At 39.6% G+C, this 72089-nt stretch overlaps 1 protein-coding gene across 1 annotated transcript; it reads right to left on the reverse strand.

Annotated features, from left to right (window-relative positions):
* Positions 1-10604: 10604 nt before the first annotated feature.
* On the reverse strand, positions 10605-57642 carry LOC149210636 (uncharacterized). The gene is made up of 7 exons (XM_089394468.1): positions 57526-57642; positions 57392-57415; positions 57167-57235; positions 57021-57077; positions 56848-56929; positions 56690-56765; positions 10605-11374 (listed from the first exon to the last, which is right to left on the reverse strand). Exons 3-7 carry the CDS (start codon positions 57221-57223, stop codon positions 10906-10908), a joined length of 741 nt encoding a protein of 246 aa, XP_089250594.1. The 5' UTR covers positions 57224-57235; positions 57392-57415; positions 57526-57642; the 3' UTR covers positions 10605-10905.
* Positions 57643-72089: the final 14447 nt, after the last annotated feature.

The following is a 72089-nucleotide window of genomic DNA, read 5'->3' on the forward strand; positions in this document are numbered from 1 at the left end:
ACATATTAACAAATAATATATACACCAACCATGTACTGGATTGATAGTAGTTTGTTGAATTATGAGTTAATTGTTTAAACTTATTAGTTATCATCATACTTTTCCCTAATAAAAAGAAAATTCATTCCTTGATTGCAAACGATACTAATCAAAATTTAAAACACAATTTGGTGTTCAAAATTCTCATTTTTGGTTTAAGAACTAGTTATGTATTTACAAGGAAAATTGGATAATAGTCATGTTTTCATTTTCAGTTGGACTACCCAGTCATATTTTTGTAACATTGATTTCATTTTCATTTTCAATATGAATTATTTTCTTGTCACACGTACATAATTTTATGTAACACTTCAATTCTTTCTTTGTCACAATTCTGTAATTTTATGTAACTTCTTTCCATGTCTCACGTATGTAACTTTATGGAACACCTCAGTTCTTTCCATGTCATAGTTACATAATTTGATGTAACTTACGTAATATTATGATGGATAGAAATTGTCATACTTTTAACATGTCAAATGTGCATTGTTAAAAAATTTGAACATTTCATAATTTCACTTAATTTCATAATAATTGAGAATTCATAATTTTCAACATGAAATTTTCACTTATTAAAAATTCTTCCTTATTTTGAACATGAAATTAAATGTGCATTCAAAAACATAAAAATAACATATTAAATGTGCATTTTCAATACTTTTAATTTTTAAGTTTTCTATTTGTCCCTCATATTAATCGGGGAAATAATTTTTTTAACATGTTATTTTTAAGTTTTTAATTTGTCCCTTGTATTAATCAGGGAAATCATGGATGGTGGTAGTTCAATATCAACTAGTGGATATGAAAATACTTCTCTTTCTCCAATTTCAAGCGGTCAAGTGCAAAAAAATACAAACCCCAAGAAGCCCTTGTTAAAGTTTGTGAAGAAAATTACTAAAAACAAGAAAAAGAATAGTGGTAGTTGTGAAGAATGGATGTGCACATTGTGTAACTAGGTGTTTAAATGAAGCTACACTAGGTTGTGGCATCATCTTCTATCCCTATCTTGTGATGGGGTAAAGGGTTGTACATGTACTATTGAGAAAAGGATGGAGTTGACAAAGATTCACATGGTTTTCCTAGGATCCAATGTAATGGACTTGGACAATAATTGTACTTTTAAAATACCTAGATCTTCTTCCCATGATATGGAAAATTCGGTGAATCAAGATTCATCAAACCAATTTGAGTCTATGGGGGGGTCTACTTCTAGGAGGAGTAAGAGGCCTGCTAATTTTGCTAATGAACAAATTTATAAAATCTACAATGCATTACATAGGGATGAGGTTGATAATGTTATTAATGATTTTTTATGGCAAATGGAATTTCATCTAATGCTACCCATTCTCCACATTGCAAAGAAATGGTGCAAAAAATCATAGTTGTTGGGTTAGGATGTGCACCCCCAAATTACAACAAAATGAGGACTTCGTTGTTAGATAAGGGGGTGACAAGAATGCAGGGGCTTATTGTTGAGAAATGAGGTAGGGCAGAGTTTGAATTCAAATTCTCTTTACTTGATTACTACTTGTGTATTTCTTCTTACATTATATGTGTTCCTTATTATTGTTCATGTACAATACATCAAATAGAAATCAAACCAATAAAACAGTGACACAATAATTAGGCTCCAAGCCAGGGCTAAAACCCCTCCTCTTGAGGGGAAAACCCGCAACTCTTCTTCTTATAGATTCTTCACTAGATGAGTACATTGACTTTGACAATTACATTTGACCTATAAAGCCTCTCCTAGATCAAGACACAATCATCCTTCATTGGTTCTTCTATCATCATTGTGTAACACCATGTATTACCAACCTTGACATCATGTAGAGCAGGCGTCGAATAGCATCACTGAGTAAACTGAGCATGATTGTCATCATCGAGCTACTGTGGAGGACTTCCGAGTTGTTGAGGAGAGATCCGAACTACTTAGGAGAGATCTGAATCTCTGTGTTGACGCCCGAGCTCCTGTACTTGAGATACAATCTAAAACCTTCCTGTAGTTGACCCGAAAATCTCAAAGGATATGTGAGCTATGTGAGCTATCTCTGGACAACGAGGGTATACGCCTATATATAGTAGTTAGGTATCTATATTGGGGCCAACATGTACCAACAAATAGTCGTGTCTATTTATTTGAGCCAACATAACATAGATGAACCGACATGTCTCAAACATATATATATATATATATATTCATTGGAGCCGACATGAAGCTTCTTTCTGCATATGTTGAGGCCAACTTATGGATGATTGTGCTTGTCTTCTAGGAGAGATTTTACATTGACTTCTTTACAAGTGTAACAACACTTCATATACATGACTCTAAATTATACATTTATGATAAGATGACAAACCCCTTGATAAAAACTTCTTGCTCATGAAACCCATGATGCAAGTATTACCAAAAACATTTTATTATCTTTGTCTTCTTCATAAATTCATAATTACAATTCATTATGAAGACCGAACCTAGTTACATTCTACAACACTTATGGACCCCCGTAAACAATCTCGGATTTATGCATTATGTTCAATAGTCATGGATGGTTGGGCAGACATTCAACAAATAACATTGTTGAATATTATTGTTACATCTCCAACTGGGCCCTATTTTTTAAGAGAATTTGATTGTAGTGGAAAACTAAAAGATGTTACCTTCATGTTTGAAGTATTGAAAGAAGCAATTGATGAGATTGGTCCTTCAAATGTAGTACATATAATCACAAATGCAACACTTGTTTGTAAAGCAGTGGGTTTAATGGTTCAAAGTCAATATAGACATATCTTTTGGACTATGTTGTACCTTTGTAGATAATTATAGGTTAAGGAATTATGCTAGAGTATCTAAAATATTTATTTGTTTTGATTTTTTGGATGACCAATGTTCTAAATTGTTTAAACATGTGCAGTGTCTTAATTACTTATGATGTATTAGAAGGGCTAACTCTTCAGCTCTAATAGAATTTAGCTTTTGAAGAGATAAGTAATGAACTTTAAGAAACTACATGATTGATTAAATATTCAAATAGATTATTTAACTTAGTCATATATAGATGATGCGTGTAAAATGCTTTTACAGCTAACAAAATATATCTAAAATTTAAGGGGAAGTAACAATTTAAAGATGTAGAGGAGTTAATTAAAACAGATAGTCTAATTTTAGATAAATTGAAGTCAATGTTATCATACCCAAAATTCCCATTAAACTCAAATATATGCAGATTTAAACAAAGTGAAAATATAATAACATAGAGGTACTCATAGGGACACAAGTTGTTTCAAGATGAATCCAGAATCTTTCTATTAGTTTCAGCAAATAATTTCAGATGATTACAAGTCTGCTCAAAAGTCTATCACAATGGTTCAACCCTTTCTACATTGATGTACAAAGTATTTATACAACTTTCCTAAAAAAATATCTTGATTTAAATATCAAGATTTATCTAGAAATATCTAAAAATTGTTTACAAAAATAGATCTATAATATAGGAAAATAAAACTGCTTAGGCCTCTTGGCACTGAATTCAAGGCTTCTGGTGATGACTGGGTTGAAAAGGCTGATGTTTTGTTGCCCCCAAAAATATGCATCATGTTGCTAAAAACTTCTTGTCTATTGCTAGAAATTTGTGTCTGTTTACTCGAGAAGTTGGCATATCTTGTCCCATCTTTCTTCATCTGGAGTGGAATATTTAATTAACTTTTTGTATGTTCCATCCACTTTAGTGTATTTCTGAAAAGTAGGCTTAATTACAAACAAATGATTGATCTCATGCTTAATCAATAAATCAAAATGTAAACCTTCAATAAAGGTTTTTCCTGTAATAGTTCCTCTAATCTTGGCAAATTTGGATTTGTCTGTAGCTATAGCATGCAGCCTGCGTTGGTATTCTTCAAGGGGAATGAGTCTGTCTGCCATTCCTCTTAAACCTGGAAGTCCTTTTTGATGTAGAATATTGAACTTCTTGTGAAATTTCTGAATGTTGGCTTCTAGATTATGACATTTATTTTCCAGTTGTAGCATTAGATTTCTTTTAGTGAGAATCCTTCTCACTTCTAAGATTGTTTCAGTTTTGTCCTCTATTTCAAATTCTTCCAGTTCTTCCCTTGTTTTTGAATTCAGAATTCTAATTAATGTTGTAGCCTCTCCTGGTTTTTGACCCAGGTCTTTCTTTACTTCTGCAATCACTTCCTTCGATCTTTCCAATAGCTCCTCCTATTCAAAAATAATTTCAATAGAAGGCCACAATTTGGTCATAGACTCATTAATATCTACCCATATGTTTTCCTTGGCCTGTGCAATGGTCTAAGAAATAGCAGACTCATTTTCTAGAGACTATTCTTTGAGTTAGCCTATGAGTTTTTTGAAGCTCTGCTAAGTAAACATTATCAATTTTTAACTTATGCTCTTGGAGATTGTTGAGTTGAGCCTTCAGATTTTCAATCTCTTGATCTTTTATGGACAAATATCCCATTGCTTTAGCTAAATCAGTGGTTGACTTTGTGGACTGTGCTTCCACTGCTATAGCTGCTGCAATAGGAGTTGTTGAAGTACCTGCAATAGAAGTTGTTTCTATAGGAATAGTTGTTGCCACATCTTCTTGTTCTTTTTCCTTCAAAATACTTTCTAGGCAATCTCCATCCTCTGAATCTGCAAATTTTGTTCAACAATAATTTTGAACATGTTTTCCTTTTCCTTTTCTAACTCACTAACTTCTTTGGTCTGAGGATCTTCAGTAGTAGGGAGTTTCAATTGTTTTTTCAATGCTTGAATATCAACATTTTCCCTCTTAATCATTTCCTCGGCAACTTTTACATTACTGGGATCATATCCCAGTTTAATTACCAGATCTTCTAAAGATTTTATTTTAGTATATTTGGCAAGTGATGACATATTTTCTAGCTTTAACTGGGATTGAACATTATTCACTGAAACCTGCAACCTGGATGTTACCATGGTTGAACTGGTTAAGGTGGAGTAAATCATTTCTCCAGCTTGTTTGTGCAGATAAATTTGGTCAATAGGATGGATATGTTTAGTGTCAAAGGAAAAAACAGATTCTTTGTAATCTGTTGCAGTTTTCAGAAAATGAACTTTAGGCTCTAAAAGTGCCATCTAAAACTGTCCCTTTTGAGTATCTAATGCTGAGAGAAGCCTGTGTTGGGAAGCTGAAGTTTGCTTCCAGAATTATGAATAAGTAGTGGCCTTGAGTGCCTCATTTTTCTTCTTAATTTCTCTGTACCTAGCAAAGATACTTTGTTCTGTAGTGGTCTGGGCTAGCTCTCCTGTCTGAACTGATTCTAATGGATCATGAGTGATTGAAGATACAAGAGAGCTAGAGAAACTTTCTTCAACTCTTGGGAATGTTGCAGCATAAGGACCTGATAAAATTAATGTGGTTTGTTCCTGTGAACTCTCTTCTTGAGATGGCTCTTCAAGAGGGTTATTTTTCTTCTTTTTATACATTATGTATTCTGACTGTTGAAATTTTGAAACAAGAGGGGAAATACTTTCCCTTGTCCTTTTAGCATGTTTTTCCTATGGTGTTGGAGTCTATGTTGATGTAGAAATAAAAACCTACTCCTCTACTTCCTGCAATGTGTTCTCCTGCCATTCCTCTTGGTTCATGTGTTGTTCAATCTCTGGTCTAGGAGTGTGTGCATAAGGAGTAATTTTTTGTTCTACCCTTAGCTTAGAAATAATCCCCAAGGGATCATAAGAGCATGTAAAACTTAGTTTAAATTTCATTTGTTTTAAAAGGAGGTCTGCTTCTTTTGTTGTTGCTCTAGTATTACAAATAAAGGGTCCAATCTGAGCTTTTAATTTAAATTGATATTTCTTCTTAGCTGACACAAAGTGTAGCTCATCCATGTTCATCATCTGCCTAATATATTCATGTGCAAAAATCCTAATTGGTACAAACTTAGGAAGTTTATATGGAGAAATCTCACATCCATATACGTTGATCTCTGTGTAGTTTTTGTACAAGTACCAATCTCCAATCTTTTTTTGCTCGTTGAGATGGCTAATTCTCTTGATTTTGGGGGAAATCCTAGGAACAACATCATTGTTAAATAGGCATGAGACCATGTATCAAAACTAATTGGTGTAGTCACTAAAGGCAAATTCATTGGTATTCTTCCTTACCAAGGAAGTTCAATGAATCACAGATTGAGTATTACCCTGTGCATCTAATTTTTGTAATTGAAACTAAAATTTATCTGCTTGATGGAATAAAAACAGATATACAAGAACTGACTGATACTTGAAAGATCCTTTTGTTGAAAACTTTAAGAACTGATCATGTATTTCTTCGGACAAAAACTCATTGTAATTGAAGATCATAAAAGGTTTTCACCTGTTGAAAACACTGATAGAAATTTTAGAATAATCTCATCTACCCATTGATCAGTGGGATAACCTAATAAACAAGAAACTATTGAGATAACTGTCTAGTCATTTCTGGGAACATGAAAGAGGGGTATGGAGGATTTGTCCTAGGTAATTTTTCATTTCAGGCAGGAATATTTCAAAAAAATAGCTCTTGAGGAAAGGTGAGCTTCTTATAGATTTCCATGAGGGAATCCACAGAGAAGGGGTGCAGAGGGGTTGAAGGTTTTACTTGAAGCATTTGGTAAATCGAATCTGGGGATATGGTAAACAATACATCATTATTTTGAGCAATAATGGCTCTTTGGCTTGCGATGTATCTAAGATGGCACCAGGTTACAAATTCAGGGAAGAAATGAGTCTGAGGAATGATGAATTGAGGCAAGGACTCCCACATGCTCAATTCGTCGCTATCATCAAGGAATTTCTGTTCATCCCAATATAAGTCGAACTCACATTGGGTTTTGGCAATTTATATCCCTGGTCAACAAGGGCTAGTTTGTCTAAATCTATGACAGGGGGGATCATTGGGTTTTCCTCTATCATCTTAGCTTTTCCCTTTGAAAACATACTAAAGGTATACAAGCTAAGAGTAATGATTACCGGCTAATTTGCAAGTTGATGTAGTGTTGAAGAAGTGCTTTGATGTTGGTATGATTGTCTGAGTATACTGAGCTTGGATATGCAGTTTTACAAGAACGGAATGCATAAAAGGAAACAACAACAAAATATGTATTTATTTATAAAATGGGAGGATTTACCATTTCAAAATACCTGTTTATGGGAGGGGGCATTTATTATGGCAACGGTCGATGAATCAAATGAGTGGATAAAGGTAAAATGATTGTCGAATGAGCGATGGACAGTTGGCAGAGGCGGAATGGTTGTTAGCTTTTTGGCGAGAGCGGGAGTGAGCGATGGTGGTTTTTGGGGGGGGTGGTGGATGGTAAGTGGTATATGGAGGGGGGGTCCGAAATGGATTGGGAGTGGACATGTAGTGCTAGAGGAGTTTTTAAAACAGCTTTTCGGACCCCCCCGGTTAAATGTCAGAGGGGTGGAGGGGTTTTGAAGTGCTTCCCTACCATTGATCTGGGCGAGAGTGGGATCTCGACGATTGATTGATGCGCCCTTATTGCATATATGACAAAACATCAAATCAAATCAACTTTATTACAAAATATGATTAATTTCTTAACTAAGCTTAAACTAATTAAACAACAAATTAACCATAATGTGCGGCATTTAAACTAGCGCCCAATATTTCTTGGGATTATTCACTTTTTTCAATATTTTTCTTTTTGCCATTTTTGTATTTTCTCTTTTTTTAAGCCATTTTCATTTTTTTAATTTTTTTTCTTTATATCTTATATATATTTTTTATCTTTCTTTCATTTTTTCAACAAGTAAATGTAAAATACAATGTAAGTTACAACAGACTCCTTGTTGTGTACATGCCTTGAATAATGTCCTCAAAGACATTGGCAAAAAAACTTGGATTGCAATACTCATTTCAAATGCAAGAGATGCACAAATGTACATTTGCAACCACCATGTCTCTTTAGCAATCTATAAGATGTATTCAAGGAAGAGGTTTTCAAAACTTGCATAAACAAGATATGTTACATTCTTTAATATTCTTCAACGTGTGGTTGAGGCGCATGCATCCTTACAAGCCACTGTTGTTTCTCAAAAGTGGAATGCATGGTTGGAATATAAATCAATGCGGGAAAAGAAGATAAGAGAGCAACTTCTCAATGATGATCGGTGGTCTGATTTTAAATATATGGTTTCTTTCACAACCCCAATTGTGGAGTTGATTAGGTATGCAAATTTTGATTACCCCACCCTTGGGGAAATCTATGGATGTATGATATCATGGTAGGCAAGATAAGGCACATAATTCGAGACAGAAACCCCTCTTTGGAGTACTTCAATGAAAATCACAAGTTAATACAGAAGAGATGAAGCAAACACAATACATCTCTTCATATTGCTGCTTATGCCCTTAATCCAAAGTGGAATATGGATAGACCAAACAAAGTTCTGCCCATTGATGATGAAGAAGTAAAACAAGGCTTTCTTGATGCCATAAGCAAAACCTATATACCTAATGAAGCAAATGTAATGCGGGAACAGTTTATTGATTTTGGTGCCTTAAACCCTTCTAGATTCCTCAAGATGCAAGCGTGGACATCGACATGTATGCACAAAAGAATCTCATTAGATGGTGGAAAATGTATGAGTGGAAAGCCCAAGAGCTTTGAAATCTTGCCTCACACTTGCTATCTCAGGTTTCTAGTTCATCAACAATTGAAAGGAATTGGTCCACTTATAGTTTCATTCACTATGTTAAGAGGGATAGGCTTACCTCTAAGAGAGCAAAGAAATTGATTTATATGCATAGTAGTCTTTGACTGTGCCCAAGGAAACTACCTGAGTGTTTAGAGGGCCCTGCATTTACCTGAGTCTTTGACATTTTGCATGTACCAAGTTCCAACTTAATAAGTAATACTAATTTTAAATTTAGTAATTAATGTTGGTTCATTAAGCAAATGACATTCATACATCACAATATCATACTCACGTTTATTGTTTTCAAAACCCCTTTGCAAAGGGTTTCATTTTTTAACTTTTACCAAATGGATCCAGCTAACAAATCAATTTTACAATTTGTCACCAAGCTTGACAATGAAATTGGATCTCAAAAATCCTCATGCAATCTATGTGGATTCATATTTAGGGAAGCTACTTATAGGAGATCAGAAGGGCTTTAATTGTTGGGCCGACCTGCCCACAAAACCTTAGTAACTTGCTTCAAAAAAAATTGGTGGAGCCAACTTGAGATTTTTCACAATAAAAATATTCATTTTAAGTTTAAATCAAAGCCACCTGTGGCTGTGGTAAAGACTTCAGCTTAGGCCATGAATTTGCACCATTTTTAAGATTTCATGAATGAGTTATTAAGGTTGTTTCATCATGCATTTTAGGGGGGGTGAACCCCATTCAAATTTGGGGTAGCACAATTCAAACATGAATATTTTTGTAACCAAGAAGACCTACATGGCGTGTAGTGTCACCTATAGTTGGAAAAAACATGATGAGCACAATCAAATGATGACGGCGTTGCTAACAAATTCACTGTCCTTCACATGTATTTGTCTTAACAAACATGTATTTGTCTTAACAAGAGAGCGGCTTCTTCTAGAAATGATATCAATTCTAGAGATGATATGAATGATGATCATTCATTCTTTAACATCAATAACAACTTCTTCCAAGAGATACTACTTATGGCAAATAGTCAATAGGGATTATCTAGGGTGGTTGAGAGGAAAAAATGGAATTCTCCACACCCAAGTTCAATTTCTGCAAATGACATAATGGATTGCCCACAGAAGAAGCTCAATTGGATTCCCTATGGGTCAAGCCAACAACAACAAAAAACTCATCACATATACAAAATTGCAAATTCCAAAAGTAAAAACAACAAAAAAAACTCACCACATATACAAAATTGCAAATTCCAAAAATAAAAGTTTTTTTTTCTGAAAACGAAATCATACAGTGCCTCATTAGTCCATACGTCATCACATATACAAAATTGCAAATTCCAAAAATAAAAAACAACAAAAAAACTCACAACATATACAAAGTTGCAATTCCAAAAATAAAAGTTTTTTTTCTGAAAACGAAATCATACAGTGTCTTATTAGTCCATACGTATTTTGTCAAACAGTTGAGGCAATATTAGGTACCTCTCCCAAGAAACACAACTAAAACGGAGGAAACAGAATCAACATCTGAAATAAAGGATGACAAATATTGGCCTCGACAATTTATAATCATTGCTTAGTTTCTTAAATTCAAAAATGTCACCATATATCACATTGTTCATTTTCATTTCGAATTGCTAAAAAACGCCATAATACAAAATGCCGATAGATAAATATCTATCCAGGAAATGAAAACTTTTATGTTTTGTTGCATCCATTACTTCCACTGGTGGACCTGTGATCACGAACGCAACATATAAGCATTATCATTCTTCCATTATAGGCTTTTCAGATTATTTTACACTGGTAAGCACTGGTTCATGTGCTGTAATTAAGGCATAATTTGATCACCATATAAAGTAAAATGCGCAGACATTCAATAAACATAGAGCTGTTAACACAACAGCCCAGGATATTAACAATATTTTTTGAGAAAACCAAGCTACAATTCCAAAATGTTGTTCAAGTATTTGCTTCAAAACGATGACTCGTATCGCCAACAGAGATATAAAACATATAAACAGTCTGATAAAAGACCTCTAAGCAAAAAGTGGATGTTGACTCAATTGCAAAGTTTATGATGACAGAATGGCCCAGAAATATTGTAAGCCATTACAAATATATCTCTAACATCATATAGATGTCAAGTGCGTGGGAAGAAGAAAATTCTGGCAACTAACTATCTATCTGGACAAACCATCATTCTGACCTTCGTAGTTTAGTTTTGAGGGGAACTTCCTTGTAAGATGTCACAATCTCTTTCGCTTTTCGTGCCGGTCTTCCAGTTGAGGACTTTCTTGATGGTTGCATCTCATCCATGAGAGTATTTAAAGATTCCTTACAAGAACTCTGATCTGTTCGTTGCTGCTGCTGTAGTTTTACATCAGAGGTCTGACCTATTTTCTTGGTGTAGTCAGAACTGCTTTGAAGATTTTTAGAAGATTCGTTTGAATCTATGGCACATTCAAGCTTAGTTTTATGTTTTAGAGAGCCAGAGATACCCAATATCGCATTATCACAAATTTTCTCCGCAGCCCCTCGTCCACTGTAGGAATGACCACGCTGATACTTCCTTGATGATGTGGTTTGCTCTTCTTCCTGCCTATGTTTTGTCAGCGGGGCAGGTTCTTTGTACCTTATATCATCCGACTGCCTTCTCACGCATATCCTGCAAAGAGCATAACAATTTTCAAACTTCTTGGAAATATCTTGCCCAAAGAAAAATCTGTCTTTCGAGAAAAGGAAGTAAATAAGTAAGAAAATTTCCATCAGAAGATATGATTTTTCACATAAAAATTAAGAAAGAGGGCAAACCTATAGCTGCTAGAGGCAGAACGATAACAGAATCTCTACCCAAATACCTTAGAAGGGGGAGGATTAAGTAATATTTCATTCAGTCAGAATGCAGTAAGCAAGTTACAGCTTTTCCCCGGGCCAAGCCAGGAGATTAAAGGAAATTTAGAGGACCTGATCAAGTATTTGAAGAATAAAGAGCCAAAGAAGCTAGAATCGCACTCAAGATAAACTGGGATAGAGATGGAGAAGATGGGACTAAGATGTGTTCCCCGTACTTGAGGAAAAAGAATGTTTCTAAAACAATTGTAGTACTTAATTAGGGATCTAAACAGAAGATTTTATATATATATATATATATATATATGTTCTCATGAAATGCACTTGAGGGAGCAGTTTGTGGAAGAAACCAGTCCCTAAACCCAAACCACATCAGAAACTCATTCATAGCATTCGTTTCCTGTTTCTGAATGCGAATCCCACTTCTCAAGAAACATTCAGCATTTCCATTGGATGTTATCACAGGATTTTGGCCTGTGAGAAACGACCAACGAAAAAAGCCCAAAAACCCAGAAGAATAGGACAAACTTAAATTTGAAAAGTTAATTGTTTTGGGGGATGGGAAGAAACAAACCCTAAAAGTTTCTAAGGCGAAAACCACCTCATTTGTACATTTCTTTCCTACAAAACAGAGGTTTGAGAGCAACAACAAATCCTGCACTTAGAACTCTTGAACTTGGAGGTTGGAGCAGAGAATTTTGGACAGTTAAAGCCTTGGACTCTAGAGAACTCTAGCTTGAGGATTTTGGAATGCTACAAACACTACACTATACAGATTGTGGACTTCTTTGCACAAGGTTGGCTTTGAACTTGGAATTTTTCATTCTTGGTACACATTTAAGTTTTCAGATTCATGCATTGCTTCATTGTGCAATCCATTATTATAGCAAGTAGCCCAAGTGCTCAATCATCGACATTACAAATATTAGACTTCCTGCAGCCTGCCAACCAAAGACAAACCAATTCCCATTTAAAAGAATACATGAATGCAAAAAAGGCTTTTGAAACTAGGATGTGGGCTGCTATAAAGTCCACTATTTCATAAGTGGATGGGTATGTTTGAAGGTGGGCCTCCCGAATCTAAAAGTATGCCTTGTCATTTTGAAATTGAGTATTGTAGTTTGTTTATCATGGACACTTCTGGGCAAGGATTAATGGCGGAATTCGGAGGAAAGAATGGGCTATGTCTATGCTTCTGTCCCTTAGACCCCTTTTAGGAATTAACCTTGGATTCTAACCCCATGGGATCTCTTTTACTGACCATTTGGTTTCAAGAATGGTATTTCACAGGAAACCCTGATTATGGTTCCGTGGTCCCACTCCCTTATCTGCTCATATTACCCCCATTTCCATTCATTATTACTCCATCCATCATTTCTCCCACCTGGGTCCACATAGGGTCAGCTCACCCCTTTCCCTTGCCCACACCTTGGGTCATGGCCTGGAATGAAGCCTGGAGGTTGATGCAGCTAAAAAGAAAGTTAAAAGCCTATATGGCCACATTCAACAGAAAAAGTACCACAAAATGCAAAAGATGGTCGGGACAAAAACATTTATCACATGGGCAAAATCCAATACATGAGCTCTACCCCATCATCACTGCCATCACCCTGCTTCCAACAGGTTTTATGAGCCTCTTCATCATATAGGAACCCATGATTGTCCCAACCCCTGGTGGGCGATGAACCGCCCCACCTTAAAAGGGGGAATTCACTACTATATCTTATACATCATGCTCTAACCCCTTGAGCCCTGAGCAGTTAATCAAAGAAAATCATAAAAAGGCAAGAGGCATATAAATAAGGGTGGAAAATCAACGCTGGGGCACCTCATGTACCATGATTGCTCCCTCCTACACCTTATAAACCCAAGGATGGGATTCCCTCTTATTAGCTACCCTTGTGCCCCAATGTGTAACCCAGGGTTGCCCCCTCTCATTCCCTACCTCATTCACCTATCTGCCACATGCCACAACCTTTTCACGGATGTACCTTGACTATATTATCCCCTTTAGAAGCAGAAACCACCTAATAGGGTACTTCGTTAACCCCATTGAGTTTAGGAGACATTGGCACATCCCGAAGCCCATTATAGAAGGGCAGGCCATTCTGAAGTCCCCACCTGTGATTGATGATTAGGTAAGCTCATTTGCTCGATATCTCTAATGACTTGTTGTACTGGAAGCCTAAGGGACGCATTGGATCTTATGCAGGATTGCAGATGGTTTCCATTTGGGATTTGTTCTCCCTATACGGGGTCCTAACCCTCCAGAGGGCTACATTGGCACATGTAGGGTGAGCGTTGAGAGCCATGGACCTCCACAGCAGCAAAGTACACTCCATGGATCCCCACATCTATTCAGAGATTGCTCGTGGTTCACTTATTGGACGAGGAGGATGCACCTGATCCATCATGCCTAGATCTACATCATACACTTGGCAAATGATCTAGGACTTCTATGATGATATGGCATCTCCTACATTATCATCCTAGCCCTTGAGGGCAACCTACAGGCATCTTCGATTTGTTTGGAGACCCATGAGGACACTTGTGTGCCCCCACATTCATTTGGAGCACCACAGGTTATTACAAGGGGTCAACCCCTTGTCCACTGCATTTGAGGGTCCTATTCTTCATTGTGGCACCCATGGACCTCATTGGGCCTCTTAGAGGGCCCTACGACATGCATAGATTATTATTTGACCTTGTGAGAGGCTTACTTTTTTATTTGTGAGCTAGTTTGGTGGGCTTATCACCAAAAGGTCGTATTATTAGCACATTATTTTATTTTTGGGGCCTATGTAGGCCAAGGAGGCTAATTCGAACTCCTTAGATGTGTATAAATACAAGTAAGGTGAGATCATTTCTCATCATCACTTTGGATTGGATCTCTCTCTTCTTTATGTTGGAATTTCTAAGTCTAACCCATTAGAAACCCTTCATGTACTTACTGATTTATTCCTACCTACTTGCTCTGTTAATTAACAAGTTATTTACCATGTAAATACTGGAAATAAATACAAGTACATGCTCAACACATTACAGATCATCAACTAAAGGAAACAAAACAAGCACACAAGTGACACCGTTGTTTTTGGACCAATGTCCCCAGAAAAACCCAATGCGAGAAAACTGGTGCAGCTATCTGAGGGTTTTATTATTATGCAATGTCTAAATACAATCTGGGTGCCAAAACCGGTTCACCCAACAGAAAATAATCTTTGCAGTAGTACCTCTCCTTCGAAGACAGATGCTCCGGCTGAAACCCCGGATAAACACTCCGGCAGCTCCTCAGCTCCAATCTGCCCCACGAAAAACCCCAGCGTCAGCCTCTAGGGACTGCGTCAGCGTCTTCTACCCATTGCATCAACTTTCCTAGTAGTTCCCGACAGTTCGGGTTGTTCCCAGCAGTTCCGACTTCTACCCTCTGCGTCGGCTTTCCTAGCTGTTACTGCAGTTCCCAGCAATTCCGGTTGTTCCCAGCAATTCCGGCTTCTGCCCTCTGCGTCAGCTTTCCCGGCAGTTCCGATTGTTCCCGACAGTTCTGGCTTCTGCCCTCTGCGTCAACTTTCCCGGCTGTTCCGGCAGTTCCCAACAGTTCCGATTGTTCCCAACAGTTCCGGCTTCTTCCCTCTGCGTCAGCTTTCCCGGCTATTGCGCTGATCCTCTCGGCACTATCTCTTCTTCTCTGCTTTTGTATTCACTGCCCCTCAGCTGCAACTCTGATCACTCTCTCAATTTCCTTAGCAAACCCTACCCCAGAAAGTCGAAATCTTGATCAACTCAATGTGTTCTCCAAGTGACCCTCAAGCCTCCTCTTATACTTTTCTTGTTGACAAATCAACGGCCGAGATTAAGTCCCTAATCAACGGCTAAGATTAGATCTGGCTTGATCCATGACTTTTGGATCATTCTAACACAGTTTTATATTAATTCACATTAATATTTTATTTTCCTTAAGTTTAGACTTAGGGACTCCATTAAAAATATTAATTATTTTAATATCTCCCAAACTGTTTAGAATCTGCCCAAACCCTTTCTGGGTATTGGAGATCTCATGTACCTTAGCCTCTCCACCAAATTTCGTGGCTAGAGTACATCCGATGCTACCCCAAATCAACACCTTAGAGAATTTCGCACTTTTTGTTGGAGGATGAATTGGAGCATTTGTGGATGAATTTTGATGTATGGTTATTAGTTTATCTTCTCTTGGAACTTCTTTATTTTCATTTGTGAATGGTTGGATATAATCTACTACATGTAAGTACGAAATTTTGATGCTATTCTTTGTTACTTTTGTCATATATGCTGGATGGGATTTTCGTTGTTTTAAGGCTAATTGCTACATGCAAATTATTGCTTAATAGTGTGGGATTGTCTCTATTATAACGTTCTCTCCATGCATTAGCCCTTGTAGTATGAGAAAAATCTCCTAGAGGTAAAATTCGACCTCGACAAGCCATTCATCTTGTACATTTGAAGTATAAAAGTTGCAAGATTACTTTCACTTCACCTAGAGGGTTTGTGAAGTAATTTTGAGGCCTCCTTGACTGGAAACCAAGAACTTACACATAATCAACAAACTCCATTCTGCCAAGTACTAAGGCACTGACCTACCAAGGGTGGTCGCCAAAACTCCTATTCTTTCACCTTCTCCCAAGTCTAGCCACATTGGGGTGCCTAGGGCATCAATTTCCCGACGAATTAGCCACTAAAAAAGTTCGATCTCCAAGGGTCTCTTGCACTGCCTCTCTTCTAGCCCTCCTCCAAATTTGAAGACATTCCGATAGTGGAGTTGGGAGAAAAGCCAAGCCCTAGCTCCGAGACCAAATCTTGCCCAACCATCCCCAAGGCTAGTACTTCCCAGGGTCAAAGCAACATCATTGAGTGAAATGCTTTCTTTGATCCTTCCCACCTTGTCTAGGGTAATCATTGATTATTTCATGCCTTCCTCATACCCTAGGTCAGGTCCACTTGGCCCAGTGTGGTCCCGCTCCTTCAAAGGACCATTCTTCAAGAACCACCCGGGTTACCAACTTTAACAAGTATTTAGGGATTGGGAAATTCTTTCATGAGTCATATCCCATAAACCTAACCCTTAAATCTTCCCTTCCTTTCCCTAAGAAGACATCGTGCCTTGCTTAGAAAGCAAGCAAGCTCTATACATCTAACTCTTCAAGGAAAGGGATTATTTGGGTCACTCCAAATCCTTTCATTGACTTATCCTTCATCGATGACTCCATAATATATCGGGTCTCCTCCCATCCATGAAAGTCCGTAAATAGAAGGGAGCCTTAGCTGAGGTGACAGTGGGCCAAGTCTCCATTTGTTGCCCTTGGCCTAGCATTTGTCGTTTAGGGATCCCCCGTTGGTCCCTTTGCTAGTTTGAGCAGTAACAGGTTGGACATCAAAGACAGTGGACATTAATAAATGTCTTATTAATGTATATGTTTCTCATCTCATCAATGTTAGGAGAATTATGGAAATGTTTCTTTCTACTATATACCAGGTAATTTTAATCACACCACCTCCATTTCACCATGTGTGTAACTAGCTCATCAGCGTGTGAGCAAAATTGGAATGAGAATTACTTCATCCATTCTGTGAAGACGACACACCTAATCTTGCAAAAGACTTCAGACTTGATATAGGTGTTCACTCAAATCTTCTTCTTATCTCACAACAATACGCAAACTACCTTGTTGGACCAATTGGGACATGAATTATGGCAACTCTCAGGGTAACGATGAGCTTCCTTTAGTAATGTTTCTTGTTTCTAGTAACATAGCAAAAGAATGAACCATTTTCTTCAAAATCGCTTCAAAAGGATATTCACCTCTAAGGATGTGATGTCGATAGAAATGAATCCAAGCAAGATATCAAGCATGCTCCTTCCAATGTTCCAAACTTGAGATTATCTATAAATTATTTCCTATATAGGCTATGTTAGAGGATAAGTTTCTAAGCTTCGAAAGGCCCCCTTGTGAATTCTACGAGAACCATGGTTCACAATGATGTGTTAAGAAACATTCGAAGTAGAATATATGGGAGAGCAGGTGAATGCAGGCTTGATCAAGCTTATTCCTAAAGGAACAAAAGAGACATGGTGGGAAGATAAATGTTGAGAAATCAGTAGGGCAGCAATTAGGGTGATTTCTCTTTAACTTGGTAATTGCTTGTGAAGATATGTTGGCTTATTATTACTTTTATTATGTTATTTTCATCAAACAATTACCAAAACCATAAACCATGAGGATCACAAATGACAATGAACACAAGATGTAGGCTCCAAGCCAGGAAAAAAACCCTCCAAGGGGAAAACCCAGTCAAATCTTCTCCTTATAGAATCAGATCAAAGTGAGAAATACAAGACCCAAAATCCAGGACCAAGACCTCCCACAAGACCCAAGTCAGCCCTCCTTCCAATCTCTTCCAACAAGTCAAAGTCAACTCAAGTCAAAGCCTTCCAAATCTGGTTAAATCTCTGATTTTCGGCCCCTGCAACTAGGTCTACAACTTTTGGCCCCTGTAACTCCCACAACTTCGCACATTTGACAAAAATTCCTTTTCCTTTGACCCTCACTCTCTCTCTCTCTCTCTCTCTCTCTTTGACTTTAACTCTTCTTCTAGGCTTTCTTTGTTGGTTTTCCTTCTCTTTCTTGGCTCAAGAATCGAACTTGCTTGCTTGTCTCCAAATGAGGTTGAACTATCCTCTATTTATATACATCTAGGAGGTCAAATGGGGACAAAATTGACATTTTTGACTCAAATAAAATTATTTTTCTATTTTCTTTCAAATGTCTAATTAGGACTAGACTTAAGTACAATAATTTGACTTATGACAAATATTATTTTGACTCAAAGAACCCTAGAAGCATGAAGAACATGCTTGACCTAAATAACAATTTGACTTGAGCATGAAACCCATGCTTAAAAAATAATTTTATTTTTCTTCTTTTGCTTTTTACAATAATATAAGTACAATGATAACTATGAAGACCGAACCTAGTTACATTTTCCAACACTCCCTCTTAACTAGGGAGGTACTCATAATTACACAACCGGTACAAGGATACTCTCAAATTGAAATATTCTCATAAGAAGAGTCAGATTGATAAGCCATCTTTAAGCATCAATATCATAACCCGCATTGTCAAATTGCAATATAGAAAGGCCTTGATTTGACAAGCTCTAACTCTCCACAAGAGTAGAGCACAATGCTGGGAGGCATACATATGGACACCCACACCACAACCTCTCAAGGCACATACCCCATCTGAATGTTCACCAGGTATGTCCTTCCAGGACTATTCCTATCTTGCATTCCCAATCCTCAAAGAATACTGGTCCTCTTCGACTACTCTTATCTTGGATACCCTGTCGAATCCTCAAAGAGTATCGATCCACGGGACTACTTCCTATCTTGGATTCCCACCTCAAGGAGTACCAGTCCTAGATGCTTATCCAATCCTCCATTCTCCCTCCCAGTGCCTTCATTAAACTTACGGCGGTTAGTCCTAATCTAGTGCATCACACATGGAGAATATGGTGTCCCACATCACTCCCTCTCAATCAAGGAGGTAATCCTCATTCCTTTTCAAACAAGGAGTAGATCCTAGCTCCCTCTCAACTAGGGAGACACAACCATAAGCTTCATCTTTGTTCCATTCATCAACTACTTGTTCTTCCATGGAGATCTTAGTAGTAGCTCCAAGGGCTCCTTTTCTCGCATCATCACATCTTACTTGAGCTTCAACCTTCCTAGATGTTATGGAGCCAAACTCTTTCTCCATCTATCTTCCTAACAGGGTTCTTGCCATTAGCTTTTTATATCACTTTCCATCAACCATTATTTATAGTATCTTTGTCATCAAAGGTATCTTGTCAAACCAATCAATGTAGAGCTAATCATAGCTCCCTCTTGTCCATCTAGGAAAGTGAATATCATTAGATCCAACATATGACCAATAGGCTATCTCGTGACATGCTACCTTTTCTGCCTTCATGGTGTACACATTTCTGCCATATATACTTCTAAGCCACTACTAGTGTTGTCCACTCAATCCATGTGTTCTTGAATTGAGTTTAAGCCAAACAGTTGTAGATATATTATCTCAATTGTTATCTTTCTAGTCTGTACATCTGCAAGATGTTCTTATAGGTAGCCAAATCATATCTCAAACAAATCATCAATATTAGAGTTACCAAGTCATGATAGCCTCTTGTCAAGATGTCAAGTTCTGATACTTGTTCTTTCTGAGGACAACATCCCTTTGCATGGTCTATCTTCATACTAGAGTCCTTCTTCATGTCATTTGCCTTTCAATTAACAATCAATGTGTTCATGGAATGAACCAATCAACAAGCTTCAATATCATATCCATTAGAGTCTTTACAACTTCCTCTAAAATTATATGTCTTTCATTCTTCAAGAGAACATATCGAATGTTGATCAATATCATGTTCATCTATCATGCTTCTATGTATCGAGTAACCAAATGGAAGAGTTTTGTCTTATCCAATTTTATCCAAGACATATCATGCTCATGCTACCAATCACATTTTTGCAACCAGCTCTTCCTACAATATTTCTGAAGACATGAATTCTACTTTCTAATGAAGAGCTCTAAAGACATGCATACCTCTTCCTTCATGCATCCATCCAGTCAACTTCCTTCTAATGAATTGCTTCTTTCCTTTAAGACGATGTCTAAGATGAGATGAGCTTCAATTATATCTTTATGTCGCAACTCGACTATCTTCATACCTACAAGCTTCTTCGATGCTTGCTTCCATAATCTTCTAGTAGAAATATACTCTTGTAATGATTCTTCCATATATGAATGAACCTTCTTATAATAATAGTTCTATCATTGTTGAGGATTCTTGTGATCCTTTCTTGTTAAAAGACAACCCCTCTAACAACATGATGCCAAATAGGTTGCATGAACTATGGAGTACTAGATAGTTCAAATCCCTCTATCTTTGCCTTGCTCAATGGCTACTATCAATGAGATGCAACTGACTGTGTAGACTCTAATCCTTTAATGCTTTTTCTTTCCATGATGCCATTATTCGCAAAACCAAAGACATTTTACAAATGCAACTGTTTATGCTACTCTAATTGTTATTTTCTAACAAAAGAAAACAAGTTGCTAGTATACCTAGTAGTGGTGGAATTCTTCAATAATAGAGATCCTTGGGATCTTCATTCTTCAGCTTCCTCCCAAGTTCTTCATTTTCTTCAACTATATGAGCTCCACTCCTTTCCTTCTTTTTATTGTTTTTCTTGTTTTGAGGGTCCTTAAGACAATCTCTTTTAAAATGCCCATATTCATTGCATCCAAAGCATTGTACTTTGGACATATCTTGTCTTCCTCAACGTTGATTTTTGTTGTTATTGTTGTTCTTTTGACGAGGTTCAAACTTTCCAAACTTCCCATTCTTCTTCTTTGATCTAGCAACGAAACCTTGAGACTTTTCATTGGGATTCGTGTCATCTTTTGCCTTCACTATTGTCTCTTCTAGAATACACAAGGACCACAGCTCATCGAAGTTTGGATTGTCCTTTCTTGAGTAGATGTTTGTCATAAAACTACTCCATTCTGAAGGTAAAGCATTGAGTATACAAGTAGTTAATTCAGAATCATGAACAACTTCTCCAAGCCCTTGTAGTTGATAATTCAATTGTGAAACCTTTATAAGATATGATGCCAAGTCTTCATCCCTTGATAACCTTGTTTTGTAAAGTCGATTCCTACAAGATATTTTCAAACCTATCGTACTAACAAAATATTGTTTCACCAATTTGTCATAGATTGCTTTAGATGTGCCCAAATCTGCAACAAAGGGAATGAGATGATCCTTGATGGATTCAATGAGAATCCTTTGGGCCCTAACTTCTCCTTTAGTGTACTTGGCCCATTCTTGAGTCTTATCCTTCTCAGGTTCTACACCTTTTCCTAAAACCTAGTCAATGACTTCATTTTCTATGAGCACCAAATATATTCTCTTTTTCCATGCTTGAAAGTTTGTTGACCCATTGAGCTTATTGCCTTCCTTACAAAATGAAGTCATTTGATTTAAGGATCGAGACATAGAGAGAAATGCAGTACTTACTTGTCAAAAGAGTGACCTGCTTGATGATAATGTCTTCAAGTATGTTGATGCTCCCAAGATTTCCAAGAGACTTTAAAGATGTCCTTGAAGATGACTTCAAGGATGGATGGCACAATGGTATCTTCAAGTTGCTTCAAAGATGAATAATGATGCATTCAAGAGTGTAGACAATGTTCCTAGGATTCTTGATGCTTCTTGAGTAATGACTTCTATAGAGATGCCTTCCAAAATCAATGATTATCAAAGAGCTTCCAAGAGAGAGAGATTGATCTTCCTCAAAATGATGATGAGTTGTTGGGTTGTGTTATATTCTTTCCATGACTAGCCCACATAGTTAACTGGGGGGTTAGGAGGGCGGCGGAGCCCCGCCTTATTGCACCGATTTCGTAGCAGGGGGAGTCACAGGGGGTTTGAGGGGTGCAAGTAACCCCACTCTGTGGGGTCCGGAGCAGCGCCCCGGAAAATTTTGGTTTTGGACCCTATGTTAGGTTGGGCGGACCCACCTATGGTTTTGTGCATGATTTCCGCACATGTTTTTGGACGCGATGGTTTTCGGTCCATGGTTTTGGACGCGATGGTTTTCGATCCATGGTATTGGATGCTTTGGCATGTATAAATATGTATTGTAACATTGAAAGGAATATAATGAAAAATCAAGCTGGTAGTCCTAGTTTTGGGATCCAGGGGAAATCTCTTTGTATATGTGTTTTATGTGTTATGCTCTCGCATTGTTTATTTTCTATGTTTTAGAATTTGTATGCAGGTAATTTATATATGGGGTTAAAACCTACATTTGGTATCGGAGCAGTTTTGGCTTCAAGGGGACGCCTTTGTTGCTGAGAGGTTTCGCTCGGGCCTGTGGTAGACCCTGTTCAGTGGGAGATCTGTGAGATCGATTCTGGTGGTGAAAGAAGATGGCAAGCAATGGAAAGATAGAGATCGAGAAATTTAATGGTCAGAGTTTTGAGTTGTCGAAACTCAAGATGGAGGATCTATTGGTGGATAAAGATCAGTGGATCGCGGTAAATCCGGGTACTAAGCCAACGGGAGTGTCCGATGAAGAATGGAAGAAGTTGGATCGGAAGGGAAAGAGCACAATACTATTGTGTGTCTCAGATTCAGTATTGTTGAACGTATCAGGGGAAGCTACGGCGAAGGCTTTGTGGGACAAGTTAGGGACTTTGTACCAATCTAAGTCTCTGGTGAATAAACTGTTCCTGCGGAAAAAGTTGTATAACCTGAGGATGAAAGATGGAGACTCAGTGACAGAGTATCTGAACACATTTAATACTGTGATAAGTCAGTTAGCATCTGTTGATATTAAAATTTCAGATGAAGATAAGTGCATCAGTTTGTTGTGTTCTCTACCAGATTCGTGGGATAGTCTGGTTATTGCAATACGTAGCAATGCAACTGCCTTGCAGTTTGATGAAATAGTCTCATCCTTGCTGACAGAGGAGATGAGATGGAAAAATATGGAGAGTCAGAATGGTGATGCCTTGTCTGCGCGAGGATGGTCCCAGAACAGAAACAAAAATAAGTCATCGAGTGGGAGATTTAATCTAGAGGGAGATCTAAATCTCCAGGAAAACCTATAAAGGTGGTGTGCTAGAAATGCGGAAAGGAAGGGCACTACAAAAGGCACTGTAAATCTAAAGCTCTTGATAAAGGAAAGGGATCTGATGATGCTCCTTCTCCAAAGGCAAAAACCACCTCAGATGAAGGTGGGGATGTGTACTTGGTTTCTTCACGTACACATGTAGATCATGAGGCATGGTTGATTGACTCAGGTGCATCCTTTCACTTCACTCCCCATAGAGAGTGGTTCTGCAAGTATGAGAAATACGACGGTGGTGATGTCTTCTTAGGGAATGATAGGAAGGCTAGAATCGTTGGTCGCGGAAAAGTAAAGTTGAAGTTGCAAGGTGGAAGAGTTAGAACACTTCCGGGTGTTCTGCATATTCCTACATTGGCCAAAAATCTGATTTCTGTAAGCAAGTTGGATGATGCAGGTGTAAAAACAGTGTTCGAGAAGGATACCTGCAAGATGGTTCGGGAAGCACTGGTATTGATGCGGGGAGTTCGGATTGGAACTTTGTACAAGCTGCAAAGTAGCACGGTTGTTGATGGGTGCAACAGTTCTGTGGTTCCTGAAAGTGGAGCAGAAAATCTAGTGGTCTCTGGAGAGAAGACCATGTTATGGCATCAAAGGTTTGGACATATTGGAGAGAAGGGCCTTCGAATACTTCATGGTAAAGGTATGGTAGAAGGTATGAGCAATAGCTCTCTGGATTTTGATTTCTGTGAAAATTGTGTATATGGGAAGCAGAATCGGGTGAGTTTCCCCTTTAGTGGTAAGAGGGCGAAACATATATTAGAGCTTGTGCATAGTGATGTGTTTGGACCTGTGAAGGTTCCATCACTAGGTAAGTCTGTGTACTATGTATCATTTATAGATGACTTCTCAAGGAATACATGGATATATTTCCTTAAGAAGAAATCTAAAGTCTTTGACAGGTTTAAAGAATTCAAGGCTCTGGTGGAAAACCAGACAGAGAAGAAGATAAAGGTGCTGAGGACAGATAACGGTGGAGAGTTTTGCAGTAAGGAATTTGAAGAATTCTGTAAGAAGTGTGGTATAGCACGGCAGAAGACTACTCCATATACACCTCAACAAAATGGAGTTGCAGAAAGAATGAACAAGACGTTGATGGAAAGGGCAAGAAGCATGCTCAATGGTGTCGGGTTAGGACAGGAATTCTGGGCAGAGGCGGTGGAGACAGCATGTTACTTGGTCAACAAATCACCTTCATCAGCATTGGAGGATAAGACTCCGCAAGAGGTATGTACTGGTAAGAAACCCTCTTTTTCACATCTGAGGGTATTTGGATGTGATGCATATGTACATGTTCCAAAAGAGAAAAGAACCAAGTTGGATAGTAAATCTGAAAAGTGCATCTTTATTGGGTATAAGGATGGTTTAAAGGGTTATAAGCTTTGGAACCCAGTAACAAGGAAGGTTGTGTACAGCGAAGATGTGGTGTTCAGAGAGGTGAAAGATGTTATTAAACATGAAGTCGAACCAAAGGAACCTGAGAAGATAGAGTTTGAGCTAAAGGAGGAAGAATCAGACTCTACAGCAGAGGAGGAATCAAAAGATGAAGAGCCACAAACTCCGGGTATGAGAAGATCAGTTCGAGAAAGAAGGCAACCAGAAAGGTATAGTCCATGTGCTTTTTGTTCAAATTTTGCTTTATCTATTACTGATGATGATCCCAAAACTCTGAAGGAAGCAGTAGATTCAGAGGATGGAAAACTCTGGAAATAGGCCATGGTTGATGAAATGGCATCTTTGCACAAAAATGAGGCTTGGGATCTGGTGGAGTTGCCGGCTGGAAGGAAACCCATTGGCAGCAAATGGGTGTTCAAGAAGAAGACAAATATAGAAGGAAAGGTGGAGAAATACAAAGCTCAGTTGGTAGCAAAAGGTTATTCCCAGGTGCCGGGAATTGATTTTGGTGATATTTTTTCTCCTGTTGCCAAGGTAACTTCTATTAGATTACTTTTATCTGTTGCTGCTGCTTTTGAATTTGAGATAGAACAGATGGATGTGAAGACAACATTTCTTCACTGGGATCTAGAAGAGGAAATCTACATGAAGCAACCTAAAGGCTTTGCAGTGAAGGGTAAGAAAGAATTGGTATGCAAGTTAAAGAAGTCTCTGTATGGGTTAAAACAGTCACCAAGGATGTGGTATCAGAAATTTGATACATTTATACGAAGACTTGGCTTCACTAGAACCAAAGCAGATCACTGTGTGTATTTTAAATTACTTGGTGACCGTGTTATTTATTTGGTCTTGTATGTGGATGATATGTTGCTAGTTGGAAATGACAAAGAAATTATCCAGGATTTGAAGACCCAATTGTCCTCCAAATTCAACATGAAAGATCTTGGTGCTGCAAACTATATTTTGGGCATGGAAATTAAAAGAGATCGGGCAAAGAGGAAGCTCTGGTTAAACCAGAGCTTCCATGTCGAGACAATATTGTAGAGATTTAATATGCAGGAGAGTAAACCCGTGAAGGTTCCTATTCCTGTAGGTGTAAAGTTATCTGTTAAACAGTGTCCCAAGACACAAGAAGAGGAAGAGGACATGTCACGTGTTCCATATGCAAGTGCAGTCGGTAGTCTGATGTATGCAATGGTCAGTACTAGACTAGACATTGCACATGCAATAGGAGTATTGAGCAGGTTTATGTCAAAACTAGGAAAGGAGCATTGGACAGCAGTGAAGCGGGTTTTCAGGTATTTGTGCAGCACTAGTGATTATGGTTTGTGCTACCAAGGAAGACCAAGATTGGACAGAGTGTTGGATATTCATGGCTTTGTTGACGCAGACTGGGCTGGAGATCTGGATCAGAGAAGATCTAGAAGTGGGTATGTGTTTAACCTATTTGGAGGTGCAGTCAGTTGGATGAGTAAGAAACAATCTCTAGTGGCACTATCAACTACAGAGGCAGAATACATGGCAGCCACTCATGCAAGCAAGGAAGCAATTTGGTTGCAGAGATTGTGTTCAAGTATGGGATTAGTACAGGAATCTATAAGGATAGACTGTGACAGCCAAAGTGCAATTTTCTTGGCAAAGAACCCTGCATATCATTCAAAAACAAAGCAAATCGATGTTCAGTATCACTTTGTGAGGGATATGATAGAAGACAAAAAGGTGTTGCTGATAAAGGTGGACACTTTGAAGAATACTGCAGATGCATTGACAAAATCTGTGAGCTCTGAGAAGTTCTCTTGGTGTAGAGAAACAATGCGCGTTGCGGGGCTGGATAAATGACTAAGCTCTCTTGTGGCCCCCTGTGGAAAGAAAACAACAAGTGGGAGAATGTTGGGTTGTGTTATATTCTTTCCACGACTAGCCCACGTAGTTAACTGGGGGGTTAGGAGGGCGGCGAAGCCCCCCCTTGTTGCACCGATTGTGTAGCGGGGGGAGTCACAGGGGGTTTGAGGGGTGCAGGTAACCCCACTCTATGGGGTCCGGGGCAGCGCCCAAGAAAATTTTGGTTTTGGACCCTATGTTAGGTTGGGCGGACCCACCTATGGTTTTGTGCATGATTTTCACACATGTTTTTGGACGCGATGGTTTTTGGTCCATGGTTTTGGCCGTAGTGGTTTTCGGTCCATGGTATTGGATGCTTCGGCGTGTAAAAATATGTATTGCAACATTGAAAGGAATATAATGAAAAATCAAGCTGGTAGTCCAGGTTTTGAGATCCAGGGGAAAAATCTCTGTGTATATGTGTTTTATGTGTTATGCTCTCGCATTGTTTATTTTCAGTGTTTTAGAATTCGTATGCAGGTAATTTCTGTACAGGGTTAAAACCTACATGAGTAACCAATATCCTTCATTGATAGAGAGAGATAGATACTTGATGTAGTAGTCTTCCTTTTGAGTCTTCTTCTTTAAGCCCTTTCTTTTCTCTACAAAAGATGTCCTTTCAAAGTAGCTTGGATGAATGTCTTCCCCTTATGCCTATTACCCACCATTTTGTGGGTGATATCCATAGGAGAAAATTTTCTCCAAGATGGTCCTCAACCGGCAACCAGCAACCCCTTGCAGCCACCAACTAGCTCGTTGTGCCATTTCTCCGCCACCTAAGCCAACCATGTGGTCCCTCACCCATCTGTCGTGATCGTATGTTTGAAGGTGGGCCTCCCCAACCTAAAGGTATGCCTTGTCATTTAGTGATTGAGTATTGTAGTTTACTTATCATGGAAACTTTTGGGCATGAATTGATGGGGGGATTCGACAGAAAGAGTGGGCTAGGTTTGTGCTCCTACCCCCTAGACCTCTTTTGGATGTTACCCTTGGACCTTAGTCATGTGGGACCTCTTTTACTAACCTTTGGGTTCTAGGGATGGTACTTCATGGGAAAACTTGATTTTGGTTGCGTGATCTCGCTCCCTCATCCACATATATCACTCCCCCTCCATTCATTATAACCCCATTTCATCATTCTTCCCACCTAGGTCCACATTCCTTTACTGGGTCCATATAGGGTTAGCATCTCCTTCCCCTTGCCCACACCTTGGGTCAGGCATGGAACGATGCCCCGGAGGTTGATGCAACTAAATAGAAAAGTAAAAGCATAATTGGCCACATTCAACAAGAAAATGCACCACAAAATGCAAAAGATGGTCGAGACAGACACATTTAGCACGTGGGCAAAAGCCAATGCATGAGCTCTACCCCTTTCCCATGGCCATCACCCTGGTTCCTATAGGCCCTAGACGAACCTCCTTTATCAAGCAAGAACCCATGATTGTCCCAACCCCTGGTGGGTGATGAATTGCCCCACCTTAAAGGGGGTATCCACTGCTATACTTTACACATCATGCTCTCATTCTTTTGAGCCCCAAGCAGTGAACCAAAAAAAAAATCATAAAATGAAAAAGGCATAAAAAGAAGGGTGGAAAAATCAAGGCCAGGGTATCTCATGCACGACGATTGCTCCTTCCTATACATTATATACCCAAGTGTGGGCTTCCCTTTATTAGCTACCCTTGTACCCCGACATGTTGCCTAGGATTGCCCCTTTCATTCCCTACTCCATTCATCTCTTTATCACATGTCACCACCATATGAAGGATGTACCTTGGACATACTATCCCTTCTAAAAACCACCTAATAGGGTACTTGGTTAACCCCTTTGGAGCTTGGAGACATTAGCACATGTCAGAGCCCACAATGGAAGGGCATGCCATTATGAAGTGCCCACCTGTTATCCATGGTTTGTAAGCTCTATAACTTGATTTCTTTAAATTACTTGTTGTACTGGAAGGCTAGGGGGCGCATTAGATCTTATGCAGGATTGCAGATGGTCTCCATTTTGGGTTTGGTCTCCCTATACAGGGTCCTAACCCTCCAGAGGGCTACATTGGCACATGTAGGGTGTGTGTAGAGAGCCATGGGCCTCCACAACAGTAGACAACACTCCATGGATCCCCAGAGACGCCCAGAGATTGCTAGAGATCCACCTATTGGACGAGGAAGATGCACCTGGTTCACCATGCCCAGTCAGCCCCCCAGTTGTACCATGCACTTGGCAAATGACCCAAGACCTATATGATGATGTCGCATCACTTACATCATCATCCAAGCCCATTGCAAATGATCTACAGGCATCTTCAATCTACTTGGAGACCCATGAGGTTACTTGTGTGCTCCTACATGCATTGGGAGCACCACGGGTTTATTATTTGGTGAACAAGGGACCAACCCCTTGTCCACTACTTTTAGGAGTCCTATTTCTCATTATGGCATTTATGGACTTCATAAGGCTTCTTAGAAGGCCCAACAACATGTACTATTCATTATTCAACCTCTTGAGAGGCTTATACTTTTGTTTATGAGCTAGTTTGGTGGGCTTGTCACCAAAAGTTAGTTATTTTGCACATTATTTTATTCTAGGGGCTAATGTAGGCCTAATTAGTTAAATCGAACTCATTAGAAGTGTATAAATACAAGTGATGTGAATTCATTTTAGCATCATCACTTGGATTGGACTTGTATCTCTCTAGACAACTTCGCTATCCTTCTTGAAGGACGAAATTTTGGAGCATGGAATGAATTTTGATGTTTGTCTTGGAGCTCCTTGATTGGCAAAGTCTTAATGGTTGGATATACTCTTAATACATGTAAGTGCAATTTAATACTATTTTCTCTTTCTATTTTTGCACATACATTATTGTTGGGATTTCGCTATACTAGGGCTAATTTACTGCACCCATTTATGCAAAGTTGTGGAAATTCGGTTTCTAGATAGTGATGCTTCATGTATGGGCCATGCATTATGAATGAATGTTCCTAGAGATGCTTCTTCATTGAAATTCATCTTGATAAGCCATCTATTTGCAAAATGAAGTATAAAGTTCTTGAAGCTGCTTTTGTTGCTGCCCTAATGCCATGCGAAGTTGACTTTGAGGCCTCCTTGACATCATAAATTCAATATCCATAGTCATAAATACTCTTGATTCCAAATATCCCCAAAGGATTAGGCATTGGTCCACCATAAAGGTGATCACCTTAAACCTTATTTCTCCCCCCCCCGCTCTCCTTTTCTAGGCCTATCCCATTAGGTCTCCTAGGGCATCATTTTATCTCGCAAACCATTCACTCAAAAAATTCAATCTCTTGGTATCCTCTGCGCTGGTGTGTCTCCTAGGTGCCCTCCAATTTTGAAGAAATTCCGATGGTGGGATTTTGAGATATTTTAGACCCTAAGCTCGAGATTGAATCTTGCCCTTAGTTTCATTAGGCTAGAAACCTTATTGGGACCCTCATATTGCCTTGCACCAAAAAAAAAAAAACAACTTTCTTTGGTCTGTTTCTCCCTTCGGAATAGGTCAAGCATATCATTAGTTGCTAAACCCTACCGCCTTGACCTGACCCCGGGTCCACTTGGTCCCGTGTGGTCCCATATACCATTAAGGACAATCCTTTAAGAATCACTTGGAATCCAAGTCTTCATAGGAAATTTAGGGCTTAGGAACCTCCATTATAAGATACATACCTTGAGCCTAAGCCTTGAAATTCTTCTTAAGTCGTTCCTTGAGAACCTTTCGAACTTGCACTCTGAAGCAAGCAAGCCACATATTTGAGCCTCTCTTGTGAATAGGCTTCTGGGATCACCCCTCACCTTATCATTGATCCATCCATATCGTGATCCTTATCATAATGAGTCTCCTCCCATCGGTGAAAGTTCGTAAAGAGCAGGGAGCCTTAGTCGAGGTGACAGTGGGCTATTGCTCCATTGTTGCCCTTAACCTGGTAGTATCCCTTCAAGGATCCCATTTTAGGACCCCTACTAGTTTGAGCGGTAACAATGCCAACAAGAGTGATCTTCAAGCTGCCTTCTCCCCACCTTGGCTCTGATACCATGTTGAGAAATCAGTAGGGCAACAATTAGGTGATTTCTCTTTAACTTGATAATTGCTTATGAGGCTATGTTGGCTTATTATTACTTTTATTATGTTATTTTCATCAAACAATTACCAAAACCACAAACCATGAAGATCACAAAAGATAATGAACACAAGATGTAGGCTCCAAGCCAAGGCAAAACCCCTCCAAGGGGAAAACCCAGTCAAATCTTCTCTTCTTATAGAATCAGATCAAAGTGAGAAATCCAAGACCAAGACCTCCCACAAGGCCCAAGTCAACCCTCCTTCCAAGCTCTTCCAACAAGTCAAAGTCAACTCAAGTCAAAGCCTTCCAAATTTGGTCAAATCTCTGATTTTCAGCCCCTGAAACAGAACTTTGGCCCTTACAACTTCACACGTGTGACCGAAACTAGGGCATATTTTCACACATGTGATAGAAATTCCTCCTCCTTTGACTTTAGCTCTTCTTCCAGGCTTTCTTTCTTGGCTTTCTCTCTCTTTTTGGCACAAGAATCAAACTTGCTTGCTTGTCTCCAAATGAGGTCGAACTGTCCTCTATTTATACACATCTAGGAGGTCAAATGGGTCCCCTCCAGGGTTGACTTGGTCTTGTGGGTTCAAAATTGACAATTTTGACTCAAAACTATTTTTCCATTTTCTTTCAAAAGTACAATTAGGACTAGACTCGAGTACAATCATTTGACTTATGACAAATATTCTTTTGACTCAAAGAACCCTACAAGCATGAAGAACATGCTTGACCTAAATAACAATTTGACTTGAGCATGAAATCCATGCTTAAAAAATAATTTTCTTTTTCTTCTTTTGCTTTTTGCAATAATATAAGTACAATGATATTATGAAGACCGAACCTAGTTACATTTTCCAAAAATAAAGACCAATTCCTTTGCTTAACTTTTCCTATAAGTTGTTAACTAAAGCCCTAGGAACATGAATAATTCCATTGCTAGATTGATTGTCTGACATGAACAAACAAGGTTTGATAAGGGATCCCTTCTTGAAGATTGACATTGATAAAGCTGATGATACGGAATTTATTTTGGATATGTTATCTTGACTCAGACTTGAGAGGATTTTTACTCAAGGGGTAGGAACACTTTCGTCTGATGCATCAATTGAAGTTTGTTCTAATGGGAAGTTATCATAGGTCATTCTACTTCAAAATACTATTAGTCAATGATGTCCAATAGCCTTCTATTTGTATGTATTGCAATGGATGCTTTAGGATACTTCCTTGAAGCAGCCTAATTGCAAGCATGGCTTCGATGTATTCTTCTCCCTTGTCGATGGTAGCCACTTACTGTAGAGGGAATGAATGTCTAGAGTCTCTGGACATCATTGCTAGAGCAGTGCGGAAATGAAAGGGTCTCTTATTTTAGGGTGAGGTAACTTTCTTAACAAGCTTGTTAAAAAATGGAAACTTATTTCACCAAGACATATCAAAGGCACTTGGGCATTTTCTTTTGAATTGGTTTATATTTAATAGACCTATGGAACTAAATGTGGAGCAGGTTTGAAAAATAGCTTAAGGATGGTTCACCAATGACATATTGCATGCAGAGAGGACCACCATAGAATCTTAGCAATAGATCATATTTAATATTCCTCCTATCATTTTCTTTCTACAATGGGATTTTGGAAATTGGAAACTCTCTTTCAACAGTTCTTCTGGAAGAAAAAAAAATAAAGAGAAGTTGGTGGATTTAGTTTGATTGATTTGCAAACTCAAGTGACATTGTTGGCGATCAAATGTGTTTTAAGAGCAAGGAAGTCTTTGTGGAAAGTTCCTATCTGTTATCCAATCCAAAATGCTATCCATATGGATAAGACTTCCTTATGGAATAATGATGTTTGTGGAGCAAATGCTCAAGTTTCATAGTCAAACAATCTCAATAGCATTTGGAAGCTGCACTAGGACTTTGTTGATCCTATTAGCCCTCTTTCAACAAAGGTGTTGAGAAATCTAGGGGCAACTAGATTAGGTGATTTCTCTTACTTTGATAACTGCTTGTGATGTATTTTACCTAACGTAATTAGCTTCTTCTTTCACTTGATTATAATTAGTGTTCTTATCATCAAACAACTACCAAACAATAAAGAACAATGAGACAAGAGGACACAAGATATAGGCGATCAACCAGGGCCAAAACCTTTCCACTTGAGAGGAAAACCCGCAAGAACTCTTCTCTTCTTATAGAACTTCAATTAATGAATTCCAAGACCTTTGACCCTTGACCAAAAACCCCTCCAGGACCAAGTCAAACCTTTCTACTTCTTGTCAAGTCAATCCAAGTAATTCCTTCTTCGATCTCAACTTCAGACTTGAAATCTTAGACTGCAATTTTGACCTGCAGTTTTTGGCCCCTGCAACAGAAACCCTAGGTGGCACATGTGAGAGAATTATGGTGATTTTTCCTGCTCTCTCCTTCGCTTGAGATGACTTCTTCTCCTTATCAATTTGGCTTGCAAGGGAGACTTCCTTTTGACCCAAAACTCGGCTCTCTTTGACAACTGCAATCTGAACTTGTTGCACCTTAATGTGCCCTAGTTCTCCTTCGCATGTGTGAGAATGATGGCCCAAAACAGATCCCAAAAACAGAATTCTTCTTTATTAGAATCTCCTTCTTCATTGATTTAGGTTTCCTTCTCCTTCGCTTGATCGAACTTGATGTGAGTTGCTTGGATGGTACTTGCAAATGAGGTCAAGTCCTCTATATAGGCTTCTTGTCACATCTTGTAGGCCGACTGGTCATTGTCACCAGGCTAACTTGTTGCTTGTACATTGACAAGGTTTTGGAGGGTCTTTGACTCTATTTTTTATTCAAATAAATTTTCCTTTACAATATGTAACATGCCCAAATGGGTCTTCCATACATGACAATGACTTAATTGACTTGTAGACTAAATGACAAGCCCTAGAAGCACTCAATGGATGCTTGACCTAAGAATAAATTTTCCTTGAGCATGAAAACCATGTTAGGTTATATATGTTGAATTTTGTAGCTATGGTCGGTCTTCATAATGTATCATTTGTGCTTGTAATGATGTAATACATATTATATTTGTAAAAGAAAATTATTTATTTGATTTTATATTCGAAAGAAAAATCATGAAGGGCATGTTCTTCGTGACCCTTGCAAAAGAAAATTTTGATTTTTTAATTTTGTACATTTTCCCCCACAAGAGACCAAGTCGGCCCTCCATGAGACAAGTCGTCTTGCCCATGAGACACCCATTTGCATAAGAGAAAGACTATAAATAAACCTATGTGTCCTCCTCCAAGGACAAACTTCGATGACATCACATATCTTTGTTTTTGAGCGAAGAAGATAACGAGAATAAGGCCGAGAACAGAAGGAAGAGACACATCCCATCTGCCCTCGCTCTAGCATACAAAGGAGGCAGAGATTTGGACGTATATCTGCGACATATTTTCTCTATGGTACAATGCAAAGGTTTTGTGCTTTTTGTGTGCAGATCTAAGGCTCCAATTCTATGACATCACCCAAATTTTGATGTTGAGATAGAGGACATACTTCATCCCTCTTGGAGACCTTATCTCTGTGATATATCTCTATGGGATAGTGCGAATTCTAAGGTAGACATGAAGGATGTTTCTGGACTCTCTTGGAGACCTTGTTGCAGAGATCTTTGTGGAAAGAATTGTGGATGGTTGACTTGGTCCTTGGTGGTTGGTCATCTTGTTGGTTAGTTGAATTTGATGTGTCTCTTGTTGCATTGATTCTGTTGTAGCGGCTACAACCACCCTCCAAAATTTTGCCTTAACTTCGTTTTGGAGCCTCCCTACCAACCTTTCACAGCACCTTGTCTTGCTTCGTCAAGTACACAAGCTTCAGTGTTTTTCTTGTCCAAAGACAGCTCATCGATTAAAGCTTGATGCATTCCCCTCACAGGCTAATCACCCAGACTTGGTCCAACTGCAAGCTGAGCACCTCCCTCAAGAAATTGTGCAATTCTGGAGGGCAACCATCCTTCCCTCCAGAAATTGCGTAATTCTGGAGGGCAACCAACCTTCCCTCCAGAAATTGTGCAATTCTATCTGGCAGCCTATTGGGATCCAGAATTGCGCAATTCTGCCATTCAACCCTCACAATGAAAATTGCGCAATTTTCCCCATCAGGGCTGCTCAGCCCAGAATTTGCGCAATCTTGGGCAGCAGTCAGCTGCTCTGCCCAGAAATTGCGCAAATCCTCTAGGCAGCCAACCCAACTCCCATCCAGAAATGCGCATTTTCTCCCAGTGGTTGAGCAGCCTCATGCATGAGCAGTTGGGTTGACCAGTTCCTCCCAGGACCAAGGAAACTTAACTTGCGTGCATGGCTTGCTTTTCCCGTAATAGCAAAAGGAAACTTAAATTGCATGCATGGCTTGCTTTTCCAGTAATAGCAAAAGGAAACATGCAAAAGCATCCCATGATTCAGGGGGCTATCTTTAGCAGTCGGAGGTTACATGCAAAGTTTGTTTTAGAAGCTTTCCTCTAAGTGTCGTTTTTTCCTAGATTTGTGGCATGCGCGTCATGAGCTCAAACTTATTTATTTGACGCATCAGAGCTCATTCTTTCACATCGATCTTGGAGCTATGACATCCCACAGCACATCTAGGACTCTTCGACACATCTGGCTCAGTTATTCACGGGTAAGTGATCTCAACTTGTCTTTTTCATCATTTCTGTCGCTTTTTGTGTTTTCGCTTGTGTGAGTGTTGTTTGCTTGATTTCTTTGAACGCTTATTGTCGTTTACATGCATACTAGCTTGTACTAACACCATTTCAGTTTTCGTTGCTATCTCACTGTTGTCGCATGCATGAAACTGTTTTTCACGAACAGCCGTTGATTCAGCGACTCGCTTCACCCACATGCATGTTGATCTGTTTATTGAATCTTTCATTCAATTTTTGCATGCACGATCAATCACTTCTTTCACTCACTGTCACCATGCATTCACTTTCACATTTGCTTTAAGTTGCCCGTCGGCGAGTCTGGCCAACCTTGGCACGGACTCTGCTTTCACTGAGACAGCATTGCGCAATCCAGGGAAGGAAGGCTCTGTCTTCCTCTCCAGAAATGCGCATTTTTGCCAAGGCACTGTCCTCCACAACTGCTTTGCACATTTCTAAGGGATAGTGACTGTTGGCCCAGAAAATTGCGCAATGCAGTCCCTGAGCCTACAGTCATTGCCAGCTGGAATTGCGCATTGCGCAATCCCAGCAGTCAGCAGCTAGTCTGGATTGCGCATTGCGCAAATCCAGCAGCCAGTCTTGCCTCCCAGACAGCCCAGACTGCCTTTTGCGCAGTTCTGGCAGCTAGTCACTAGCCTCCCAAAGAAATTGTGCAATCTTTGCCTATCATTCCCCAGGTTTGTGTTATGTCATTCCCCGAATTTGCTTTGGTTTTCGCTGACAGATTTCTTGCCATGCATGTCACTTTGCCTCTAGATCTTTCAGGTGTTCATCTGCCTCTTAGCAGTACAGGATCAATGGCCTCCAAGAGAGCAGGATCAAAGGGCACTGATGGGAGTGCAACTGGAGCAGCAGTTGAGCAGGTGTCCGCATGTCTACCGATCTATGAAGATACCAAGTTGTTTCTAGACAAGGACATCAAGTTGAAATGGCAAGAGGTCAATGAAGCATTTGCACGCACTTTTGGGGAGGACCTCGAAGACCGCCAAGTGTATGTGAACATTCACAAGTCCGGCTTGTACTGGATTGCATGCAGATACCTTGCGTTCCCATGCGCAAACATGATACAATGGATCGTCTCACACACTGATCCCGAGACGATGACTCTGAGCAATGTCAGCAGGACGAAGCTTGCCACCTTCTAGGCACAAGATTATGATGAGATGTATCAGATGTCAAAGCCCGTGACTACCATGGAGACTCCCTTTAGCTTACCCAGTAGCAGTGCCAACTCCAGAGACATTCTTAAGAACTAGGTAAAGGAGCCGACTAGATTCAAGATGACACCCAACCAAATCTACAAGACGAAGACACTGCGAAAAGCGTATCAATACTTAGTCATATTTGCATGTCGACTGTATGGCCAAGAAAGCACGGAAACCTTCCCACAAAGTTGGGTGATCGCGTTGGACCAACTGGCCAGTGAAAGAAAACCATGTAATTGATCTGGCATGTTTGCTCATCAACAGAGAGAACAGGCAACGAGGGCTCGACAGTCACCCAGAGGTATGCAAGCAGAGATCTACATGTCCGCCTACATTTTAGATGCAATATGTGCCCGACAGGAGTTCCCGAGCTTGGAGTGGGCATGGTCACTGGTAGAGACTGTTGTGAACACATATTGTAAGTTGTTGTCCGAATGCAACTTCAGAGGAGTTATCACACAGTTGTCCGACCATTTATTCACCCCAGTTTACAAGATGATATTCAAACAGGATCCACAAGGCATGTCGAAGGCAGCAATGGAGGCACTAATAGACATTGTTGATTGGTATGCCTCACCGTCTGGCACCTTCATACGAATGTTCGGCGCGAAGAAGCCTCCGCATGTTCTACTGAAGTTTGCCTTGGACATACTCGTCATGCAGGAAGTAGCATATCACATCTCGGCAGGATTGACAGCTAGATTGCACCGGAAGAAGAAGGCACCTTGGCCCGCTCTTCCATTGCGGATTGGGTTATATGAGATCTGGAGTTTCAAGCAAGCAGATGTCGAAGCAGAACAGATGAAGAAGTATCCATACGACCTTCGAAGTTACAATCTGTATGACCCACATTGTATTGTGAAAGATCCACAAGAGTACAGTTCAACTGGATCCACAAGGCATTTCATTGGGCCGAGGAGGACCCATGGAGATATTGCTATAGTTCCTCCAAACCCAATGAACAGGTCGGCTTCGCTGTGGAGTGGTTAGTGAAGCAACATGAAGCAGCATCCCAGAGAGCACCAGCAACAGTAGAGGCAAGCATACCAGTGCGCGAAAAGGGCAAGAGGAAGATTGTTGACAGCATGGAGGAAGAGCAAAGCTACAAGTTCCGAGTAGATCCACTTGTGGAGAAAGCAGCTTTGGCTATAGAGGCGAAAAGGCAACAGCACAACAAGCGAATCGCGCAAAGGCAGAGGGAGAAGAGAAGGATGGAAGAAACAGAGAAGGAGTTGCATGAGTTGAAGGAGCAACTCCGAAAGGAACAAGAGCTGCGCAAATAAGAGAGGGAAGCGAAGCAGCAACAGGTACAACAAGGGGCGCAACTTGTGCAATCGAATGAAACAACGCCATACAGGTAGTAGATTCATCAGAACAATTAGCATCAGGCAGACAAGGTGAACCAACGCAGGAGCAGAGATAGAGCAAGCACTTCAAAAGTTGGATACAGATATGGAGCAACGGGAATTGGAACAGGACATCGACCTCATGCCTCACCACCAAGAGGTCGACTTACCTGCTTCACTGCATCCAGATGATGAGCAAGTCTCAAGTGACCAAGGAGGCACTGAGATCCTTGGAGATCAGCCGGAAGGAGAGATGCACAACATCTCATTCGACGAGTCTCAACATAGAGTTGTGCAGTCTCACAGAGTGTCGACTTCAGATGATCATACATCTCCTGCGCAAGTTGAGGAACGAGTGATCGTGTCTGATGTGCGCAAACATCCAGCAGCCTTGGCCGATGCAACCAGAGTGTATGCCAAAGCCACTAGCTCAAGTGTTCGCTTTCTGATAGCTGAGAATGAGCGAATGGCTAAGGAACTACAGATGGCCAAGCAAGGAGGAGAGTTGGTGACAGTGTCCACCCGAGCTGAACTAAAGAAGGCAATACTAGATGAAGTATTGTCCTTTGACACAGTTATGTGAGCGTTGTACTCCAAGTTTGGCACCGTGCATAAGGAAGTTGTCCATCTCAATGGATGGCAGCAGTGATGTGCTAGAAGAGCACGTATCTTGACAAACTTGCATGCTATTGTTGATTACATGCAAACATGGACGATGAGATACAAGGGAGCCCCGCTTCACTTGCCTAAGATGATGAAGGTCAGTGCGGTCAAGCTGAAGGCACGTATCCGGAGTCCGATCTGGAACTATGAAGAGCTCCCGCAACTCATCACTAGTATATAGGCTTCCCATGCACGTGTATTCAAGAGTGTGGATGTTGTGGTGCATGCACATGCGATCCGATCTATTAGGACTCTCACCTAGGCAAAGACAAAGGCACAGGTCCGACTAGAGCTTGACTCATACTTCGAAGAGTTAATGCGCATTGCCACCAGCCCAGACTTGCCCATCAGTGCAGACATCATGCACAAGTATGTTGTTGGTCCGGCCGAATTGAAGACAATGATGCGCATGCTTACAAACGAGTTGGACAGAGCAGCCTGAGCAGTATACCCGAATGCTATGGAGGCAAGAGTCAGGTTCCAGAAAGATGTCACCTTGGAGCACACAGACACCATCAAGGACTACCGATCTTGGCATTAGTATGTTACTCTTGATCATCATAAGGATGTTGAGGAGTTGGACTTCCATGGTTGTCTAAGTCAGAGTGATGTCTAGCATGGCTTGCTCAAGCCATTTTGTCTCACATGGGTACATGTGCATTGTAATGTAACGTCATGTCAAGTGTCGATAGTTGGATGTAACAGTTATAGAGTAGATGAAGAGCCATGAGGGTAGTTGAACTGTCACAAAGGGAAATGTCAAGGGTCACCCCACACTTTGCTATAAATAGTCCCTCATAACTCATTGTATAAGCTTTTGGTCAGCCAAGCTTCCAATAAGACTATCTTCGAGAGAGCTTGGACAGTATTGCAACGAGCCTTGGCTTCTCCACTGCGCAAAGCTAGTATATCTCTTTGGAGGAGCAGGCAATTGTGGCTGTAATGTTCCACTATCAGAACTAGTGGTTGGACATGGATGTATTGTATGACTGGAACTTACACTTCTTAATATAACAAGAGCCAGCACGTTTCATGCATATGTTGTATTGTATTCTATGCTATCTGGTTTACTCTAAATGATATATGTATTGGTTTGCTTACGCATGCATGTATAGCTATCTGCATGTGTATGTATGAATCTTTCTAAAATGTCTTGTTGGTTTAACCATCACTTTGGATTACTTGCCAACTTGCCTTCCATGTTGTGATGCAACTTCGCTCGTGTGTTCCCTTCTTAATTGGTTGCTATCACAGGTTTCCAAGGGGCGCACTCATCTCAACCCCCGTGTGTTAGAACCTCTCATGCACCTTCCTTAACTCACTGCAGCTGTCACACCCTTGCTACCAACAGAGTTATCTTACTTGCCTCTATGTGAAATCGCGGTCAAGGCATTACCATATGACCCACTGATGGGACTCCTACGCTAAACGGTCTGAGGTCTAATTGGGACTTCTTACCGGGGAGATCCCTTGACATGTTGGCGAGTCCAACACCATCAACAGATTCTCTAAGGAAAAGGTTGGTTGGGTATTTTCCCCATTATGGGTTGGCCCAGGGTAAAATCTTCTTGTCTCTTTGTGCATTGTGATCTCTATTTCTCTAGCGTTGTCTATGGTTGAATTTTTTAATATGTAATACTTAATGATATCTTGATAGAGTAAATAATCATTTGCATCATTGGAAGTAATTATCAAGTTTCAGAAATAAGTACCTGCATCTATTGTACTGAAAAATCAACATGGTTTTAGATCTTTGGTAAAATAAAGAGCACAAATATCACTTTTCAAGAAACCCTACTTTGAGATCAAGTTAAAGAAACACTAGATCTATATTCATGTTGCATCTATGGCTTCTACTATGAAATCAAAGAACAAGCTAGAGGAGGCTCCTGACTTTAGGGTTTGGAAGACAAGAATCGATCTAATTCTTGCTAGGGAAGATGTTTTGGAAATTGTGCAAGGCAAGGTGACTAAACGTACAAATGAAGAAGGAAAGAAGAAGTACAAGAAAGACGAAATCACTACCATGAGCATTATTGTGGACTCCATCAAGGATCATCTTATTCCATACATCTCAAAACTTTACACCTCAAAGATGATGTATGATGCCCTAAATGACTTGTATACTATCAATAATATTGGCCAAGTCATGAGTTTGAGAAATGAGCTTCGTGATAGAACACTGACAAAGAATGATATAGTAGCTTCATACTTTGCGAGGATTTCTTAACTGAGAGATCAACTACAAGCTATTGATGAAATTGTCTTTGACAAATAACTTGTGACTTCAACACTTAATGGACTACCACGTTCATGGGATTTGTTTGCAACATGCCTAAGCAGTGGAAAGGAAGCTCCAGGTTTGGAAGAACTATGGGCATCTTGTGCTCAAGAAGAATCAATACTTTTGCCTAGAAAGAGAAAGAAAAAGGAAGAAGAGGACTCTCAAGCCTATGCAGCTCGTTCTAAGAAAGTTGGAGGAAGTAAGAAGTCTGGTTTTCAGAAGAAGAAAAAGGGTTTTGATAGAAGACCTAATCCTCAAAGGAAGAAAGATGTCACAAATTCAATGTTTCCATTGCAACAAGTATGGTCATTTCAAAGCCCAATGTCCTGAAAGATTCAATGATAGGAAGAAAAGAGGAAATTGCGATGAAGGAGACCCAAAGAAACCCAAAGGTGAATGAGATAAAGACCACTTCTACTATTCAACACTTGCAGGATCTCTTGCAAATCGGCAGTGGAGTAACAAGACATGATGGGAGATCGTGATCATCTTACAAGTTTGATGGAAAGAATATTGGCACAAAAGGTGGAGCTTGGTGACAACAAAAATTGGCACAACATCCGTTGAGCTAGAAATAGGTGAAAGCATTCACTTGAGCAACATACTCTATGTTCCAGCATTGAAAAATAATTTGGTTTCCATTTCATGTTTAGAAGATAGAGGAGATAAAGCAGCCTTCATTGATGAGAAATTCCTTGTATGGGTCAAGGGCTCTAGTATAAGTTTTGCTAGGGTCACTGGGATTTGTGAAGATTGTATAAACTCCTGGGGAAATCTTCTAAAGCTTTAGTACATAATGATATTAATCCTAGTGAGCTATGGCATAGGAGATATGAACACCTCCATTATATAGCTTTGCCAGCCTTGACGCAGATTGTTTCAAGTGTACCATATTTGCAAATGGATCATAAAGGTGTGTGTGAGGGATGTGCTCTTGAAAAGAATGTTAAGAAACCCTTTCAAAGCAGTGAACATAGGTCCAAAGAGATTTTGGATCTAGTCCACTATGATGTGTGTGATCCTATGCTGATGAAATCTCTTGAAGACGCTCTAGACTATGTATCCTTTATCAATGATTTCTCTCGTAAGACTTGGATCTATATTTTGAAGTCAAAGGATGAAATTTTCATAATGTTCCAAGAATTCAAAGCTGAAGTGGAGAACCAAACAAGGAAGAAAATCAAGATTTTAAGATCAGATAATGGAGGAGAGTACACCTCCAAGGAACTCGTTACTTTCTGTTAGGAAGCTACGAATAAGAGGGGGTTGATAGTTCCTTGTAATCCTCAACAAAATGGAGTGGATGAAAGAAAGAGCAGATTTATTGAAGAGTCTATGAAGGCAATGATACATGATTAGGACGTACCAATGTTCTTGTGGGGAGAAGTAGTCAGGATAGTTGTTTACATTCTGAATACAAGTCCACATCGAACTCTGGAAGATAAAACCCCTGAAGAAGTGTTCACCAGTCAAAAACCACAGGTTGATCATATGAGAATGTTTGGTTGCCCAATGTTTATACATGTACCCAAGGATAAAAGAAATAAGTTAGAGCCTTCCGAAAAGAAAGGGATATTTGTTGGGTATAGTGATTCATCAAAAGCCTATAGAATCTATGTTCCAAGGAGCGACAAGTTGAAGCAGGGATGTAACTTTTGATGAAGATGTTTCTTATTGGAAATCCAGAGAAAAGCACTCAGACAATGAAGATCAAGAAAAGAAGCATGTGGCTTCCAAAGAAGAGGTTACAAGTCCTCCATCATCACCAAGTCATTCTGAAGACCATGAAGAAATGCCAGAAGGACCTTGTGAATCAATGGATCCTATGAATTGCTCCAAAAAATAACCAGCTTGGCTCAAATCTAATTTGAAGGATGAAGAACGACATGTAGCTCCACGAAGCGCCTTCAAGGAATCTAAGATACCTAAGAGGAATTTTGACTATGTAGCTTTAATGACTAAGTTGATTGATGTCGAACTTTCCAACTTTGAGGAAGCAGCTACTCAACTGTAGAAAGATGTGATGATGGAAGAATACCAATCTATCATAAAGAACGATGTCTAGGGAATTGTTTCAAGACCTAAAGAAAAGTTTGTGGTAACCTCAAATTGGATATATAAGATCAAGCATGTAGTTGATGGGAGCATTGACAAATACAAGGCAAGATTCCTGGCTAGAGGGTTCTTCTAGAAAGAGGGAGAAGACTATGATGAAGTCTTTACCCCCGTTGTCAGGTACACCATGATTAGATCTCTTATTTCTCTTGCTTCATTTATGGGATGGAAGTTACATCAGATAGATGTGAAGACCGCTTTCCTCAATGGTGTGATTGAGGAAGAAGTGTACCTAGAGCAACCTTAAGATTTTGAGGTTCATGATAGAGAATCTCATGTGTGCAGACTAAGGAAGACCTTGTATGGACTCAAGCAAGCTCTAAGAGCTTGGTATTCAAGAATTGATGGATATTTGACGAGACTTGGTTCTCTAAGAGTATTTTCGATCCAAATCTTTCTTAGTTTTTGTAGCATCGGAGGTGTTCTAGTCTCAAAATTTTGTGGAGGCTAAAACACATGAGTTCTCCATAACTCATAAATCGTTTATGGAAATTCCACTTAGAAATGGCTCAATTAGATTATTAACCAATTTTTAAATATTTCCTAAGTCTAACTTAGGAAAACAGGTTAAGTAATCAATATTAATTGAGAAAAGTAAGAATTATCTAGAAACTCACACAGGTCGACTAGGAAACAATCTCAGCCATTGATCAAGATTTAATCTTGGTTGTTGGAGTCCCACAGTGAGATTATAAGAAGAAGTCAATGGGTAGATGGAGGAACACACTTGTGACAATTGAGATTGATTTCCTTGGGCAGTTCGATTTTCCAGAGAGCAGCAGCAGTTTGCCAGAAGAGTTCGAGCCAGAGAAGGGAAGCAGAGACAAAGAGGGGCAAAGACAGTGAGTCTGGAGGAAGTTTTCCAATTTCGAAGAGTCAGAAAGAGGAGGCCGAGATTTTTCTCCAAGAGGCAACACAGAGCCTCAAGAGGGAAATTCGATCCAGCTGATGAGGAGCTCATTCTCAATTCCAGAGGTCGAGAATATTTCCCAGAGTACCGAAGAGAGTTTCTCAGTCAGCAACAAGCAAGACAGCTAGATTGTCGGCTGATTCAGGCAGAGCGTGTGGACTATGCTAGGGTGATGCGGGGCCTGCGCAAAGATGGTTGGACAACTAACTTTTCAGAGATCAGACAATGTCGGGATTGCTCAGAGAGAGGGTAATTTCCCTCAAAGAATTTTTGCCAGTATTTCTCTTGGATAGATTCGCCAGTTTAGCAATATTTATTGTACTCGAATTTTTCTCATTGTTGCTTAATATCAAGATCCCTCAGTTGTTGCACCGGTTTTCCCAAGTTGGGTTTTTCCAGGGACTTTTGTCCAACAATAACTGTGTCATATTTCATGTGTGTGTGTGCTAGTATTTTCTCAGTTTCCAGTTTCTCTTCCGCAGTATTTTTATTTGTGAAGGTTGCAGTGTGATTAATTCGGTGTTGTCATAGCAATAAATTGCTAATTTAAATAACAGTTAGAAGAATTAATTCTAGTTGTTGCAATAGGATTTTTGTAGTGAAATTTTCACATGGTATCAGAGCGATTTTGATCAGACGAGGGAGCTCAGAAGAAGAAGCCTAAGCCAAGTAGTGCAAAATTGTTGGGCAGTTCATTTTTTCAGTGCAAGTTGGCAGAAAGACTTGGCTTGCTAGATTAAGCGATTCTAGCAGGTAGGGGCGGCAGTAGCTCAGTAATTTCCACTGAGCAGATTCCTTGTTTGGGCGTAGAAGGGTTTTGCAGCAGTTGCTAGTGCAGAATCAGCGTTGGGTGGAAGAGTACAATTTACAAATCTGAGAGCACAATTTACAAATATGATAATTTATAACAGTAGCCAAAGAGCCCTAACGAGAAAAGTCAACGTTGGTCAAGAGGGCATATTTGACCCTCAGCAAATCGATCAACTTCAATCAACTTCAGCCTCCAAACAACAAGATAAAATAGCCCTCAAAACAGTGAAATTCAGCCCAATCAAAGTTTGTTCAAACAGCGCACCTGCCATTAGCCCTAGCTGCAGTCAATGCTGGTCCAAACTCAACATTTAGCCTTGATTTCTATGCCCATAAATGTGATCTACCCAAACAGAGATAGCCCTCACAAAAACACAGTCAAAGGAGGTCAACACATGCTAGACAACGCTTGGTCAAACTATCCAGAAATTCGGTCTCCTGAAATTTCGGCCACCTGGAATTTCGACCTCCTGAAATTTCACTCTCCTGAAATTTCGACCTCCTGAAATTTCGGTCTCCTGAAATTTCGGCCCCCTGAAATATCGCTCTCCTGAAATTTCAGACGTGTGGAGAGAGAGAAGCCCAAAAATCCGTACCCAATCAATGAGGAGAGAGAGAGAGAAGTGTGAAGATGAGTGTGTCCAAATGAGGCTAAGTCACCTTCTATTTATATGCAACGTTGAGGATGAATAGACGTCACTGTTGGGCTTTTGAGCCTACATAAGTTTGTTGGCTGACCTTGACAATTTGACCATAATCAAAATAAATTCATAACTTCGTTTGTACATGTCAAAATCGGATGATCTTTAGATCAATCATGCACCTCCCAGAGAGAGGAATCCAAGAAAAATAGCAGTTGTTATAAATAAGATGACCCATGTGGAGTTTGGCCCTAGTTGCCAATTTTAACAATAGCAGAGTCAACAGCCGAGCAGGTGAAAGAGGGAGTTTCCATTTCATTTTCAGAGATGGCCACAATTGGGCTTAGAGATCAAGATAGGTTGGAGGGAGCCTCCAACTATGTCATCTTTAAGGCTAGGATGTCCTTCCTGCGAGATGAATTTGGCTTGAAGACCTATTCAAAAAATGTTGTGGCAATACCGAATGATGCAGATCAGTTGAAGGAGTACAGGAAAGAGATGGCGAAGGTGAAGCGAATGATCTTGGATGGTGTCCAAGACCATATAGTCTCACATATATGAGCCAAGGGAACGACTAAGGAGATGTGGGATACTCTCGCTCAGCTATATCAGAATCCTTCCGAGCAACGGAAGATTTTCTTGCAGGAGAACCTGAGAAACATCAAGATGTAGAAGTGTGAAGGCATATATCCCTTCCTCACCAGAATTGAGGAGATCCAAGATCAACTTGCAGTGGTTGGGGAAGCACCTCAAGCTATAGAGCTCATGCGTTTGGCCCTGATTAGTGTCTCAGAGGAATGGCAAGTCTTTGTCCAAAGTATCTTGGGACGAGACACCTTACCGAGGTGGGGATAAGATGTGGTCAGGCCTGTAGCAAGAGGAGATGAGGCGAGCCTTAATAAAGAGCTCCATCAGTGAAAGCAGCAGTAAGGGTTTGAAGGGTGAAGAGGAAGAGAATGTGGCCCTTGCATCAAAGGGTTCTAGTCAAGGACAGGGGGAGAAGAAGAAAAAGAAGGACCTGTCTAAGGTCAAAACTGAAGAGCTTCAAGTGTGGCGGGTTTGGCCACTATAGTACTCAGTGTCTTCTGAAGAACATGGTATTCAAAACCGGTCAATTCAAACCAGAAACCAGTCAATTCATTAGCAAACTCCACCGGAACGGTAGAAAAACCCAGTTAGACAGCCCTCCTCGCCAGTTTTTTGTCAAACCATAAACTGTCAGTTTACCCAAAAACCGATCGGTTCACTGCTAGGCCAGTTGCGGACCCACCAAAAAGTGGTTTTGTGAATTTTGAAACGGTTCTGAGGGAAACTTGGGCATTTTTCCCTCCAAAAACAACCCCTCTAAGAAAAACATGTCTCCGATCTCATTTTCCTCACACATCTCAACCCGAGCAACGCTAGCAATTCATGGTAATGTTGAATTCTTAAAGTAAAAGTGACATTTCCTTTATCTTACATTTTCATCCTGTTGTCGCAGAGAATGTCTAGGCACTGCGACAATGGCTCAGATCGGGGGGTGTCACATTGATCCCCAATCACTCCATTTGAGTTGTCTCCCAATAGCAAACTAAGGGGGGTAGACCTTATGGAAATGGAAAAATGAAAGATTAGTTGGGAACCAACCAACCTGGGAGACATAGCTAAGCAACCAATACTTGTCTTACATTGCACAAGATTTTAAGGATTCAAAATGATTTGAAAAAAGTGATACCAGTGCCTTGTGGAGTCAACTATCTTGCAAAGAAAATAGGGTTCAAGTAAAGGATGGGAAACTGCCGCTAAAAAGACTCGACTGTCTCATATGCAAATGCAAAATTTAAAACTATGTGAAATGCAGGGACTTGGTTAATTTTAGTTAAATGAGGGCCTAAAATTATTCCTGAAATATGTCTTAAATGTTACTTAACTTAAGGCTCAGAAATGTGGTGATCTAAATGTGAAAGCAATTACTTATACCAGCACTGCAAAATGTAAAAGCTGCACAAATAATTACTGGAATGCACAACGGATTGAAAAGTAAAATGTTGGAAATAAAACAATTTTAAATTCAAAAATTCATTTGTATGAAGTACTCAATCAAATTCATTAGATGCATAAGTAAAACTAGATAAGTCCTATTTGCATAAGCATGTAAAAAAACAAATAAACTTCAGAAATTAAACTAAATGTTTTAAACTCATATCACATTAATGAAATATCAATCTAGTAATCTACTCTTACATCAAATGTTAAAACTAGCAACATATTCTAAAACAACAGTCCTCTAACCATGCAATATTCAGAAATTTCTATGTATAATAGCAGAAAATTTTAAATGTCAAATTGGTAACTACAATTCAAAAAATTTCCAAGTTTAATTGTTTCTGATCTATAGATGTATTTGATCTAAAAACTCAAAAATAAACTACCGAACAACAGTAAAACAATTTTCAGAAATTTGTTTGCAAAAGTTACTGAAGCTAACTTCTATTTCTGCAATTATACAATAGTAAAAATGTAAAATAAAACTGCTGCTAAATTCAGAAAATTTCCGAGTTTAATTATTTCTGATCTATTGATGTATTTGATCTAAAAAACTCAGAAATAAACTACTGAACAACAATAAAACAATTTTCAGAAATTTGTTTGCAAAAAGTTACTGAAGCTAACTTCTATTTCTGCAATTATACAACAATAAAAATGTAAATTAAATCTGTTGTTAATGTTGGCATTATGATGCATGTGTTGTACTTGATGGCAACCCACTTATAGCAGAACAACTCACTTGTATATGGTAACTAGATGAATCTACAGAAGAGATATCAGATGTGACAGAATGCATGACAGTTGTGTTTACAGATGTGATGAAATGCAGGGAAGTTTTCAAGGAATCACTCACTCAAATGAAAGATCACAGTATAGCAGGTAAACAACAAAGAATTACAGATCAATCTTCACAGAATGAAGAAAAGAGAGGTATACACAGGTTCACCATTGACCAAGCTGCGTATACACGCAGATTCACTGTATACAAGTCGCGTATACGTACACACGCACTTTCACAGAAGGAAAAGCGCGTATACCTTGGAAAACTAGGTTCTTGGTCCAAAGTATTTGGTCCATGGTATTGTGATCCATGGTATTGATCCAAGGTATCTGGTCCGAGGTATTGACCCTAGGTATTTGGGCCAAGGTATTGGTCCTAAGTGGTTTTGGTCCATGGTATTGAGTAAGGCCTAAGACTATAAAAGGAGGAGAAGACCATTAGGCCAAGGTGTGGAAGTATTGAATATCTGATGAAGTGTGTGATCTAGTATGCAGGTTATTGGCTTATGGTGTTGTGCTTGATCTGAACCAGGGATTAACCTTAGTGTTTAATGGAAGATAAGATCTAATGACGGATCAGGATCTTAAGGCTTGAAATGAATTATCTTTATATGGTTTGATCATATTTATTCTAGATCTGAATACTAACGCATGTGTTGTTATGTAAATGTTGTGATCTGGGTATGGCTGAAATCTGGAATAGCTGCAAAATTATGAATTAATATTTACAGACAAATACGCTAGTTGGCTTTGGTAAAAGCGCGTATACACGCTGGTTCGACACATCGAAGTAGCGTATACCTTATAAACTATGATGTTTGAAGTTACAGTTGATTTTGATTGTTGATGCAGAGTTCTGGGTTTTGCTTTATGTTTTGGTGACTGCATTCTGGTAACAGTGGTCAGATTGATTGATTGTGATTTGTTTCAGCGTTGATGGATGAGATCTAATAATGGATCAAGATCATAATTACATATCATTATGCTATCTGATGGGCTAGATCTGATTGCTAACACATGTATTATCCTTTATATGTGATGATCTGGTTATGTCTGAAGTCGGGAAGTGCAGCGAAGTTGTAAGTAAGTATTTGCAGATCTATACGTTGGTTCGCTTTGATGAAGTTGCATATACACGCTGGTTAGGCTCTTCCAAGTTGCGTATACACTCTGATGCATGGTTTTGAGGTTACAGTTGGTTCTGAATAATGATGCAGTGTTCTAGGTTCAGTTCTGTGTACTGGTTACAGTGATCTCTCTGTTCTAGTTGATTTGTTGAAGTTGATTAAGTATGAATGGTTGATTCAGTTGTGTCAGAGGTTCAGAGGTTGTCAATGATTGATTCAGCTGTGGTTGATTCAGAGAGTGATGATTGAGTTTCAGTGATTGCTTGATGCAAATGTATTTATTACAGTGGTGATTGATTTTGAGCTTCAATGTTGTTGATGAGTCCAGTATGAAGATTGGATGAAACGAGGCCTTCATGTGTATTGTTGTGTACCAGGAGCATCCAGTCTGAAAATTTATGAAACATGGTCCCTGGAGGAAGAGAGAAGGTTGTAGCCTTTTGTAGGTCGGCGCCTACGTACAAGTAAACATATTGGCTAGTACAAGAGCTAGGGGGTTGTAGCTCCCTTCTAGTAGAAGCTAGAGAATGAGAAAAGGTAGTAACGTTCTGCAAGTAGAAGCCTGCGTACTGGTATGAGTCTGCACCAGTACAATGTTGTAAACAGATTTTCTTATTATTAAAAGAAGACAGAGGCGACAACAACAGGTGGTTTTCACCCACATTGGGTTTCCACCTTAAATCTTGGTGTTCATGTGTGTTTCTTATGTGTGATGGTTCATTCTGTTATTAACTGCACATGGTTATTGTTTACTGTTTAATTAAGCATTGATGCATAGATTAAAGATCAACATATGATGAATTAACTGAATCATTAGTTTTGTTGGATATACGCTTGTTTCCTTAAACACAGTTGCGTGTACACGCGGGTTACCTTCATTGAATTAGCGTATATAAATTGAGTATGAAAAAAAAAGATTATTGACTTGACTAATATTGATTCACCCCCTCCCTCTCAGTATTATTTCCAACAACTAAACTACGGCTAATTGCAAATATATGCCAGTATTAACCTTGCTTTCAAAATAAAATGAGAAAAGGTTAGAGGATATGCACCAATCAGCCCTTAGGGGCTTGAAGACACCTGAAGGTATGCTGCCTGAATCACTGAAAATCCTCAACTCAAAAAAATTTTGTGAATTTGTTAAAACTCCAATGTACATATAAATAATAATGATGAATCTATGGATCATCTGAGTGCTCGGACATGATGTAAATCCCTACAAGAAAAGATGCATAGCTATGGGGTAGTTGACATGGAGTGGTCAACACATCCTTTTACTTAAATTCTTAACATTACCATGAAATGACTTAGGATGTTTGAGAGTTGTTTCGACCTCATTGGATGTCATAGAAACTAGAATTTTAGATTTCACTCAAGATTCAGCAGACCTGATGGTTTTTAAGATTTCAAGGTTTGGGATTTTGCAACATTTCTATTTGATTCTATCACTCGTGAGGGTATTCGACTGGCATTTGATCAAGAGCATGAAGCCCTTTAAGAACCTTGATGTTGGTGGCATCGTGGCATTGATTGTTGAACTTTGTTGATGCTGGTGGTATTGATTGTTGAACTCCTCTACCATGGCCTTAACAAAATGAACCTTTCACTAAAAGGAAAATGATTAGTTAGGCATGCTAAGCTTTTTCTACATCATTATAAGGTTGAGGATATAAGCCCTTCACTCAAACCAAAATCACTAGTTAGGCATGTTAAAAAATTTCAATTTCTATCATATTATAAGATTGAGCAATCCAAGTTTGAAGACTTTGACCTATATGATGTTTATGTATCTCTTGTTGATGATTCCATTTCTAGTAGTGTTGAATCAATGATGAGTTTCATGAGTGATCATGTTGATCAGTGATTTGTAGTTTTGATGTCTAGTTTTGTTGCTACTACTACCACTACTACTAAGGTTGCAGAGGAGTTTTAGGAGTCCTCAAACTCTAAGCCAAATTATTTATGTAACTCATGTTGATCATCCAATGTCTACTAGTGGTGATGAGTTTGATCATGATGAGGAGTGATCATGTTGATACTGATATGTAGACTTGTAGAAGGCTAGCGGCCCCATAACTTGTAGCATTGTTTTGGACTCTAGAGGCCATTTAGAGACTCATTGATTATGTATTTTTGTTGTTGATATGTATTGCACTCCGTGCCATTTTGATATGTTCACCTTTACATGGTTATATAGATGAGCAAACTTTGCATATTTTGTCTCTATTGGTTGGGAAACATGGTTTTAAATCTTAAAAATAGTTTTTTCATTAAAAATTAATTATTCCATGTATTTTTTTAAAGACCGGTTCATTGAGATCTGACCAGTGTCGGTTTGAAACCCGGATTGATAGGTGAACCGTTTCGGTCACCGGTTCTGGTTTTGAATAGTATGCTCAAGAAGAAGGACAAGTGGGAGAAGCAAGATCAGGCAACATCGTCCGTAGAGAGAGACAAATTGTCGTCCAGGTTGGAGGAAGACTTCACCATGTTTGCAGCTATACCTCCAAGAGTGAGGTGGGGCGATATGGAGCTACAGTCATAGGGCAGCACGGAGATGGGAAAGGTCCACTAAGATGTCCTCCTCATGGATCATTACCTTGCTACGGGGGCCCACAGTATTCAGTAGCAAGATGGATCAGTGTCAGTTGATGCAAACAGATTCCCGAGTGACAATTGCAGACTAGTAGCAGTCAGTTGCTAAGGAGCGCAGAGCAATGTTGACAATAGAGCATGAGGTTCAGTAGAAAAGTCAGCAGCAACGCAAATTCTTCAGTGGACAGTGCAGAGGCTAATAACAGTCAGATACTCAGGAGACAGATGCAACACAGAGACTATTGATTCAATGTTTCAAATTCTTCTCAATTACAGTAGTTGCAGTAGCAGTAACAACAAATGGGAGAGAGTTGCAATGCAGATGTAGAGTTGGCAGCAGTACAGGATGTACAAAGCAGTGTCAGCAGCAACAAAGATGCAGAGTTGCGTAGTGGTTGGTGGGAAGTGGCAAGCAATCACAATGGCCAGACACCAGTAGCGTGTACAAAGGGTGATGCAGAAACAGGGTGTTGGAGCAGTTCAACACTAGAACAACTTCCTCGCTAAGAGGGAGAGTTAGTTTTTGTAGGATCAGAGGTGTTTTAGTCTCGAAACTTTGTGGAGAGGCAAAAACACATGAGTTCCCATAACCCGGAAATCGTTTCTAGAAATTCCACCTAGAATTGGCTCAATTAGATTATGAACCAATTTTTAAATATTTCCTAAGTCTAAACTTAGGAAAATTGGTTAATTAATCAGTACTAATTGAGAAAGGTGAGAATTATCTAGAAACTCACACGGATCAACTAGGAAAAAATCTCAACCATTGAATAAGATTTAATCTTGGCCATTGGAGTCCCACAGTGAGATTATAAGAAGTTGATGGGTAGATGGAGGAACACACTTGTGACATTTGAGATAGATTTCCTTGGGCAGTTCTATTTTCCAAAGAGCAACAACAGTTTGTCGGAAGAGTTCGAGCCAGAGAAGGGAAGCAAAGACAGAGAGGGGCAGAGAGTGAGTTTGGAGGAAGTTTTCCAGTTCTAGAGAATCAAAAAGAGGAGGCCAAGATTTTTCTCCAAGAAGTTGCGCAGAGGCAGCACAGAGCCTCAAGAAGGACAACCAAATATTCTAAAATAAGAAACATCAGGTTTCTTACCAGTGAAAACTTCTTCGGGTGTCTTGAAATCCAGTGCTTGATGCGGGCTTCTATTTTGAACATACACGACGGTGTTGGCAACTTCGCCCCATAAGAACTTTGGTAGACCTTGATCATGGAGCATGGGACGGGTGGCTTCCATGATTATTCGGTTCTTCCTTTCAGCAACTCCATTTTGCTCAAGGGTATATGGAGTGGTGGTCTCCCTCTTAATGCCAGCCTCTCTACAATAGTCATTGAATTCATTTGATTCATATTTGGCTCCATTATTAGTCCTCAATATTTTGATCTTCTTCCCTGTTTGATTTTCAACCAAGGCTTTGAAAGAACGAAACCATATGAACCCTTTGTCCTTCTTCTTCAAGAAATAGATCCACGTTTTGCGAGAGAAGTCATCCACAAAAATTACATAGTATAAGTATCCTCCTAGTGATGTTATGGGCAACATACCAGATTAACTAGAATGGACAATTGAAGAATGTCGGTAGTTTGAATTTTAGTTGAAGGGAATGGTTCCCTTGTAAGCTTTCCAAGTGCACAACCCTAACAAACACCTTCATGATTTATGTTAAACTCAGGCATACCTGTGACCATCTTTCTTACCTTGAGTAACGCTTTGTAATGAAGGTGGGCAAATCTTCGGTACCATAATTCAGATTGAAGAGAAGTATCACAAGTCAAAGCTCCCAAAGGACTTCCTCCAACTTGATAGAGACCGTCAACCCTAAATCCATGTGTAAATGAATCTTTTGGGTTTCTCTGCCAAATATGTACCTTTCCATCAATGAATGCTACCTTGAAGCCTTTATCTTCCATCACAGAAATAGACACCAGGTTTTTCTTTAAATCGAGTACATAAAATACTTCTTGTAGATGAAGGGTTTGACCTTGATTTAAGTGAAGAGTGGCAGACCCTATCCCTTTCACGGGGTAGATGGCATTGTCTACAAGTATGATCTGCAAATTAGTCTTCTTTTCAATCAGATTTGAGAGGGCCTCCTTGTACCCAGTGAAGTGCCTTGAGGCACCACTATCAATCAACCAAAGATCCAAAGTAACTGGAAGAGAGGCAGTAGTGAGGGCAGAAATAAGATAAAGTTCCTTTTGTTTTTCTACGACATTACTTCCCTCATACCTGGAGTTTCTCATCCTTTTGGGAGGTCGACCATTACCAAATCGGGCAGCAAGAGCATTTCTCTTTCCTTTATTGTTGAACTTGTTGTTCCTTTGATTGCCATTGCCTTTGAAATTCTTGTGGTTGTTGTTGTTGTTGTTGTCACCTCGTGGAGTATCGTTCTTGTGAGGACACTCTCTACCATAGTGGCCAAACCTGTTGCAATTGTAGCACCTTCCTTTTCTTCCTTCTTTGAATCCCAACTTGAATCCTTGACCTTGTCTTTTTGAACTAGCATTGTTCTTCCTCTTTTGCATGAGCGGAGAAAGTAGTAGGTTCATTTCCATTTAAGTCTTGTTTCTATTCATCATCCTCGTCTTTTCTTGAGTGCATCTAGCCAATAATTCATCGAAACTAGGAATCCTGTCATTGTTAAGAATGGTGGTGTTAAACACATCCCATGCTCTTGTGAGACCTCCAAAGAGCGATGAGAGTGAGCTCCCTGTCAGCAACAACTTCTCCAATAGATAGAATATGATTCTTGATTTCTGTAATCTCATGAAGTAGGATTGGATAGACTCCCCTCTATCCATCTTGATGTCCTTCAACTTGTTCTTGAGATAAAGGATTTGATTTGCTCTGTTTACTTTGAACATCCCAATCAACTTATCATACATCTCTTTAGATGTTCCCAAATCAGAAATATAGGCAAATTTGGACACTTTTCCCTAGGCCAAAGATCAAAGCCTTAGGGAACCACTTGTCCTCTGGTACCCAAATTTTAACAATTGAATGCCTTTATATGGTGTTCTGCCTTTGCGAATGGGTGTGTCTCTTCACTGGATCCAACTTGACTTGTTTGGAGACAAAAATTCAAAGTTTAATGTTTGAAATCTTCTCTTTTAATTTTCAAATCCGACATGAAGAACATGTCTTACATAAATTCTTTCAAGGGCTAAATAATCAAAATGACATGAAGAACAAGTCTTACAAATTCTTTATACATTACAAGGGCTAAAATATAAATTATGAAGACCGACCATAGCTACTAAAATTCAACACAAAGTACCTCGATTTAGCCTTCAAAGTGTCACCTTGATCCTATTAACCTAGAATACCTTTAGATGGCCTATGTTGGGAAGCCTCTCATATGGTGAAATTCCACTAAAGAGAAAGAGGTGGAGTGTTGAGGTGACAGTGTCATCCACCTCATTGTTGTGTCATAGTTTGGCTTTTGCCTTGTGATACCTCTCACAAGGCCTGCCAGATTTTGAGGCAACAATGACCATAGCAATGGTAAAACCAAAGCTCGAACAATTACATCAAAAGATAGATCAATAAGCAAGGAGGTATCAATCACTCCATCATATGTCCATGACAATTTTCAGGAAACCAACATACTGTTTTGGGGAGTTTGTATATCACTAATGGAATTTCAAGATCAAGTTCCACGCTACATTACTCTTTCACTTGTTATTTCTCATATCCATGTAATATGTACAACATACTTTTGATTACTCAAGGAACTCAGTGACCCATCTTCATTATGACTAAATATTTTCCTTTACCAAACCCAGAATATGATGTTGTTGACTTATGGCTGAAATTGGTTGCTAGCATATGTTCTTGATTTTACTTTGAGGTTGAAAATCTTGAGGGGTGCATGTCACAAACATAAATAATAAATAGACTAAGTTCCTAAAAATTGTGTTCTATCATATGCGTGACCAACAATGGTATTTATAATGTTACAAGTAGTTGTATTAGCCATCACATTTATTATTATCAATCATATTTTATACTGTACGTTTTCCCTATTCTATCTTATTTATATTGGATATTTTTAATCATCAAACATTATTGTTTGTAACATAATCTTCCAGTTGTAAAGGTGCTTTCATTCAGAAACACCATGATGATTCTTGTTCAATATTCCAATGTTTGAAGCACAGATTAGGGGTTGTATGGGAGCTATTTTGGATATATATAGAACCTGGTTTGTTTATCCTTCATCTAATCCTTTATATGGTTTACAGTAGCAAACACCTTGCTGTTCCAGACAAACCTTAAGAAGAGTTACAATATTTGGGACAGTGTCTCAGATGCACTGTTGGTTGAGACTTTGTGGACTGTTTGAGGACAGTTTGAGAGGTCTTTATGAACTTGATTCATCTTCTATTGGCAAGTCTATTTCCCTCTATCTGATTGGCAGTTCCTACTAAATCTATTTGTGCAAATTCTAAGGAAGAATTCGCTTTTATTTCTGTATTGTATGATTCAGCATTGATCAGGGGCACTTGCAATTGTCGTTTCCATTGAAAACTTCAACGTATTTGTTGTTAGCACACAGAAAATCAGTTAATATCAACTTCAGAATCTATTTTCTAGCAAGTACTTGTTATTGCATCTGCATATTTGATTGTATTTTTGGAAGGGTAGTCACTTCAGAATCTAAGTCATTCATTATGACTTTGTTACATAACAAAAGTACATTTTCATAATAGGCCATCAAATCTAATAAGAAAAGCCAGTCATTGGGATGGCACAAACAGTTTCACTATCCAGAATAAATAGAGAACATTACTGTAAAAACAATCAAGTTGTAGTTCAAACTTACTTCTTCCCATATGTATTACGTTCATTTGCAGATTCAATGTTCTTGACACAGCTATCTGGTTCCTTGAAACATTCATCTGTCAGAACATTTTCATTAGTAAACAGTTACTCTGGAGGAAAGGAAACCAATATAACAGAGTTGTAAAGTAGTATCGGAACCATGGCCAAATAAATCTATCCTTTCCCCAGATGATGTGTGTTTTGGCAGTCCCTGCCATATATCTTGATTTTCTCTGGGTTCCTGTGAAAGCATTTTCTTGTTACATTTCTGCACAAGATAGGTAAACCAGTTGATGCATCATCTGAATTCCAAGAACGGGCATTTGATGTACCTTATTTATTGTTTCTTGCATGCTTTCCAATTCCTGTGACAATTCAGTAACTTTTTGCTGCACACAAATATAAGCCCTCAAGAAAACTTCTCCAGCATTAACAATGCCATAAAAAAATATATTAGAACATCTTTATCAAGACTTACTTCAAGTTCCATTATCTTAACTGTGTACATAGCAGACATTTGGCGGTGATCATGCATAAGCAGCTTCAACTGTCAAGAGGAACCACCGCTACAATAAAACATTTGAGAAGATTGTTTGCCCTCTAAGGCTCCAAGCTGGAAGCTTACAAATTAAAATGTGTGGATTTGCCAAAACAGGAACACAGAAAATGTCATTCAGTTGAAAGTCTTGGCGACGAACCTTACCTTTTCTCTATCAATCAACAATTCCTGTAAAAGGACAAGTGCCTTGTTAAACATATACGGACTCAAATTCTGTCCAAGACAAACTACCATTGGAAGTAACCAAATTTCGCACGTAAAGCTGACAATTTGCAGACCTTAACCAATTGTGCATTATTTTGGACAAGCTCCCGATTTTGCTGAGATGCGGAGCAAAAATTGAACCACAGGTTGTCTTTTTCATTATTTTGTGAGACAATGGTTGCTCTGACAGCTTGTTTATCAAGGAATTTCAAATATCAAAAATACAATTCATCTGTTAACAATGGAATACAATTAAACAGAAATTAAACTTGACATCATCTGGAATCATATTCTCAACAAACTCATTTGAAGGAACTATAACTCCTCAGGTCTATTAGCTATCTTTTAAGCATCAAGGATACTCAATTGCAACAAGCTGCTTCTTCAGTGAACTTATTTCCTGAGACAGAGAAAATCAAAACGGAATCATTGTTTGACCAGCAAATCATTAGTACAAACAGGTTCACGTAGGCATGTTTGATAAACATAAGCTAGGAATGCCCACCGCATATTCTTCCCAAGAAAATAAAGGATGCTTCTATCCACCATATGATTATGATTTTCTATAAAATTACTAGGAAGAAATTGTTCAGAGCAATACTCAGATCTGACAGAGTTTCATACCTCATGCAGATGACTTTCCTCGCATTTGTTCAATTGTTCTAAACAACTATTCTCCTTATTTTCCGTTGATGGAGGAAGTATACCTGTGTTTGATATATTTGAAAGATGCCCCCTCTCATTGGCTACAATTGGTGTCATGCTTGGAAAGCACTTTCCAAGATTTTCTTTGGCTGCCATCTCTGGAACAATTGTGAAAAGCTATGTTATGCAACACTCTATAATAATTTACCTGGAGACACATCCTGATTTTCTAATAACTATTGCTGCATCTAGATCATCAATTCCAGAAAGGATGGAATGCCCATAAGCATTTTAAAATGTTGAAAGAAAATCATGATACTTGGATTGGAGCTGCCAAGATTTCAAGTACCTTCAGCTTTTCTAATTCAACATTTTCAAACATGTCAAAAGACATTGAAAGGAGACCGTTATCTGTCCACAGAAAAACACTTTACATGCACACTTTACAAGTTCCCCAAGTCCATCCATGGAGGGAAACCGTCAGTCCTCTACCACCTCAAAACAATGCCACAAATTGCTCAGACTAATAAGATTAAGAGAGATAAATTAATGAGTTCAACGCATGTAAACAGGTTCCAAAAAATTCATCTTTCAAAAGAAAAGCAAGACAAAAATTTTGAACCTCAAACGTTGCATAATGTCTCCTGTTACTATGTTCTTCGCAGAAAAATATTTCTTCTAATAACTGAATATGGAAAAAAAGGTATATGCTGTTTGCAACTGTTTTGTAAGGTAGTCTTTCAAAACAATGTGAGTCTACAACTCGATTAAGAGCTATACTGTTCTCAACTATGAACCAGAAACTTTTCTGTCGAATTACATGCAAAATAACTTCAGAATCAGATGGTTAGTTGATATGTTGACATTGGTTCTAGATTTAAATAACTGGTACGAAATGACTGTAAAACTTCCTTAAATGCACCAACCAGAAATTATTTTCCTAGCTGATTATTAGTTTATTTGTTTGCAGCAAATATCAAATAACTCACTGATGCATTTTTCACAAATAAAATATGCTGCGGAAGGAAAATAAGGACAATTATTTTGGACTAAAAAGTCTCTGGAAAAACCCCGAAGGGAAAACCGGTGCAGCAGATGAGGGTTGATTTATTATTATGCAGCAAATTTTGGGAGTACAACAATCTGGATGTTCAACTGGTAATCCTCCGGAAAATATCTAGCCAAAATAATCTAAAGATCTCAGATCTCCTCTGCCATACAAATCAGCCTCCTTTCTCCAGCTCGAATCCCACACTGGCTACTCTCACTGCAGCCTGGAATTTTCACTGCTGGCTATGGGAAACTCGCATTGCCTGGAAATTGGCTCCAAGTGAGCCGTCCTGCCTCCCTCTACCTCTGGAAGTGACTCACTTGGCCTCCTTGAAGCTGAATCCGGCCTCTAGCAACTGAATCCTCTCTCTTCCGACAACGTGCTTAAGGGTTTCTAGCTATTCTCACTAGCTTTGTGGCCTTCTCTGCAGATAATTCAGCCTCCTGTCTCCTGTCAATTTAGCACTAGAGAAACACTAGAAAATTCTCCAGAATCCTCCTCTAAACTTTCTGCTGCTCCCTCTCTCCGATGCTCTCCCTCTAGCTCGAACTGCACCCTAACTGAAGTTATGAACTGGGTAGCTTGATCTGCCAAGATATATGATGCTCTCACAAGTGTGTCTATCTCCATCCCATCAACTTGCTCTTATAATCTCTAGTTGAAGCATCAACGACCAAAATCTAATCATGATCAATGGCTAAGATCCATTTGACTCCATCAATACACTTTTCAGGAAATCTCTAGAGCAAAATTTGATTTCCTCAATTAATACCCATTAATTAATCAATTTTCCTAAGTTAGACTTAGGAATTTTTTAATTATTGATTAATTAACTTAATTGGGTCGTCTCTAGGTGTTTTCTCCCGAAACCATTTCTAGGTTTTGGAGATCTCATGTTCCTTGGCCTCTCTGACACCTTAGAGACTAGAAAACATGTCTGATGCCACCAGTGTTGTTAAAATCGCGATAAAATCGCGATTTTATCGGAAAATCGCGATTTTTTCGCCCAGCCGATTTTATCCCGATTTTTACACCAAAAAATCGGCAATTTTTTTTATACACGATTTTTTCGAAAAAAACGCGAGTTTTTCAAAAAATCGCGATTTTTAGCGAAAAAATCGCAGAGGGCGCGGGCAGCGGGCTTTTAATAGGCAAAACACGATTTTTTTTATGTCATTTTGCTGTCTGCGCGCGGAGGAGGAGGAGAAGAGGTGAGGGAGAGGAGCTGAAGGGTTTCCGGCGGATTTGGGAGCGAATCCAAGCGTTTTTAGGAGGAATCCAAGCCAAGATCACCAATTTGTCCGTAAAAAAGGTATGTAGATTAATTTTTTTTTGTTTTGCTTCTATAAAAACTTTGTTTTTCATTGTTTTTAAAGAATTTTTTGAAATTTTTCATTGATTTGGGATGGGTTATTTGTTATGACTATGAGAACCAATTTTTTATTTTTATTTTCTCATTTTTTTTAAACATTGTTTATTTTTTTTGAATTTTCATTGTTTTTTGGCATTTGGTTGGGTAACTTGGGTTTAGAAATTGGGATTTTGGAAATAATTTACTTGTAATTTTGTAAATGCTAAATTGTAATTTGTATTTTGTAATCCTAAATTCCTATTTCCTAATCCTTATTTTTCCATAGGTTTGCAAATTCAAAAACAAACATGCCAAGGAAATTGGATCCTTTCTGGGAATATGGTGACCCTAAAACTCCGAATGATAGACAAAACTTGTATTGCAAGTTGTGTGGAAAGGAAATATTCAGGGGGGTGTACAGGTTGAAGTTCCACCTTGCACAAATCCCTGGACATGATGTGGGGCCCTGTCTAAATACAAATGCTGAAATTATCCAAAAAGCCATGAGAGCATTGGGAGAATTAGAGCACACTAGAGAGGCCAAAGAAGAACTCAAAAGGCAACTAAAAAGGTCAGTTGAAGGAAGTGGGCCAAGTGGCACTGGTTCTACTGCAGCATCAGTCAATCCGGTAGCTGCATCATCATATTTTGTTCCTCGAACCACACCTGGTTCACAACCAACTATTGGTTCAATGCTAAAAAGAACTGAAAAAGAACAAGCTGACAAGTTGATGACAAAATTTCTCCTCTGGAGTGATATTCCTTTCAGCATTGTAAGGAATAATCCATTTTTCCAACCTACTGTTGATGCTATTGCCAGTGTTGGCCCGGGGTACAAAATCCCTTCTCTTTATGATTTCAGAGGCCGGCTCTTCAAGATGAAAAGTGTGACTGCACCCAAAGATTGGAGGATTTTAGGGCATCATAGGCACAAACAGGATGCACTGTTATGTCAGATGGTTGGACTGACCAAAAGGGGAGAACCCTTATAAACTTCTTGGTTAGTTGTCCCAAGGGGACTATGTTTATCAAATCTGTTGATGCAACTGATCAAATCAAAGATGCAAAAACTTTATGTGATTTGCTGGATGTGTTTATTTTGGAGGTGGGTGCAGAAAATGTTGTCCAAGTCGGACAATGCTGCAAATTATGTTGCTGCTGGTAGAATGCTTATGGACAGGCATCCTGCTTTATTTTGGACACCTTGTGCTGCCCATTGTATTGATTTGATGTTAGAGGACATAGGGAAAATTCCCTTTGTCAAAGAGGTTGTTGACTCATCAAAAAGCATCACAAAATTTATTTACAACCACACATCTGTGCTTAGCTTGATGAGAAAATGCACCAACAACAAAGAGTTGGTGCGCCCCGCCATTACACGGTTTGCGACGAGTTTCATATCTCTTCAATCCCTCTTGAATTCTATGTGGGATTTGAAGAGAATGTTTCTTTCAGAGGAGTGGCGTGCTTCGTCAATGAGCCGCAAACCAGAAGGAGAGGCCGTCTGCAGAGTAGTTTCATACCAGGAGGACTTCTCGGCGGGAGTGCAGGAGGTGTGCGCTGTTACAGAACCTTTGGTAAAGGTTCTTCGGTTGGTTGATGGTGAGAAGCCCGCAATGGGCTATTTGTATGAAGCCATGGATAGGGCCAAAGAAGCCATTCGGTCCTACTATGATGACAAGGGAGATGATGGGTTCCAGAGACAACTCCTTCTATGGAACGTCATTGATGAGCGATGGAACAACACACTCCATCGTCCCATTCATGCTGTTGGGCTTTTCCTGAACCCTGCATTTTCTTATGCATGTGGGTTTAATTTTGATGTTGAGGTCGTGGAAGGATTATTAACCTGTGTCCAGAAGATGGTGAGATCTTCAGAAGAACGTATGGAGATCTCTAGACAAATTGAGCAATATAAGTTGTCAGGTGGCTTATTTGGCTTTGAGATGGCTGTCATTGATAGGACGGTTAAAATGCCAGGTATTTTTTAGTTTGTAGTATGTACTTTGTAACTTTGTTTCAAATTTCATTGTTTCTTCAAATTCCATTTTTTTCTTATGTTTATTTAAAATTTTATTTGTAATTTTGTTGTAGACGCATGGTGGAAGATGTATGGTGGCAGAGTACCCCTTTTGCAAAATATTGCCATACGCATCCTCAGCCAAACATGCAGCTCCTCGGGATGTGAGCGCAATTGGAGTGTATTTGAAAAAATACACAAGAAGAAGCGCAATAGGTTAACACTTAAACATTTAAAATATTGCAAATTTCCAAATAAATTTTTGAATTCATTAAAGTTTTAAACAATATTTTTTTTATAATATTAATTATTAATTATTAATTTATTATTTCATGAACTTTGTACAGGTTGGAGTCCCATAGACTTAATGACATGGTCTATGTCTACTACAATCTTCGATTGTGGGTGAAACAACTAGAGAAGACACCTGATACGGAAGCCATCTCATTGGATGGGATTGACACCACTGCTGAATGGAGGGTTGAGACCGAGAGGCCTCTCATGGATCCCACTGAGGATTGGTTAGTGCAGGATGAGGGGGAGGAGGAGGAGGAGGAGGAGCAGGAGCAGGAGCAGGAGGAGGAGGAGTTGGAGGAGCAGGAGGAGGAGGTGACACCGCCTACCCGGGCTACCCGGGCTACCACTACCACCAGTAGAGGACGTGGTCTCCGTCCACCTCAGCCTCCTGTAGCTGCTACTACTAGTTCTTCAGCTTCTAGAGCACGTCAGACTCCACTGCCATTTCCACCAGCACAGGCACCAGCTTCTACATCTAGAGGGAAAGAGAAAGCTGTGCCGTATTCTCGCAAGAGGGGCAGAGGAAATCAATAGGATTAGACTTTCATTTTATTGTATATGACATTATGACATGATGAGATACATTATCATATTTTTTGTTGATATTTTGAGGCTGAGTTGGACTTGGGACTCAGGACTTACTATTCAGGACATGATTCAATGTTATGTGTGATTTTAGCGCTAGAAATGATATTAAACATCTTATATATTAGTTTTTTTATCATATTTATGTGTCAATGTATTTATTTTATGTTGTAGATGGTTTAGATATTAAAAAAATTGAAAAAAAATGAATATTTTTGTGCCAAACGATTTTTTCCCGCTTTTTTCCGATTTTTTCCCGATTTTAACGATTTTTTCCGCTTTTTTCCCGGCGCCGATTAAATCCCGATCGTGCTTTTAACAACATTGGATGCCACCACAATATCCAAAAACTAGCACTCCCTCTTAGCAAGGAAGGTGTTCTCTCTCCCAACATTCTCTCTATAATCCTGTAGCTGGACTAACCATGCTGCTAATGTCCAACATCTGTTACACCTCCTTTCTTCACATCTTATACTGATCTGACTCCGTGCCACTGGAAATCACTGTGAAGTCAATTTGGCGAACATTGTCCACCAACCACTGCACATACTTTGATCCACCTCACACTGATGTTGCTATTGCTTTGATGTTGCAACTACTGCAATAGTGAGTCTAATCTCAACTAATCTCCCTCTAAAACAGAACAAAGAAATCTCTCCTAGATGGAAACTCCTACATGGAGTCTCACTCTGGCTGGAACTGCTTTTGCAACTTGCAATTGGGCAATTCACACTTCCTCCTCCAATCACATGAATTTCCTGCAACTGCTACTAGAAACTCGATCTCTGCAGATCTACTATGTCCCTACAACTGGTTCTGCAATTGTCTCTCGGACCTCTAATTGCACTTGGCTCTGCACTGTCTTACAAGTAACCGATTGTGCCCATCTGGCTCTGCTACTATCTCTCAACCATCTGACTGCGCCAAGTTTTGCAACTATCGTCCAAGTAACTAATTGCACCTGCTGACGCTGATCCTCTTACGACTTAATACTATGGGCCACCGTAGCAAAGGTAATGATCCATGTGAAGAGTATGTTGCAACCATTGTTTCTCTTCCATGGACCTTGCCCGAATAAGTTACCTAAAGCATCATGCTTCTCCTCCATCTAGTGGTATCGCTACTATCAATGTGAATTCCTCCAATATAGAGATCAACTCGTCGACCTTTGTCGAAGTTATCGTCTGTTCCTACCCCTTCTTGTCCTTCTTTCTCTTGGGACACTGGGTGATGTAGTGACCAAATTCCATAAAGCCTTTCCAAAGAATTCCATGGAGCCCTTCCAAAGTTAATCGGTGAAAATCCTACATGTCCTCAATTATTGAGAATTTGGCATTGAACCTGGGAATTAGTGACCTCGGTACCTTTTAAATAATTGTAGGATCTTCAAATTTATCACCGAGTGCTTTCATAGTGTTTATTACTTCATCTAGTCTAAGGAAAAAACTGTGTACTTTCTTATCCTTGTGCATCTTTAAACTTTCATATTCTATCCTATGCGTTTGTAATTTTCCGCTCTTTACCTTAGTGTCCCCTTCATAGCTATTCACCTGTTTGTCCCACATCTCCTTAGTTGATTCAAGTTGCATCACCTTCACAAATTATGATTCAGCAAGCCCTCACAAGATGGCATTCAATGCTTTAGCATTACTCTCATATCTTTTCTTACCAACTTCATCTGATGGAATGGTTCCCGGGTTCTGATACCCATTCAATACAACTTCCCAAACATATGCTCCAAGAGATATTAGATATTGTGAAAATTTCAAGTCTAAAATCGTATTGCAGCAATTGGTATTATTTCTTCTAATTGTTAATTAAATTTATAGTTTATTGCTACGACAACAACGAAATAAACACACTACGATCTTCACAAAAATATTGTGATATCTAGTAGCACTGGAAATTAAGAAATATGCTAGCACACATAAAAATTGACACAATTATTTTTGGACAAAAGTCCTCGAAAAAACCCAACTTGGGAAAACCAATGAAACAACTAAGGGCTTTATATTATTAAGCAACAGTGAATTTTTGAGTACAATCTATGGATGCCCAATTAGCAATCCAATCAGCAAAATAAACTGGCCAAAATATCTGTGAGGCAAATACCTCAACACCATGCCCGATCCTGCTCCGACAACTGACCAAACTAGCTAGTCGTATTGACTTTGCATGAGCCTCTTCGTAGTGCTTGCGCAGACCCCAACTCGCTAAGCCCAAAACTGCAAGGAAAAATGGCATCTTGGCTCACTCTACCTCTAGGAGAAATTTGCTTGGCCTTCTGGAGAATTTCAGACCAACAGCAACTGAATTTGCCTTCCCTTCAGCAAAATGGATCTCCCTCTGAAGCCTTTTGCGATGCCTCTGCGAAGCTCCACTGGGAAATACATCCCTTCTGCTGCTGACTCTCCGGATCTGGAAAGACTTTCCTCCAAACTCACTGTCCCTGCCCCTCTCTGTCTCTGCTTCCTTCTCTAGCTCGAACTCTTCTGGCAACTGCTACTGCTCTTTGGAAATCGAATTGTCCAAGGAAATCGATCTCAAGTGTTTGTTCTCCATCTACCCATTGACTTCTTCTTATAATTTTTTGTTGGACTTCCAACGACCAAGATTATATTTCAATTGATGGCTAAGATCATATCAGAGTTGATCTGTGTGAGTTTCTAGATAATTCACACCTTTCTCAATTAATTCTGATTAATTAACCCCTGTTCCTAAGTTTACACTTAGGAAATATTTAAAAGTAGGCTAATAATCTAATTGAGACACTTCTAAGTGGAATTTCTAGAAATGATTTATGGGTTATGGAGAACTCCTGTGTTTTAGCCTCTCCACAAAGTTTTGAGACTAGAACACATCCGATGCTACAAAAACTAATAGATATGACTTCATTCTTATTTTCCAGAATGTGATGTTCATGCCTTTAAATAGAAAAGGTTTGCTTGAGTAGGTTTCATCCTGACTAGCCATTTGCACAGGATCAGCCTTCCAATGATTAAGCTATGACTTGAAGGATCTAATACCAATTGTTGAAAGCACTGAGAAGGGGGTGAATCAGTATTTCGACCAATTGGTATAATTATTACAGATTTATACTTTTTAATTCGTTCAGCAAACTATCTCATAAGCAAAACTAAGAGAATACAAACACACCATAAAAATCATACACACAAGACACAAAAATTAAGGTGGAAACCCATAAAGCGAGAAAACCACCAATCTACTTTTCTCTTTGCTTTCAATCTTGGATTACAATGGTTCACGATCACCAACCAATAGGAGGTTTCTATCCCCTTTACTAATTTGCAATCACCCACTTGCAAGAGCTCAGTGTGAAAATTTCGAAAAGGAATCCTATTGCAGAAATTGGTATTATTTTCTCCTAACTGATAAATTAATTATTCAATATATTGCTATGGCAACATCAAAATAGACACATTGCAACATTCATAAATAAATTGCAAAAAAGAAATAGCGCTAGAACGAAGAAAATACTACCACACAAATAAAAATTAACATTGTTGTTTTTGGACAAAAGTCCCTGGAAAAACCCAATGCAGGAAAACTAGTGCAGCAGATGAGGGTTTTACTTTATTATGCAACAGTGAAAATCTAAGTACAATCTGGATGCCTAAAGCTAGCAATCCACAGTAAGAAAATCTAGGCAAAATTATTGAACCCTTCCTCCCCAAGCAATCCAAGAACAACCTGCCTTCAGAAAACTCAACCTCTTGGACTCTCTACGTCAGCCTCTGCGCAGTCCATATGACGTCAAGCCTCCAACTAGTCTCTAATGAAGTCGTTTTGCATGCCTCTGCTGATGAAATCGTCTCTTCGTTTGGGACCTCTACCCAACCTCTAGAATTGAAAATAAATTTCTCTCCAACAAATCGAACTCCCAAACTGAAGCAATTGCGCAGTCCTCTATGATGCCTCACTAGGAATAACTCGGCCATCTTGCAGCTGCCTCTCTGGATCTGGAAAACTTCCACCAGACTCACTGTCCCTGCCCCTCACTCATTGTTTCGATCTTTGGCTCTCCGACAACTGACTACTGCTACTCTGGAAATCAATTTGCTAAGGAAATCGAATTTTTGGTGATCTCAAGTGTTTTCTCCAAGTGCCCATCGACTTCCTCTTATAATCCATTGTTGGAGCACCAACGGCCAAGATTAAAACTTAATCGATAGCTAGGATCATCTTGGAAAAGATCCGTGTGAGTTTCTAGATGATTCACCTTGACTTAATTAATACTAATTAATTAACCAGTTTTCCTAAGTTTAGACTTAGGAAACATTAAAAAATTGATTAATAATCTAACTAAGTCACTTCTAGGTGGAATTTCGAGAAACAATTTCTGGGTCTTGGAGATTTAATGTATTCTAGTCTCTCCACCAAATTTCATGGCTAGAACACATCCGTTGCTACAAAAACTAACACTCCCTCTTAGCGAGGAATGTGTTCTAGTGTTGCACAACCCGCCACAACACTCTGTCCCTGTATCATCTCCTGTCACATTGTTGATGTCTGGCTACTGCTACCCACCAACTACTACGCACCTCTGATGCATCTGTGTTGTTCTTGACACTGCCATATTGTTGCCAACTCTGCGTCTGCACTACAACTACCTCTCATTTGTTGTCGTTGCAACTACAACTGAAAAGCATCCAAAATATTGAATCAACTGTGTTCAGTATGATGCATCTGTTTCCTGAGTCTCTGGCTGCTACTAGCATTGGCACTATCACTAAAGAATCTGTGTTGATACTAACTTTGCATTGCTGCCAACTCTGCACTGCACTCCCAGCGTCTAACTATTACTAGTCTCTGCAACTATCACTCGGTCCTTGACTGCATCAACTGCCACTGATCCATCATGCTACTAAATACTATGGGCCCCCGTAGCCAGGTAATGATCCATGAGGTGGAATCCTCAAGGACCCTACCCAATCTTTGTAGTCCTTTGGGACTACAGTACCAAATCTCCCCACCTCACTCCTGGAGGTATATCTGTGAACATCGCGAAAGTCTTCCTCCAATCTAGAGAACAACCTATCAATCTTCTGCAAAAGTTGCCTATTGGTCCTGCTTCTCCGAGTTGTCCTTCCTAAGAGGACATTGTGTGCTATAGTGACCAAGCTCACCACACCTGAAGCATTTGACCTTTGACAGGTCCTTCTTCTTTCTTTTCCCCCCATGCCCCTGACTGGGACCCTTTGCTACTAGGGCCACATTCTCCTCCTCCTTCACCATCTTCAGTCCACTGCTACTATTGTCGTTGATGGAGCTCTTTAGCAAAGTTCGCTTCAACTCTTCCTGTTGCAGATCGACCCACATAGTGTCCCGCTCTGGTAGCTTGTCTCTGTCCAATATACTTTGAACAAATACTTGCCACTCCTCAGAGACATTATTTAGTGCCAATCTCACTAAATTTGTTGGTTGAGGCGTTGCACCAACAGTTGTGAGTTGGTCCCGGACCTCCTGAATCCTAGTGCGGAAGGGATCTATGCCTTCCCCCTTCTGCATCCTGATACATCTCAGCGTCTCCTCCAGGAACATCTTCCGCTGCTCCGAGGTGCCTTGATACAGTGTGGCGAGAGCATCCCACATCTCTTTATCAATATCCTTGTCAACTATGTGTGAGACTATATGGTCCCAGACTCCATACAGAATCAACCGCTTTGCACGGGCCATCTCCTTCGTATATTCCTTCAACAGATCCGCATCCTGGGGAACTGCCACAACACTATCTATGTAGATCTTCGGGCCATATTCATCCAACAGGAAGGGCATCCTGGCCTTCCAAATGACATAGTTGGAGGAGCCATCCAACCTATATTGATCTCTAAGTCTTGTTGTGGCCATCTCTGACTTCTCGAAAACTCCCTCTTTCCCTGTGCTTGGTTGTTGCTTTGCTATTCGCACTCCCTTCTGGAATGCGTGGCTCTGTTAGCTACTACTGCCAATCTGCAACTGGAAATTCGAACTTCTGAGACTCATAGTTCCCAGAGGAAAATTTCCCTATGTTGTGTGTGCTTTTTCTCTTCCACCCGATGCAGATAGTACTTCTGCAACCTACAACAGAACCCTCTACATCCAGCCATAAATCTGCCCAACGAAAAATCTCAATTGCTCCCTCTGCCTGTCGGAATTACTGAATCTGGAAAGTCAAATTTTTTTGCCTCTCTACTCTGAAAAATCGAACTTCCTCAAGCAACACGACCTGCCTAGCAATGGATTGTGCTTCCCTTGGGAATTTTGGCCTGCTGCTCTCACTAAACAGTGAAATTCCTTCTTTCACTTCTAAGCTCTCTGACTAATCAGTCATGCTCTGAAACCATGTGAAAATTTCGAAAAGGAATCCTACTACAGCAATTGGTATTATTTCTCCTAACTGATAAATTAATTATTCAGTTTATTGCTACGGCAACATCGAAATAAACAAACTGCAACCTTCACAAATAAAACAGTGGAAATAAATAGCGTTGGAACTGAGAAAATACTAGCACACACATAAAAATTAACACCGTTATTTTTGGACAAAACCAAATGCGAAAAACCGGTGCAACAAATGGTTTTATTTTATTATGTAGCAATGAAAATCTGAGTACAATCTAGATGTCAAAAACTAGCAATCCACAGCAAGAAAATTTGGGCAAAATTATTGAAGGGAATTACCCTTCCTCCCGAAGAAATTCCTGCATATCCTGCCTTCAAAAAACTCGGCCTCCTGAACCCTATGTGTCAACCTCTGCGCTGCTCTATGCAATCTCTATGACGTCAAGCCTCCAACCAATCTTTGATGAAGTCGTTCTCCCTGCCTTTGTTGATGAAATCCTCTCTTCGGCACTCTGGGACCTTTGCACGGCCTCTGGAACTGAGAACGAATTTCTCTCCAGCAAATCAAACTGCCAAACTGAAGCAACTGCGCAATCCACTACACTCCCTCACTAGGAATAACTCGACCCTCTTACTACTGCCTCTCTGAATCTTAAAAACTTCCATCGGACTCACTGTCCATGCCCCTCACTCACTGGTTCGATCTCCGACTCTCCAGCAGTTGACTGTTTCTACTTTGGAAATCGATCTGCCAAGGAAATCGAATTTCTGGTGATCTTAAGTGTGTTCTTGATCCGGACTTAAACAAGAACGCAACAAATTACAGAGATAACCATATACACAAAGATGCAGCAGAAATAATACTTCATTTCATTAATGGAAAACACTGAAATATGCTTACAACCAAAAATGGAAATAAACCAGCTAAGGCAATGGTAGCTTATCTTTGAGAAGAGATGTGGCGGCTACATGCCTCTGAACTATTTTGAACTGTCTTACAATGAGGCTCGAAGGCCTATTTATTGTTGAGAAACAATGGAAAACCCTTCACATCCTGAAACCTAACCCTAGAAGATGAAACACCAAATTGTGGGCCCCGTTTGGGTAAATTGGTACATCAATTTCTCGGGGTTGTAACTTTGGCATACGATCTCCGTTTGATGCGTACAATAGCTCGTTAAAAAGATCTATCCGAGCACTACCACTTTGGGAAGGACACCATGGTCCATGGACCCATGCTGCCCCCAAATTTCCCAAAAAACATCGTTTAGGGCCTCAAAACGGCTCCGGAAGTTCAGGACCCGAAAAACTGCTAAAAATAGTAAATTGTGCTACAATTAAGGAAACTGAAAAACTGAAAGAGACAGTTGTGGGGGTCCAAATGGGATAGGTGGGTGGCCATCAACATCCACCTGGATCATTCCTCCCCCCTTAGGAAGCAATGGTCCCCATTGCGTTGAGTTCCTCTCTGAGATGAGGAAGCCTCTGCTGAGCTAGATCTCTGGTGAGCTATTCCGCAATCTCTGATGTGTCTAGAAATGGTGGGAAGCATGGTCGACGACGGTCCACATTGAGCACTCGGTGCAAGCGAAGGAATGGAGGAATGTTGTGCTTCAAAGCATTGTTGCCCGTAGCCTTGGTACTGGTGTAAGGACCATGTCGGAGCAGTTTGAGTTTCTGATGGGTTCTCGTAAGGCGTTCTCTCTGCAGATGCAACCAAACTTTGTCTCCCACCTGAAACTTGTGTGGTACCCCTGTGGGTGAGGAGAAGTTGTTCCTGTGTTCTGTCATGACTGTATCCCTTTGCTGCTACTGCTGCGTGGAGGAACCCTTTATGGGGGTCATGGATGTAGCAACGATCTTCCCCTTACTTTGGGAGCGAACCAGACAGAAAATAAATTTCCTAGTCTATGATATGAGCTTGCTGCCTTTCTTAGAAGTGATCAAAGAGGTGGCGGTAGGTGGGGCTACCTCCGGTATCCTGTATAATGAATTATTCAAAGAAATAATGACAGCACGAGGCCTTGACTCATACACAGCATGTCGCCTCCACAAGTATGGTTGGCCTAATAATACATCACAAACATCCAGAGGTGTAACATCACACAATACCTCGTCTATGAAGGGCTTGATGCTGTAGGGAAAGCGGCACTGCTGGCGAACTTTGAGATCTCGTCCTTCATGAAGCCACCCGATATTGTACAGCTGTGGGTGTGGTGTAGTCGGTAGGCCCAACCGCTTCATGACCTCTGCTGAAATAAGGTTCTTTTGGCTGCCACTATCGACAATGAATTGCAGCGGTGAACCCTTCACCCACATCTGTGAGTGGAAAAGACGCTCCCCCTCC

Source organism: Pinus tabuliformis, chromosome 1_2 (assembly GCF_031772625.1).
Source record: "Pinus tabuliformis cultivar Carrire ecotype Pingquan chromosome 1_2, CPIR1, whole genome shotgun sequence".
NCBI lineage: Eukaryota > Viridiplantae > Streptophyta > Pinopsida > Pinales > Pinaceae > Pinus > Pinus tabuliformis.

Coding starts and splice junctions, on each gene's coding strand:
- LOC149210636 (XM_089394468.1), bottom strand. CDS start 57,223: ATGCATGATCACCGCCAAATGTCTGCTATGTACACAGTTAAGATAATG. Junction 56,766..56,847: donor GATAGATTTATTTGGCCATG/GTTCCGATACTA, acceptor ATGTTCTGACAG/ATGAATGTTTCAAGGAACCA. Junction 11,375..56,689: donor CGTAATACATATGGGAAGAA/GTAAGTTTGAAC, acceptor TGCTCTTTGCAG/GATATGCGTGAGAAGGCAGT.